The 71,663-nt window shown below is 41.3% G+C and overlaps 2 protein-coding genes across 6 annotated transcripts in view; one reads left to right on the top strand and one right to left on the bottom strand.

The window, feature by feature from the left end:
• Positions 1-11,525, top strand: part of CLTA (clathrin light chain A) — a 14,070-nt gene extending 2,545 nt beyond the window's left edge. The window contains exons 2-7 of one of the 3 annotated variants that reach the window (XM_038123888.1): positions 3,865-3,902; positions 5,766-5,883; positions 7,255-7,366; positions 8,773-8,826; positions 10,001-10,036; positions 11,082-11,525. In XM_038123888.1, the coding sequence (XP_037979816.1) occupies positions 3,865-3,902; positions 5,766-5,883; positions 7,255-7,366; positions 8,773-8,826; positions 10,001-10,036; positions 11,082-11,253 (530 nt within the window). In that variant the 3' untranslated portion in view covers positions 11,254-11,525. The remainder of the gene's footprint in view (positions 1-3,864; positions 3,903-5,765; positions 5,884-7,254; positions 7,367-8,772; positions 8,827-10,000; positions 10,037-11,081) is intronic. The other 2 variants (XM_038123889.1, XM_038123890.1) reach the window with 2 other exon arrangements.
• Positions 11,526-15,173: 3,648 nt separating this feature from the next.
• GNE (glucosamine (UDP-N-acetyl)-2-epimerase/N-acetylmannosamine kinase) lies at positions 15,174-48,889 on the bottom strand. Of its 3 annotated transcripts, none has more exons than XM_038123884.1 (12): positions 48,712-48,889; positions 36,306-36,514; positions 33,511-33,962; positions 32,361-32,513; positions 31,700-31,912; positions 31,374-31,461; positions 24,448-24,658; positions 21,913-22,042; positions 19,957-20,178; positions 18,869-19,051; positions 18,177-18,293; positions 15,174-17,464 (listed from the first exon to the last, which is right to left on the bottom strand). In XM_038123884.1, exons 1-12 carry the CDS (start codon positions 48,760-48,762, stop codon positions 17,229-17,231), a joined length of 2,265 nt encoding a protein of 754 aa, XP_037979812.1. In that variant the 5' UTR covers positions 48,763-48,889; the 3' UTR covers positions 15,174-17,228. The 3 variants fall into 3 exon arrangements, with proteins under 3 accessions (XP_037979812.1, XP_037979815.1, XP_037979813.1); XM_038123887.1 differs by lacking the exon at positions 48,712-48,889 and adding an exon at positions 40,375-40,525 and having other exon boundaries at positions 17,229-17,464; XM_038123885.1 differs by lacking the exon at positions 48,712-48,889 and adding an exon at positions 35,523-35,685 and having other exon boundaries at positions 17,229-17,464; positions 36,306-36,441.
• Positions 48,890-71,663: the final 22,774 nt, after the last annotated feature.

The following is a 71,663-nucleotide window of genomic DNA, read 5'->3' on the forward strand; positions in this document are numbered from 1 at the left end:
CATGAATATGGTGGGAATGGCAGAATGTTGCCAGGCTCGTGCGTCTCACACAGCATCATTTCATGTTGCCATGATCAGGGTTGGAATACTGATCCAGGCCTGATCCACTAGGCCATTCATTATGTAAATAGCTATGCCATTCAAGCTGCCTGAGCTTGCAAAAACCTAATCTAATTTCCCTTGGAAGGTGAAGCATAATCCCTGCTCCGGAAAGTAGAGAGTACTGTATAAATCAAGTAGTACAATGCTGTTGCCTAGGTATGGGTAACATGATGTCTTATGACATTTCTTTTTCAGTGATGAATCAATGTCCATGTATTTGCAGTGAGATTCTGACAATAGTATGTCTTGAAGTTGTATCGGTTCACTTACTAAGTTCTCTGAGCAAGAGAGAGAGGGTTCAAGGGGAAATGTGCGGTTTTTAGATCCTGTGTGCCAATACAAATCATCGTGGCAGTTTGTCGAGTAGCTTCTTATGGGGAATTTCATTCAAAGGCAAGCAGTTATATATGTTGAAAATCATGCAAATACTCAAATTTAATGTAGGCTGACTAGTCTCAAACATTGCTTTCACATTTTCACGCCTGTAAGTTTTATATGAACTTAACTGAATTATGTTTCTCTATCTTCGGAAGATGTTCATGAGGCTCTAGCAATTAAGAAAATTAATTGTGTTTTGTGGTTTGTCTAGGTATTTCATTTAATAGCCTTTCAGGAGCTGAATATCAATTTGCTTCAAAATTCTTTAGGAAAGAATTGATTCCTCCTGTCTCTGTAGTTAGCACTACAAAAAGAAAGAGTTCTTGTCTGTCACTATTGATTTTTTTCTTAATTGTTTGAACAGCCATTGGTGTGGGTTTTGCTATGCAGCCAGCATCTGAGGCTTCAGTGCCCCATAAGACAGCACTGATAAAGGTATGAGAAAGGAATGGTATCTGTGTAGCTTGTGTCGGTGGTGCTGCATTATTATGAAGTCAGGACAGAAATATCTTAATATCTTTTTTTTTTTTTTTTTTTTTTTCTTGTTTTGTTGTCAAGAGAATACTAGTGGAAATGTACAGAAGGTGGAAATTACAGAAGCTGTTACATTGGAAAATTATAGAAGCTGTTATGGCACAGTGTTATTGCAGGTGTGTTTTAATTCTAGCCTGTTGATTATATTGAAAATCCGGGAAATCATGGGTTTTGATAGGACAGCAGATTAAACTAAAACACTGGAAAGAAGCACTTTTCCTGAGCTGCTTGCCTTTATTTTGCATGCAGGCATGAGAATGAATTATGGCTAGAAAAATTATTTCTTCTCCACGTTCTTGCATAACTATGTAAACAAAGGTTTTGTAAAAGATTCTTCTTTCTTATCAGGTTATGGGTTAGAGGTATGTAAAATGAAAGCATGACTATGCCTAAAAGAAAAAGGATGGTTAGTGGGCCTTGAGTGGTGAAGTTACTTAACCTTATGTCAGAATATATTAAACTTTATTTTCTTATGTTGCTTTAATTAGAGCTGCTAACCAATTGAAAGTAGCAGCACTTAGAGTACTTATTGTTTAAAAGAGATGCTGAAGGTAACACATAAAAAATACTTCTATTTTAAAATAGTATAAGAAATGATATGACCTATCTTCTCCAGACTCTTCCAGACTGTAAAAGGTATCTGTGTTGCTTTATGAATGTTCATTATTACCATATTGTCAGCATATATTGCAGAACTGTAGATGTTTATATGTGTTCATTGCAACAGTGCCCTTAAAAATAAGAGTATATCTTAAGTTCAAAAGCAAACAACAAGGAATATGGATCATTGCTAACTGAGATGGTTCTAAATATGTGGATTTTAACTTCAGGAGATACAATACTTTGATAGAATTGGCTGGACTCTGAAGCCAGTAGAGGAGTCTCGTTGTTCATGGCTGCTGAAAATGTTAGGATGGCACTAGCAGTATTTAGGCTTTTTCTGTGGGAAGCTTATGAAATTGCATGTTTCTGTGAACAGAAAAATCTGATACACAACTAGCATTGGTTACTGATGTGAAGGCTCGCAGACAGACAGTTTTTCTGTACATCATACTTAATTATAGAGGCGTGAAAACTGGAGAGCTGAAATGAAGGAATGTTTGACTATTGGTTTTGTTCCAGTTAGCACACTTGTATTGGCATATGACAGCATGCTGGTACAGTTCTGTTTCCTCTCCTGCTTGTGATAAGCTCAGTCAGCATGCTGACTCTGCAGCTTAATTGCAAGTTCTAGGGAGCTCAGAACAGATAGGAAATTTGTTCTAATACTGCTAATGCTTCTAACGTGGGTGCCCTCTGGAACACTTAGCTCAGTGTCTGTTAGTGGCTATTTCTGTGCAGAACAAAAATGGCCCTTAGACAAACCTGTGTGTTTCATCTCAGGCACAGCCTTAAACAATGATTGTTGTTCCTTTTACCTGCCAGCCTGAGTAGTGAAGACCATAATGAATGTTTTTTGGTGTGACAGGAAGAAGATATTATCACTGTTCTTGGAAGCATCCTCAAGATTTATGAGCCCTCTCGCCCAGCTGGTGACTTTAGTCTTTTTAAAGGCCTCCTGTACCTTGCAGAGGAGTAGGAATCCGACAAAGTAGCAACCATCTCTCAGTTATGGGAGTCTAGTTATAAAATATCAGTTTCTCATAACTAAAAAGCTATTTTTTCTTAATTTGAGTCTTCCCCTGTAACAGTTAGTAACTATGTTCTTGGGGACTAGTATTCTCCAACTAAACTCCATTCTTGAACTGATGAATTTACAGTCCTCTACATAACACAGTAAATGATTGCTCTTCAGGGCTCAGAGATAAAGACTTAAAACACTTGCCTAGTCCACTGATAAAGGAGTATGAAGAACCTCCTGTTTCCCATTCACTAGAACTATGAAACTGGTGCATACCTAGCCACAAACAAGAGGACACAGCAGCATAACTTGCTTAGTTTTAGGTCAGTCAGCAATCTGTTTTTAAGAAGGTGGTGCAAAATAATGTAATTTTTCTGCTTACTGTTTGGTACAGTCACTTCTTTCATTGAAGGGGTGTATTATGGTGGACACACTTTTGTGCGATAGATTTATCCATAGTGGTATGAGTAACATGGGTACTTGGTATAACACGCAGACAGACGGTTCGTGGTGCTGCTCCAGAGAGATGCCCTGCTGAGATTTAGCAGTTCCTGAAAATCTTGATGTATTTTGTATAGCCCAGAGATTTAAATAGTTTAAAAAACATAAAAGTTTGACTCACAAGTGGTATTTGTTCCCTACAGCTGTGTTGTCACTGTCACTTCAGAGATGATAATACTGCGGCTGAAGTGGGAGATATCAAGCATGTCATCACAGATGGTAGCAGAAAGGTGACTTTGCCAGGAATGTTAGCTATATCTTTGAGCTAATTAGGAGATAACAACACTAGGATAAGAATTACCAATTGTTGGCTGCAGCATTGTTAATCTTCCAGGTAGACACTAAAAAACTGGCAGTCATCCTTCTTGACTTCAGAACTGTTGTACAGTAGTCAGCTTCTAAGAGAGGGAGGACAGAGTGGGGGAGGACAGTCTGTAGCAGCTTCTCAGCAGTATCAGCTCTGCTTTTTGTGTTGTTAAAAGCAGGATCTCTTGACGAAGAAATGACCTTGTATTTCTGTTTCTGCAGAATGGTGGCTCACTTGGTTTTTCATGCCTGTCCAGAGTAGTGCAGGGAGAAGGAAGTGTCCCTGCAGGGTATCAAGTAACATTCCCTTTCACAACTCCCACATTACCTACTTTAGTAAAGCTTTCCATACAAGTTACAGAAATCAGTAAATCTGGCTGTTCTATCTTTCTCAAATGACTAAACAAGTCACCTCTTTACAGATGCTGTTGATGGAGTGGTTAACGGGGATGTCTATCAGGTAAGATAGAAGTATTCTGTACTTAGAATGTGCTGTTCTACTCTGAGAACTTTTCCTTAATATAGACTAATACTTCCTATTTCTTGTCTTTAAAGTAATTTTGTCTTGTACCTGAGGAGGGTCTTCTATACTGGTAGCTCGTCTCATGGAGTTGTCAGTCTTCTTAATTATGCCCATCCTCTGAACTTAGAGGCTATATAAAGCAGCAGATCATTTTGAAATGTGGCTTAACAGTACATAAACACTGTCAAGCAGACTGTTAGGCTCTGTGATATGACTTTACATTGACTTACACTGTCTGCTAAGCTGAAAGTGTGCTCTGATTACCTAGTTTATAGAAGAGTTTTCAGATTTGCTTGCTCTTTAAAGATAATTCATGCATCCTGTTTGTCTTACAAGGAAAGGACTGAAAACATTATACATTTCTTAATGACATGAAGATGCATGAAATTAAGCTTCTGGCTAAAAAGCTCAATCACAGTATGAAAGCATGTTAGACAGCCAGGGTAATGACAAAAAGAGGAGATACCTGCTTTATTGGTGTCAGGGAGGAATGAGGCACGCTAAGGCAATCACTTTGTTGTAACTGAATTTCACACCAGTTTGTCCACGGCATGGTCATTGCCTGGGGTCACAGTTGGCTCGTTAGCCTGATTAAATGAATTCTTGGGAAGGAAGCAACATGTGAGTGATGTACTTCTCCTTAGAGTTTTAAGTGAATGCTGAGCTTTATGGAGACACAAACGGCTTTCATTGCTGCTGCATTCTTACATCCTCAGCATTACTGTGAAATTGATGGGACAACCTGTATTTTACCAGCCCTTTGCACTTCCTTGTACAACAGCAGGTAGATTTCCCTCTCTACATACCTTGATTTTTTGTTTGGAATTCTGAGAGATTAGTTGTTGTGGTTGACAGAGCTTCCTCTTGGTCAGAAAGAAGAAACTGAATGGGCTATACATAACTTAGGTTTTAGCTACCTGTAACTAGCTGGCCCTGCAGCTGGCCAGTTTACTTTGCTTTGGATGAAATGTGAAGCCTGGTGGTGTTGCACCAGCCTAGCGTCTTCTCGTTGCATTATTATGTCATTGAGGGCTACAGGAGATACAGAGAGGTGCAAGGTACAGCCAAATCTGTGGTCACCTGCAATTGACCTGGTGCTCTTAGGAGTGGTATTTCTTAACTCTTTTAGGGGTAGGATGAAGCAATAAAAGTTGCTGTAGCAAATACCACAATATTCATTAGCTGTGTAAATCTGGTGTATTAATGTTAGCCCTATTCATTTCAAGTCTTTGAGATGTTACATTGTGAAAAGGGAGATGCTAGTACTCTCACTGTTCTGATGATTAAATATTGAAATTCTTCTTGGGTTATAAGCTGCATACAGCAATCCATATTTTGTATTGTGGAATGCAAATGTCTGTTGAAGTAGACAAATAAGCTGCAAAGAATGTTTTGTACTCCTGTGCACCAAACCATAAAGAAAATTATTTCACAACAAATATTTAAGGTGAGATGAACTCAGGGAATATATGGCCTACAACTGTGCAGTGAGGTGCTAGTCATTGTCTCCTTGTTCTGCAGGCTTAGTGCTCTGGCACTAAGTGTTTGTGGCACTTGTATTCCAGTTGTCTTGAATTTTTGTTTGATCCCTGATTTCTGGAGGAAGCCCTGTGTTAATTTCCTTTGATTCTGCTGTAATTTGTAGCAAGATGTTTTTAATGGTGGAAATGTGTTACAACATCAAATGAATGTGTTATTGGCTCAAATAGTTTAAATAGAGTCTAATTTTATATAGTTGGCAGGCAGTTATCTGAAATCACTTGGTATGCACAAATGACTTTACTATTCCTTTCCTCCAAGGAGAGTAATGGTCCCACAGACTGCTATGCTGCCATCTCCCAAGTAGATCGACTGCAATCAGAACCAGAAAGTATTCGTAAGTGGAGAGAGGAGCAAAAGGAGCGCCTGGAGCAACTTGGTAAGCATAGTATTTGTTGAGTAACCTAATGTAAGCTTCTCTCAGGCTGAGAGAGGTGGGGATGTTGTACCTGGAGAGGAGAAGCCTCTGGGGTGACCTTAGAGCAGCCTTCCAGTACCTAAAGGGGACCTACAGAAGAACCGGAGGGGGAATTTTTACAAGGGTGTGTTGTGTAGTTTACAAGGGGTAATGGCTGTAAACAGAAGGAGGGTAGATTTGGATTAGTCATTGGGAAAAAATTATTTAGGGTGAGGGTGGTGAGGCACTGGCACAGGCTGCCTGCCCAGAGAAGCTGTGCATGCCCCATCCCAGGCTGAATGGGGTTTTTGAGCAGTCTGATCTAATGAAAGAGGTCTCTGCCCACAGCAGAGGAGGTCGAACTAGGTGATTTTAAAGGCCTCTTCCAACTCAAGCCATTCTATGATTCTTAAGCAGTAGAATTCTGAACCATGGCACTTCCTCTTCAGAGTCTTAACATGCCTCCTGAGTTCAAGGAGCAAGCAAGGATGAGTCTTCTAGTAAGCAGACTTAAAACAGGTGTGGGAGTCAGCAAGCAAGTAGCTCTCTGAACCTTTACTTACAGATGAGCTGACAGAAAATGAAAAGCTTTTGTAAGCTTTGATGATAATAAATACTGCAGGCATTAGTAGTTTATTTCAAAGGATAAAGATTATTCATTTTGTAATTGCTGAGGCCATCTGTTGTCGCATGGATCTTAATCTAATAACTAAATTAAGAAAATAATGGATTATTAATTAAACTAAATACAGCTATCAAATGCAGTGGTACCTACCCATGTACAGTGTCTAAGAGACTACAAACTGGTGTGCTTCCCACTTACATGGTGGAGGAGCCTTTGCTTGAAATTGTTAGGACAGAACCTTCTGTAAAATGTAATTCTGGATAGAGCTGACCATTTTACTCCTCTTTTGCACTAGTTACAGCAAATGAGGTTGCCCTGAACTGTAGGCTGTGTGTAAATGTATGTGGAGTGCCAGGTTCCTTCACTTTGCCTAAGCATAGAGGCTTTACTAAGCTTTGTTCTAGCACTGGCATAGCAAGGTGACTGTTTCTGGTTTGAGCAGTTTGCAGACCAACAGATTTACTGAATCTGAGCTACTCTGCAAAGTGCCTATTCTAAACTGAAGTGGACTGTCACAGTTATGCAGCACAGGAATTCTGTTCAGCTAATCCTTTCAATGTTTGTAGTATTTAGAGTTCTCATAAATCTAAATAAGGAAATCTCCTAACCCTTACCTGAGCTGGTGAAGCAGCTGTCTGCACTAGAGTGCACCCTGCACCATCAGTTGAAATTTTGCAAGATGCATTTGAATACAAATGTGATTGACAAAGTAATTCTTAAATCTTCAGATGCAAACTCACGAAAGCAGGAAGCAGAATGGAAAGAGAAAGCATTAAAAGAGTTGGAAGAGTGGTATGCAAGGCAAGATGAAAAGCTCGAGAAAACAAAAGCCAGTAACAGGTAAAGTTTTTCCAGCCATCAGGAGAGTTATGGTTCTAGTTATGAAAGTAACTGGGAAGGGAGGTGAGACGACTACTTCTGTGTCCTAAGGCAATAGTCCTTCAGATCATTAAAGTAAACACACCTACTACCTACCTTTTTAAGTTTTCTTAGATAATCTAGATTAAATATCCAGGAAGCATTAACATGATGATCAGGTATTACTGAAGATTCCTTAGGACTTGAAGCTTGAACATGGCCAGAAAATATTTTACTCTGCCCACTTGTTGTCATGCTCCCCGCTGCACAGGCCTTCAATGTCTGCAGTTACCTACCCTGAGACTAGCCTAGCATTATTACTTGCTTACTTTAGAACATATGGAAGTGGCATTCTAGTTAGTCTTTACTACAGGCAATTTCATTAAATGTCTTAAAATCTCTTGCTGCTCTTTTTGGAAGCAGTTCAGAAGTAACATGACTCAGTTCTACTAGTGAGAAACTAAATGCTGACTGTGTCTGTAGTGGCTTGAATTGTCTAATTATGGGTCGAAAGTGGTGTGGTAGAAAGTGATGACTTGGTTGCTGGAATAGTAAGCTCTTACACTTTCTTAGAAGTTCCCTGTGGAATTTTGACTTCAAGCTACATGTAGGTAAAAGTGATGGAACTGACTAAATGCCTCTTAAATCTCTACTTCATTCTATGCAGGTAATCATCAAGACTGCTTTATATTTTGGGAACTCACAGGGTTCAAGATGAACTGCTGTTTTGTTCATTTTGTTGTTTTTTTGTTAGTTTGTTTTTTTGAAATACTTCTTATCAAGAAAAACCATCAGGTTTGTCTTTATTTAAGGAAGTAATAGGTAGACTACTCTTCTTTCTAAAGGAAGAAAGGAGGCCTACACTGCCTTCAGAATTATGGATTTGCCACTTCCATTCACTGAGGAATTCGCTTTCGGTTGAGCGAAGAAAGGGAAACAGTATTAGTACTGTCCTAGTTGGTGGCCAGTGTTCATGATACCCTCATAGCTTTATTATGGCCAGTGTTTGAGTGCAGGATTTGGAGTCTGGAGCAGGGCTTATTAAACAGGTATTGCACAGAAGTGTTTGGCATTCTCATCACCCTGGTGAGATCTCTTGCCTGATGGTAGTTTCTGTCCTGTGGGAGTGGTCTAATCCTAACACTGGGGCTCTAGTCCTCAACTAGCTGATCCAAACTTCTAGGGTGTAGCAGAATTTCTGTGTTGCCCCTCTGACCAATGGCTTAATTGATCCATTCCATGTGGTAACTGCTTTCCTGTTACAGTAAGTCTAGGTGATGCAAGGTTAATGTGCTTGTTAAAACTGCCTCCAGCTGTGTTCCGTACTTCTCATCCTTATCTCTTTTCTCCTGCCTGCTTGCCTGCCTGTTGGACTACTTGTTACCTAGGGTGGCAGATGAAGCTTTCTACAAACAACCCTTCGCTGACGTGATTGGTTATGTGTATGTTGCTTAACTACTAATTCTGTTTGGTAGTCAACACGATAATAAGCAGGATCAAAAATAGTGCTGAATATCTGAAGGTGCCTTCTGAATATTTACTTTTTTGCACCACTTTTGGTCTGCAGTATTAAGTGCAGTTCTCCTGTATGCACTGCACAAATCCTACACTTTCAGATTAAGTCATGTAGTGTACATAGCACTGGAATTATGGTAATGACTTCAGTACTCTTTAGACCTAAGGGTTTACAGTTGTTTCCAGGCCAGTGAACATTACTTAGCAAGATGCTTTGCTGGGGATGTGGGTTACTGCCTGCAGTTTCACATGGGTGCTGTATTTAGTCCTTCCACAGAGAAGCAGTGTTTAACTCTGTAATAGGCAGTGACCACCTGCTTTGCCTACATATCAGAAAAATATTCAAGAAATGCTTGCACATAAAGGTTCACAAGGAAGCCAAGGAAGGTAGAAAGGAATTGCCTGACATGAATCAGGGCAGCAAATGTGCATGCATGTAGAAATAGGAGGCTGTTAGAGAACAGATGGAAAGTACAAGAAGGTGGCACTGGGAAATCAGTGTAAACTGCTGGGAAGACATTTAGAAGCAGTGTAGATGTTTTGCCAGCCTAATAGGTCAGTGAAAACAGAGCTGTGATTTTCAAGCCCCAGTGAGTATCCTAGTTTCTGAGGGGTAGAAGGATTGCAATGTTCATTGGCTTGTTCATGTATTTTAATTTCTTCCCTTAATTTGTAGACTTGAATTGAAAGATGGACATGTCACAGATTCTAAGGTGACACCTTTAGAAGGTGTACTGGTGAGCCGTGTTGTGGCTTTGAGTGCATTAATATTGAAGGTTTGGTGTGAAATTCACAGCTAACTGCAGGTGGATGTAAACCAAGACTTGTGAAATGATGGATTTACAGGTGGTGTTTAACTTTTCTGAAATCTCCTGGAGTTGGTTTTGTTAGATTTTTTCAATAAAACCCTTATTGTTAGATGTCCAATGCAAATGTGCAGTGTAAGTGCTGCATAATAAAACTGGCTGCCTGTTTCCTGAATGTAGGCTAAGCTACTAGTGCATGTTCAGCCAGCTAATCATCTGCATTAAACTCATTCTCATTTTCTATATCTGACTTAAACTTTCTCTCCTTGTTTCTTTTCTTCTCTTCACTTTTAAGCACAAACATAAATCATCCTTGCTACAGCCTAGAACAGTTAAGTAAAAAAATCTTCACTGCCCCTTAAAAGTGTCATGTCACATGAAGTAGCAGTGTTGTAGTGATCCTTGTCTTCAGTGGTGTCTGTAACCTTATCATCCTTGTGAATAGTGCTGAACCCTCATGGGAGAGTCATTTTCACTGCTTTTTCTGTACTGCTTGTTGGAGTAGATGGATTTGGTTTGATCTCCTAATGCTTACTGCTTCTGCACTCAGGCAGCTACCAGGGCCCCACATCATGTAAACTACATGCTGGAGTGTTATCCCTGCATTGAAGCAATGCTATTGGCAGCATAGAAAAGCCAAAATAATACAGCTGGGAAGCCACTGGCACTATCCAGTACATAATGTACAAAGCCTTCTTAGAGTCTCCTTAGGGTGAGAGCAGGGGAAATCTGTTTGTTCTGTGAGGTGACCTCAAACAAGTCATCTCCTCTGCCAAGATGTGCTGTAGTCTATTGCACACACAAGCATGGGATTCCTGACTTAAATTCCTTATGATTCATGCTGCTTCACTACAGCACTGGGAATCATCAGCAGATAGTTTTATGATGGCCTGTAGGCCTTGGGGCTGATTTAAATCCTCAAATGGAATTTGTTTAAAGACATGCTTGCAGGCAGTTGTAAATTTCCAGTTGGCAAATGTCCAGTATAAGCCATCAAGCCGCAGAGGCTTAACTAGTTAAGACCTGGGCATTTCTCCATAAATAAAATGCCTACATAGAAGTACCTTACTTCCTGGAAGCTTGTGTGGCGACTCCTTAGGCAAAGACTCAATAAGTATTCTTAAAACCAAACACCTGTATTCCAACATTTTACACAATCCTCTGCAATCCTCTGCACTGCTTGTGCATAGCATACTACTGCAGTCTACTTTCATCTCCAGGACTGGGGCAGTGGGAGCTTACGTGGCCATAATGTCCACAAGCAGCTGTCAGGTCACATTTCTTATGAAACATGCTGAAAGAATCTGCATCCTGTAAGAGGGAAGGAGTGCCTTAGATGCTGGGCATTAACACAAGGTGCATTGCATTGCTTTTAGGGCAGCTGAAGAAGCCTTTGTGAATGATGCAGAAGAAGTTTTTCCGGGCACTGAGTGGGAACGTGTGGCTCAGCTCTGTGACTTTAATCCCAAGTCTAGTAAGCAGGCAAAAGATGTGTCCCGCATGCGTTCAGTCCTCATCTCACTCAAGCAGGCTCCACTGGTTCGCTGAAGCAAAGCTCGATGGAGACACTACAAATGCAATATCTTAACCTTACTCAGAGAAGCTATGTTTGCAGTAATTTGATTAATTGTTTCAATGTGTATTTTTGGACCACATCATGATGTATCTAGAGCTGATCATTGTTTGATTGCATGTTCTTTCTGATGTTTCCTTTCTGTGTCTGAAATGGGAGAATCTCCAAAACTGTAGTCTCTGTGCTGTTGTGCACTGAGGTGTCATTTCCTACATTACTGATATTAAAGATCTGTTAAACAGCAAAATGTGTTGACTTTGGATGAATTGAGAAGGTCTCCTGCTTCCTTTTGACAGGGGGTGTTTGAAATAAGTGGGAGTAAACATTTCGATTGATTGCTAGCGATTTCACTTTGCTGGTGAATGTCCAGTCAGCAGTGCTTCTGGTCTCTGCAAAGCTGTCCTCCTTGTTTCTTTAAGCTTTCTTAAAGCTCTTGAGAGCTTTAGTTTGAAAACTTCTCCCCTATCCAGTTTGTCACACTAGACAGCAGATCAAGAAAACTTAAACAGCAGGCTTGTTAAGGCGCTTATCTTGCTTCCAGTGGGACTGAGGACACTGCCTTCTGCAGGTAAGTAGTTGTGTATAATTTTCTGCTGTCACTCTGGCTGTCTGTCTGAGGCTCAACACACAGGAGAGGGCACTACACAGTTAAGACCTTTGGTATTCTGCTTATTGTGTTCTGCTAGGTTTTCAATGCTGTCTTCATATGCAAAGATCTGTGGTGTAGAGGTTGTTTGGTTTTTTTTTGAACTGTGTGCTTGTCCTCACGGACCTTTGCAGACACTTCGTTCCACTGGGGTGGTGAACTGGAGAGTTGGAGAGTAAGAGAAGGGAAGAGTTCCTCTTACTGCTGCTCATCTCTAGATTAGAGCTCTGTCTGCCAAGGTGGTTGAATCAGAAACAAACTGTTCTAGAAAATCTCTATTCTGCTTCCTTTGCTCACCCAGCAGTCACAGGAGCTGTATTCTAGCCTTGCTCTGTTAAACCTTACCTTAGCTGTCTATCTTCTAAAACTAATCTGTTCAATCTCCTATGTTATTCCACCATGTTTATCAAAGACACATTATTTTAACTACTGTGTAGCGTAATTGCTTTAATACCTTTTATGTACAAGCTAGAAGGTTAGTCCAGGCAGTTTGAAAAGAGTTGCAGATGGCTCAGCATGCTACTGCACAGCAGCTGTCTTACTAGAAGCTGTGTCCCTGTGGTGGGTAAGGTAGTCAATAAATGGTTTCCAGTTGGGCTGCAGTAGTTAAGCTGTACCTTACTGTTGACTGTAATGACTGGACCTACTCTCATGTTTGCAAGTGTATTCACACACTACTGATGGGTGGTGATGAGAATGACAGTAGATTACAGGTCTGAAAGCTTGATTCCATGGAAGATTAGGGCAAGAAGATATCTTCTGAACTGCACAAGGTATGGCAGGTGAGTCCAAACAGGATTGAAGCACAGAGCAAGTCCATAGAATACTGATAATCATTCCTAGCCTTGACTAGTTATGTATTCACCTTGACCGAAAATTTCCTTTTTGCTGCACACTCAAAAGCTCTGAAAACAAAGGTGTTCAAAATGAGCTGATAATTTATTAAAGAAAAGTCCACTACATTAAATATAGAGTCTTTAAAGTATTAATATGAATTCAAGAGAATTTGAAAGATCAACAGGTTAGAGGTGTTCCTGTACACTGAATTATGGTATTTATTGACCACTTCCTTTTACCTATCTTACAGAATATTTTATCTGCCTATGGATGTGGCTTAGAGCTGCAATCCAAGAAAATGGGCAAAGACTCAAATTCAAGGCCAAAGCAATGTTACAGAAGTTAAAGCAGTATTTTATATGCTGGGTTTGTAGAGCTTAAGAATGTGTTTGCAGATTTTTGACATATTTCATCCTGCTGGAATACTTAAAATGCAGCTCTGTGGGTTCTGATTACCTCCACTAACTCCGGTGCAGAGATTACCTCTTCTGCCTTCATTTTACATCCAAGTATGCTAGCTCACTGTCTCCTTTATCAATACTGTCACAAAATCATAGACTGGCTGTGGTTGGAAGGGACCTCTAGAAGTCATGTGGTTCAACTCCTCTGCTCAAGCAGAACCACGTTGAGCGTGTGATGGTCATGCCCATGACTATATCCAGACAGCTTCTGATGATCTCCAAGAAGTGAAATTCCACTTCCTCTCTGGGAAACCTCTGCCAGTGCTTGGATTCCTCTACATTAAAGAAGTGTTCCTGATGTTCAGATAGAGCCTCCTGTGTTTCAGTCCGTGCCCGGTGTCTCCTGTCATGGCACAAATGAAAGAAGCCCATCTTCTTTGTACTCTCGCTTCAGGTATTTATATACATTGGTAAGATTCTCCTAAGCCTTCTCGTTTCCAGGTTGAACCGTTCCAGCTCTCAGCCTTTCCTCACAGGAGAAACACTAGTTGCTTTATAATCTTTGTGGCTCTGCTGAGCTCTCTCTGGTGTGCTTATGTCTCTTGTGTTCTGGGGAGCTTAAAACTAAACGCAGCACTCCTAGAGTCAGGACATTTTCTGTCCCTGAGAATTGTTTTACATACATAGACCTTGTGACAGAGCAAAAGAATTGTCAGGTTTATTTGAAAAAATCAACTCCCTTGTCTGTGTTTCTAAACATTGACTTTTTCAGAGGTCAGTATCTGTCACTTTGTTTTGTAACTTCATGTGACAGTATTGTGCTACACCTCTGGCCTCCTGTGCGTGCTCAATCCTGTTTACTGGCTTTAACTTCCCACTTTTGCTGTTTTCTCCGTAGCAATAGTCAGTGGAATCTGGAAAAAAACTTGGACGCTTCCTATCCTTCAGATATAATCCCAGCTGCATGTGTGTGAAGATCTCATGCAGTATTGAGAGAGAAGCTGTGGACTCTTGCTGTATAGAACCTGCTTTGTTTAGCTTCTGATCAGGTGGCAGCTAGCAGCCAAGCAGTCTGAAATCACAATAAGCATTTGTAAAGAAGAAGGGGGATGGAGCGGTCATGAGTTCATTGGAAAGCAGGGAGCCTGAAAACAACAGCACTGGTGCATTTATCCTCTTAGCCTGTGAAACATGGTTAAATTTTAAGCAGCCATAAAAAAACATGGTGTGGCTTATCTTTCTTGCTGCTGTTTTTTTTTTTTTTTTTTTTTTCTTTTCTGAGCAACCAGTTAAGAGGCAAACATAGATTACTGGCTTGTGTATCAGAATGGACAACATGGATGTCTGTAGTCTTTGCCAAGAGGATTCCTCCAGTGGTACTTGTCATGCAGGCAAGCATGTTCCTTTGCAGAACCGTGTGCTGTGGCACTAGTTCTAATCCAAATATCTGAACATCTGGAATGGTCCAAGGGGTGTACAGCCCAGATGTTATATACTTATTAATGCCTGTGGTATTTCCATGGCATTTGAAATCGACACAGTGATCAGATTTCACTGAATACAAGTGTAAATTCTGTCTGTACCTTACTCAGTGTTGTGTTTTTTTAATACAAAATTGCCATTGCCTCCATTGCTAATACATGCAAGTTTTTGACAATTGTGTTACAATTAAATGGAGCAAGGACAAGACCTTCAAGATGTCTTGAAAACAAGAAGTTTTCAAGACCACCAGAAAACTAATGAATTGGTTATTTCCAAGTGTCCAGGTGGCATATCAAAGATTCAAAATACCAAATAACTGAACTTGATGGTACAGGCTATTCTACAGGACACTGGGCCAGCATCAAGTAAGCACATTACTGCAGATACTCTGTGAACATCTGATGTTTGCTCCTTCTGGGACTGGATACAACAGGGGGCTAATATCTGTAAAAATCTGTGGTCCACATTTAAGTACCTGAAGTTCAAAGGATGCTTCTGAACAGGGAAAAAAGAAGAGACAAAACCACTATTACACTATTTACCATGATTTTTTATTCTTTTTGATTTTATAAACTGCTTGTACATATGCAGCAAGTTCTTGGACGATTGACAGAAAAAAGCATTTTCAAAAGCATTTGAAGAACTGTTTTCTTAACATGACGTTAAAGGTGTAAAACTTTTCAACTGTGTTTTAGTCTGTTGTGTTTTTTCTATGCCTGCACCCTCCCTTCAGCTGCTAGGGAAAAACATTTTGAGTCTGAGATACCAGAAATACAGAGATTCAGAGGATCTAGAAAGCAAAAGCCTGGTCCCACTTTTAGCCAGGCATTCCAGCCAGGCATTCCTTGTGATAGCTGAGGATGGAAAGATCAAATGGCAGACCTCCTCACTGTTAGAACCTCAATACTCCTGATTTGAGCTACTGTCACTGCAGAGAAATGCCACTTTCTCCTTGATCTGCTCATAGAGCTTATGCTCTGGTATTGAAGGTAATGGGAATCTTCAAGTAAACCAAGACTTGTAGGAAAGGAACTAAAACTCCTTGGTTACATAAAGCCTAGTATAACTTCGCAAACAGTCAAGAACCAGTTATTTGCCAGTGGTATAGAGGCCGCATGATTGTTCCTGGAGACATGAGGAGGGAGATCTGGTGGTATTCCTGAAATCCGCTTTGAAGATGTGAGTAAGCATTCCTTGTGGAAGAGAGGGTGAAGTAAAAACAATCTGTGTAGATTATATGCCAGAGTAAACTATTCAGTCCAGGTTCATTGCAGAAGATTGTTTCATTTTGATTGGAGGAGAAGTTCAAGTCTGGAAATAGCCCCTGTACTAACACACTACTGGACTTCTGAGAATATCAGTGGTTGAGTTAGATGTCAAAATAGGTCGTTAAATTCAGGACAGGATAGTCTTGTGACTGTTCCTCAAGAGCTATCTTTCTGGATTAGCTGATAGATGGATTGGTTTTTAAATTTCTCCCGCCTCTTGAAAGTATGCTAAAAAGCAGCTGGGTAAAGACAGCACTGTATATCAAGGAGTCATTTAAAGAAATACAAACCACAGCTTACTTAGGCAAGCCTTCACTGGTACTTGACATACTTTTCTCCTAGGCATCTGAATGCTCTGAAGGCAAGGATAAGGGCGAGATTTGACTTTCCGTCCTGAAAGGTGATGGTGAAAGCAGGACAAGAACAGTGCAGCTGCAGCCACCTGAATGGCTGAGGGGATGCACTGTGTCACTCTGCAGTGAAAGGTTCTTTATGATCAGCTGTGCCACGTGGCTGAATTTCAGCTAACTGGATACCAAAGAAGAAGCAGCTCCCCTCTCATAAAGTAGTAGATTAAGTCTCTTGAGAAGTCCCTCAAGATTAAAATTCAAACAATTTACTATTGGCCATAGCCAGAAGACAAAGATGCTCACTGCTCTACTTATCAGTTTGTTTGGACTCCTCTGCAGGCTGTAAGCTCACTAAACTGTAGTTTTTTTTCCTTCACATGCAAAGCTTCTAAAATGGGACTCTGGCCTTTAGAGATGATCTGATAAATAAACTTGGTTGCCTCTACCAAGTCCTTCACAAAAAGAAATTTCTAGGTGTAGCCTTTTTTTATTGTAGAGGCTCATTTCCACCCACTTAAATTACTACCTGCTACTGGTGATTACATCATATTTACTTTGTGGGTGGAATCCTGCAAACTGAAAAGCTGGTAAACGTCTCATTTCACATAAGTGGGAAATGAGATATGGATCCCCAAGAGTTATAATAATTTTACACACCATACACATTATCCCCATACAGCAAGAGATGCTCATAAATAATTCAGCCACACTCAAAAGTAATGTATAGGCTTAACAACAGAGGTGCTTAAAAAACCAGAATTGCACATTACTTCCAATGAAGTCAGCTGAAATTTAGGAAAAATACAAAAAGATAATACCTCAATTAGGAAATGCTAAAGTAGTCACTAACTACTCAGAACACTACTTTGATTCATTAGCTGCTCTTATCAAAGAAAAGTTTGGGGCAAAGTATTCCCTCCACCCATTAGGAATCTGAACAGTCCAATTCTCTAATTCTGTAATTCTTTAGTATATTCTGCGTGTAGTATAATCCAGTACTAGGCTAGCAGCTCCAAGAAGAGCAGGATCTGCTAGATTTGAGACCACCACATCCACTGTTTTAACAGAGGACAGCGCCTGTCGATTTATCACATCTTTGACAGCATTAACATAGTGGTTAGCTAGAACTCCAGAAAGGATCACAAGAGACGGGTTCACGGTGTGTAGAATGTTCACAATGCCAAGGCCCAATGCGGTCCCAGCTGAAAGATGAAGTTAAAACAAATTGAGTAGGATACTCAGAGCAGTTCTGGCATCAGTAGTTGAAACAGTTCTGTTAGCAGCAAATAACACAGTAAAGTCAATAAAGTGTTTTGTTCCACAGAGTTTTATATTAGTGGGTAATATGTGTCTGCTATTAAATTATTTTTCGAAAGTAAAAGAGAAAAGGCAAATTTTTTTTTGCACAACTATGCATTATTCAACATTATGGATGTGAAAAGACAAAACAATGCATTAAGCATGCTTGTAAGCAAGGAGAAAATAGGAAAGCATTGCTCTACCACCTTAGTGTTAACCACTATGTATGAGGGAGGACTGTGCTTAAAATTAGTAAATCAGTAAAACCCACCATGTAAGTAGCACATAACATAAATTGCCTTTGCTACCTCAGACTAGCCATTCACTTGCATACAATGAAATGTCCCAGAATTTTCCATTATTATAATGTTGAGACTTTATTGACTTTACTTCTTTTTTAAACTGATCTTTGCAGAGCCTTTTAATCTTTTTTTTAACACTTCTGCTGACATTTTCTCCAACATTTATATTTAAAATCTCTTTACCATTAATAATTTCTATATTGAGAGGGCCTCAACATATACAGGCTGCTTGTAGTGTTACAGTGCACTACCATTTCTGTATCTCCTAAAATACAATCATGGAAGTGTTTTACCCTCTGGGCTATGTTCTCACCTGTTCTGAGAATGCCCTCTGCTTTTACATTCCCAAGTTTAGCTGCTTGAATAAGGTGTGCAGCACTAACAATCTCCTCCTCCTTCATTGACATTCCTTCTACCAGAAGCAGATCATCTGAAAAGAAGAGAAAACCGAGGGCAAAACATGATAATGTGGCAAGTCAGAGGGTGAAAAAATAGGCAATTAAAATCTTTCCATCTCTTTAACTTGTATACTGAATCCTGAACAATCTGTTCAATCCTGAGTTTATCTGAAGTAATCATATCCATATTATTCAGGACACTATGCGCAGAAGCAGGGAATCAAGAGTGTGGTAATTCACTAGTCTTGTTGGACCCAAAAATAAATAAAATATAAATATTCTCAAACTTATTTAAGACTTAGAAGCTTTTGCTGAAAGACAACCACTCTGAAACCAAATGTCACAAAATGCCTGTCAGATTAGTCTACATCAAGCTTAAAAAGAAAAGACCAGCTTTACTGTGTGCTTCTGCAAGTTCTGAGACCAGTGGTTCCAAATGTTCCTTGCTACTGAAAAAGATCTGTATTGTGTAGGCTGTCTGTGCACCTGTTCTGGTATCGTCCTAGAAAAAGAAGGCAGATTAATTTTTTCTCAATACCTTCTTTTAAAATGTCTTCCTATACTGCAGTTTAGTAACTGTATTTTCAAACCCAGAGTAAATAGATACCATCATGCAGTTTCTTAGCTTCTCTCTGTAACGCTATTCCTGAGGCATATGCTTCTATACATCCTTGGCTGCCACACAGGCACTCCGGTCCATCTAAGGATACGACAATGTGTCCAAGCTCAGCAGCACAGAAAGAACTGCCATGGATCAATTCATGTTGATGAACGATTCCACCTCCAATTCCTGCAAAGATATTAAGACTTCTTTTGCTTAGAAGACAAACAACCCCTGCTCCCCGAGAGTTTCTAAAGCCCCAGTTCTACAAGACACTGATATTTGCTTATTCTGATATAGACAAGATAAAATAATTTGCTTTAGTGATTGACACACCTAATACACAAGCTCATAGCTCTCTCTTATGCATATATGGATCAAAATGGTCTATAATGCTTGTATTTTTTTATAAACCTATGGTACTGAAATATGACAGATCTTTAAAGCTTGTGAGTCATGCTCTTTACGAAGAAAACTATCCAAGTGGCCTTAAAATTTTGCACTTCAAAGGAGAAGTTCTAATGCTGTATTTAGACAGTTAAACCTGTGTATTAAAGGGCCAGGACAGATAAATGTGCAGGCCTCTGCTGCCCCTTCCCAAACTGGGTGTAAATTCATCAGCTAGTTCTTACTGCCACCATCTAAAGGACTATATACTTAACAAATATATATACTTTAAAAATATATATACTTTTCTCATAACAAAGAGAAAAGTTACCTCATATTTGCATTTGAGATATAAGCATACTTTCTTATATTCAGTTGCTTATCTTCTAGATACATATTATTTCTAAAGTTGAAAGAGAATTAAGCTATAAAGCTGAAAATGCAAAATTATTCCAGTTGAAGTTGCTCAGATTTTCCTTATTTGCCTGTGCAGCAGTACCAAAAGAACTTATTTCATCAAAAAATCTAAACTATGGAAGTGGTTTTATTTGCCAGAATAAATTAAAAGCACCCTAAAGCAAACAAATAGTCTAGCAAAAGAATTTTTGGTTTTCCAGGCATAGTGGTAATGTTTATGCCTATAGAACACCTGAGCCTCTAGGTGATGGTGCTGGACTTTGGGTATCATTGAACTTCAACATACCCACCTGTACCAGTAATCAGTGTTACAAAATTTTCTATTCCTTTTCCATGACCAAATTTCCTCTCTGCTAGAGCAGCACAGTTCCCATCATTGTCCACCCAGACTGGCAGGTGCAAAGCATCAGATATAGGAGTTCTGAGATCCACAGAGCTCCACTCCTGAATGAGTTTTGTAGAGTGAAGCACAATTCCTTCTCGAGGGTTTACCCGTCCACCTGTGGAAATACCTAAGTCCCAGAGATACAGGAGAGAAAAACGAAAACTAAGTCTGTGTAACAGACTTTAAGTAAAAACCTATTTTTCTTTCTCTAATGACAAGATTTTTTTTTCCTCTAAAACTAGGCTTTCAAGCAGAGCATAAAAGTAAAAATTTCTGGAGTATTACTGGCAGTTCAACTTTTGACATATAAAGATCACAAAATCATCGGATGGTTTGGGTTGAAAGGGACTGCTGGAGATCATCTAGTCCAACCTCTCTGCTAAAACAGGTTCACCTACAGCAAGTGGCACAGGATTCTGTCCATGTGAGTTTTGAAAATCTCCAGAGAAGATGACTCCACAACCTCTTCAAGCAGTGTGTTTCAGTGCTCAGTCACCCTCTAAGTAAAGAAGATAGTTCATAGAATGCCACACCTCTAATCACAATGCACCAAGTATCTTACGACTACCTGGATGGGTAGTGGTTAATGTTAGTCAGAGAGTTAATGTTCCTACTTCAGGCAAGATTGCAGTAAATCCCTTAACAGCTGTGTTTCTTATTAGTGGCGTACAAAAGACATAACAGCAAAAATAAATTATTCAAACCCTGGAACTCTATTAGTATCCGGAAGTCTGCTATAACTCTTATGATATAGAATGACTAAAAATAACTACTAGACCCAGAGTAGTGATTTTTCCTTAGAAACACACTGTTTTTGTGAAAGATCAAAACTGTGTTCAGAGATTTGTCTACTGAACAGAGTAGGCCAGTAATAGGCTCTATTAGCCAACCCAGTTTTCCCTAGCTGGAGAGGCTTCCAGAGCTGGTGGAGTCTCTCAGGATCACTGAAAAGCAAGTCTCTATAATGGAGGTATTTAGCTCTAGACAGTAAAGTTTGAACATTTTCTTGTACAGAGCTTATATACCCTGAGGCACATATAAAGATGGCTCCAGGGTTAATGCTGTAACAGAAAGCAGCCATAAAAGCTCCAAAACAAACAGCTGAATTGAACATTTGAGGTGTAAGAAAGATATTATTTGAATGGCTAACATTTCTCCTTATGGCTTTGTGTACTTAACATTGTTTTTAAAGAATACATGTTCAAGTTAAATTTTCTTTGTAGTGTGTGATTCAGTTAAGTTTTCATCTGGAACAAACTACTTTTCTTTAGGAACATTTCTCAGCTAAAATGAATATTGTATGTCCTTCTTAAAAAATCCAGGACACATTAATCAACATCTTCATAAATAAACAATATTTAAGGCCAAATCTCCTAGTTGCCATTTAACTGAAGAAGTCCTGTCTGATATAAGCACAGTTTAACACAGAACTGTATTGCAAGTGAACTAGAAGTCAGCAGAAGGACTGCTTTTGTCTCTGCTAGCTACAAATTTACTCCTAACATTCTAGCCTTTTTAGTTTGCCTTGGTGTATCTGAAAATTCTGCTGCATAGTTGATCCTAGCCCTAAAGAAAGGCTTACAGACAGCAAAGAACTTCATAATCCAGAGTACTACAAAAACACATTTTATATATAGTTTACCATAACTTAACATATTGTTTGATGGTTGTTACAAACTGTAGAAACTTCAGTCTTTATAGTCAGCTTCTCATTTTCAGATATTTAGAAATGTTTCTTTGTTAAGAATATGTAAGAATTTAAAGTACAGGATTTCCATTTTAGAGAGGTATTTTAAATTAATGAGTAGTGATTTAATTTCATGTTGAAAAACAGAGATGTAAAAAGTATCTGTTAACTTACCTACTCCCAAAATTCTGCAGTTTACATTTACTGCCTCTGATGCAGCCTCTACACACATCTTTAGAATTAACGCCAGTCTGTCTTCATAGGTTTTAGGGTTGAGCTGGGTATACTTCTTAACTATTTCACCCTACAAATTAAAAACAACAAAACATGCCCCAGAGAAATATATGTCATGATGAAATTTCTCTTCCATATAAATTACAGGTCAATTTTAAAATAGAGAACCATAACTCATCTCTTTAAAAAAAACACAGATGCTATACTCTAGTTTTTGGGCCTGCAGGCAATGTTCTTGACAGCTCTTGGGGACAAGTTTGTAAGATTAGGCATTACATTCTGCTTCTGCAATCAACCTCCCATCTGAAATTAAATACATACACATTTTAAGGAACACATAGCTCATGTGAGGAAGTATCACCAGAGTTGCTGCAACTGTTGATAGGCATAAACCATGATAAAGCAATGTACTTAGGCCCAACACTGAAGTGTTAAAAAAAGAGTAACAAATACTAAAAATGACAGAAAAACCACAGTGCTTCAAAAATAAAATCTTTCCAATCTGACTGCATGAAAGGTTTCTGTGGTGTCACAGACAATGCCATTTCACCAAAAAAAAGCAGAATTAGACAGACAGAAATGCTAGAAATTTCAAGGCAAAAATGACTATACTTTCAGAAATATCTTCTAAGCAATTACACTTCTGAGTCACTTGCAATATCTCTGGAGTAGCTATCAAGTGTCATACATTATAGAATAGTTTGGGTTCAAAGGGACCTCAAAGATCATCCAGTTCCAACTCCACACCATAGGAAGGGACACTGAACCAAACCACGTTGCTCAGATCCCCAGCCAACCTGGCCTTGAACACTACACTTCTGGGGATGTGGCATCCCAGACTCCTGTAGACAACCTGTACCAATGCCTCCCCACCCTCACAATAAAGAATTTCTTCCCAGTATCTAATCTAAACCCACCCTCTTTCAGGCTGAAGACATTCCCCCTTTTCCTGTCACTACATGCCCTTGTAAATACTTTGGAGAGGGTGGGGAGGGGCCATGAAGATTAATTTCAATTCCAGTCATGCTGTGTAATGAAGTATTCATGGTGCGTGCTTGGAATCTAAGGGTACTAAGGAACTGATCTTAATTCAGTGTTTACATGGCAGGATTAAGCCAGGAGACAGCTGAAGGTAGCCTGTGTAACAGTGTTATTCTCCCTGTTAAACCCCCCATACCATGTATCTCAGTGAACTGCACTGAATTAATGCAACTCAGCAAGGAGGAGTAACAAAGACAGTCTATAAGCAACATGGCTGAGTCATCACGGCCAAAGAACTTGGAAAATTCCAAACTGATAATGGGTTTGAGTACTGGGTCCCACCATCTCAGTATCACATAAGCAACCAAGTTTGAGGATTTTGAATGCTTAGTTTCTTCTTAACTTTTAGGTTTGAAGGCGCATCAGAGAACTTGTTTTGGAAGACAAGGTTGCAGCAAATATTTTAGAAGACATAAGGGCTTCTAAAAGGAATTTTTAAATCTCCTTTTTTTTGAAAATAAAATTAAATTTCATATTCTGCCACTGGCTGTTAAATGCTTAATCTGTTGTGTAAATTTTATTATGAAAGTCTGATTGTTTTCACTCTGATTTGCTAGCATCTCAATTTTCACAAATGAAACTTTGAGCTCTGTAAAGTGGGCAGAATTTTTTTACATTTTTTTTCCAGTCTGTGTTGACTCATAGGAAAAAATATGGTGTCAATTTTGCTTCTAAAAATATTACACTTTTAAAAGCTATCTTTAAGACCTGGAAGATCTGTCAGACATCTCTTAAATGAATGTGAAAATTCTGGACTGTGTCAGGTCAATTTACATAACCCTCCATGCTTCACGCACCTTATTCTGCCTTCTAGGCAACCATTATTGAACTGATCGAGTTATCTGCAAATATGGAAGCGTATCTGCAAACTGTAGGCATAATTGTCCAATACTGTTGAGAACAAAAGCAAAAGACTTCTCATCATGAATTTTATTCACCTCTTTGAAATGCTGCAGAGTTCAGTAAATTGATTTGCTGAATTAGATGCTGGTTGTTGCTCAGAATGGTCTTGAGTGTCAATTACATGGAAATGTAAGGCAGTGGGGAAGCAAAAAGTCTACGACTGGAGCCCTCCACGTTTTGCTTGTCATACAAAAACTTGCAGGTTGTCACCTCTTAAGGAGAACCAACACATGCAAAACCTGTTCTATTCTTCAAAGTCTGCAGTCAACCCACAAAGAAGCAGCTAAAACCTTGCACCACCAAATGGGCATTGCTAGTTTAACATCAGTCTTAGAAGAGCAAAGCAATAAGCAAGTTGTATCAGGACTGTAAGAGAGGCAGGAAAGAAGGTGAAAAATCTTTATCTTTCTTTATCCCTCAAAAAAAATGTCAACAGACTGCTTTGTTTTGGAGCTCTTTGGCATCACAAGCCCATATCCACAAAGCCCAGTAGAGTTTGCAGAGTATCTAGAAGCACAACAGAGTATTTACCTTCATACTGACGATTGCTACTCGGAGATTTGTTCCGCCTAGATCCACTGCCAGAGCACTCTGTGTCTCTAGAATATGGTCAATATCTTGAGAGATATTATCTTTGACAGGAGGAAAACAGAATTTCTTTTGCAATGGTTCTTTGAGGTCAATAGATTTAAGGAACTTCAAAATCCTTGGAACAGCATTACCATCTCCATATATTTTTGAGCTATAATACAAAAAGAAAATGTAATTTGAAATAACACTGGAATCTATGAAGTTCTTTGTATGACAGAAAAGTGTAGTAGTGTCATTACAATATTATGATCTAGCTACTCTGCCAATACTGCAGCTCACACTATGGCAGACTGTCACGAGACATGGTACACAGTGACAGTAATTGAAAGAACACACACAGATCTTTCAAAGCTGGCACTAGCTCCATTCTGGAATATGAAACTGCAATGTAGAAAACTGGAAACTAATGATATCAAAAACCCTGTAAAATTAAGTTTAATGAAGCAGAAATAAAAATATGGGCAGTTTATGTGCCATGAATCATATAAGAGGTACTTATTGCACAGATGCCAAGTATGTAATAATAAACTGTACATTCACGTTAGTTTTCAACATGACTTTTTCTAAAATATCATACATGGCATCAGATATTGGTATTAAAGAATTCACTTTTACTGTTCTGTTTAGATTCCTAAGAAATACTCTTTTTATCCTTGTCCTTAGTTGAACAAGTATCTATCAAATTTTATATGAACTTAAGTGTTAAAGGAATGAGAGTCAGTACTCATTAGGGCTGAGGAATAAGGAAAAGCACCTAGCCAGAATTCTGCAGCTTCCCTGGAAGCTTGCATTTAGGACTCTATGCATGAGGTCAAATCAACTATTGAGTATTGTGTCACAGAAGCACAGAATACCTTGAGTTGGAAGTAACCTCTTGAGATCATCTAGGCCAACATTCCCCCCAAGGCAGGTCACATTAAGCAGGTGACACAGGAACTCATCGAGGTGGGACTTTAATGTCTCCAGGGAGGGAGATTCCATGTCATACCTGGGCAGTCTTTGCCTGTGTTCTGCCACCCTCAATGTAAAGCTCTTCTTCAAGTTGAGATGTAACTTGTGTTTTGGTTTACGGCCATTACTCCTTGTCCTGTTGCTGGGAACCACTGAGAGGAGCCTGGCACCATCCTCTGGGCACCCACCTTGGAGATATTTTTATGTATTGAAGCCGGTCTAGACAGGACCAGCTTCCACATTCTCTCTCTTCTTATAAGAGAGATGCTCCAGACCCCAAATAACAGAATCACAGAATAAACTAGGCTGGAAAAGACCTTTGACACGGTCCAAGTTGTTACCTAACATTATCAGCTAAACCATGGCACTAAGTGCCTCATCCAATCTTTCTTTAAACACCTCCAGGGACAGCAACTCAACCACCTCCTTGGGTAGCCCATTCCAATGCCAAACCACATTTTCTGTGAAGAATTCTTTGTAACATCTAGCATAAACATCCACCTGGCAACAGCCTCTTTTCAGGGAGTTGTAGAGTGATAAGGTCTCCTCAAGCTTCCTTTTTTTCCAGGCTAAACAACCCCAGCTCCTGAAGCCATTCCTCATAGGATCTGTATTCCAGGCCCTTCACCAGCCTTGTTGCCCTTCTCTGCATAAATTCAAGCATCTCAACGTCTTTCCTTAATTGAGGAACTGAACACAGCATTCAAGGAGAGGCCTAATGAATGCTGAGTACAGGGGAAGAATCACGGCCCTGGGACTGCTGGCCACACTATTCCTGATATAGGCCAGGATGCCATTGGCTTTCTTGGCCCCCTGGACACACTGCTGGCTCATGTTCAATCACCTGCTGACCAGCACCCCCAAGTCCCTTTCTGCCTGGGCACTGTCCAGCTACTCTGCCCCAGCCTGTAGTGCTGCAGGGGGTTGTTGTGACTCAAGTCTAGGACGTGGGACTTGGACTTGTTAAACCTCATATTGCTGAACTTGGCCCATCTATCCAGCCTGTCCAGGTCCCTCTGCAGAGCTCTCCTTCTCTCTAACAGATCAATACTTGCTCCCAGCTTGGTGTCATCTGCAAATTTACTGATGGTGGACCCAATCCCCTCGTCCAGATCATCAATGAAGATATTAAACAGGACTGGTCCCAGCACAGACCCCTGAGGGACACCACTGGTGACTGCCCACCAGTGGATGTGACATGATCACCACTCTCTGGGCCTGGCCATCCAGCCAGTTCTGAACCCAGCAAAGAGTGCTCCTGTCCAAGCTGTGGGCTGCCAGCTTTTCCAGCAGTGTCCTATGGGGAGATGGTGTCAAAGGCATTGCTGAAGGTCAGATAGACAACATCCACAGCCTTTCCTTCATCCACCAGGTGAGTCACCTGGTTATAAAAGGAGATCAGGTTGGTCAGGCAGGACCTGCCCCTTTTAAATCCATGCTGGCTGCATCTGAGCCCTGGGCCATCATGTAGGTGCCATGTGACCACACTCAAGATGATCTGTTCCATAATCCTGCCAGGTACTGAGGTCAGGCTGACAGGTCCGTAGTGTCCTGGATCTTCCTTCCCATCCTTTTTGTGGATGGGTGTCACACTGGCCAGCTTCCAGTCATCTGGGACCTCCCCAGTGAGTGAGGACTGGTAAATGATGGAGATAACAAGCTCATCTGCCAGCTCCCTCATCACCCTGGGATGGCCCATAGACTTGTAAGCATCTAAGTGGCTCAGCAGGTCTCTGACTGCCTCCTCCTGGATAACAGGGGGACCATTCTGCTTCCTGCCCCCATCTACCAGCACAGGAGGACAGCTGTCCTGAGGACAACCTGTCTTTCTGTTGAAAACTGAGGCAAAGGTGTTAAGTATCTCTGCCTTTTCATCATCTTTAGTGACTAAATTCTGTTCCCCATCTAATACTGAATGGAGATTATCCTCGCCTCTCCTTTTGCCATTTATGTATTTATAAAAATATTTTTATTATTCTTCACAGAAGTGGCCAGAGTAAGTTTGAATTGGGCTTTTACCTCCCTAGATTTTTTTCTCCTACACGACATAGCCACATCCTTAAATATTTCCTGAATTACCTGCCCCTTTTTCCAAAGATCATAATCTTTTTCTCCCTTAGTTCCTTCAAAAGTTCTTTTTTCATCCAGGCCAGTCATCTTCTCCAACAGCTCATCTTTTGGCACATAGGGACAGCCTGCTCCTGTGCTTTCAAGATTACTTTCTTGAAGTATGTCCATCCATCTTGGACCCCCTCGTTTTTAAGGGTTGCTTCCTAAGGATCTTACCAAATCAGCTTCTTGAATAGGCCAAAGTCTGCTCTCTGGAAGTCCAGTGTAGAAGTTTTGTTGGTGGCCCTCCTTGTTTCACCAATTATTGAGAATTCTATTTTTCCATGATCACTGTATTCCAAATGGCCTCCAACCACCACATCTCCCACCAGCCCTTCTTTGTTGCCCTTTCTGGAGATGGGAGTATCACTGGCTTTCCTCCAGTTATTAGGCATCTCTCCCACTCCATGATTTTTCAAAGATAACGGAGACTGGCTTAGCAACATCCACCAGCTCCCTCAGCACACATAGGTGCATCACATTAGGTCTGTAGAGTTATGGGTGGTTAATCTGCCTAGCTGATCTCTAATCCAACCCTCTACAAACAAGTCTTCCATTCTCCAACCTTTTCCTCTTACCTCTGAAGTCTGGGATTCCTGAGGGCTATTCTCAACAGTAAAGACTGAACCAAAGAAGGCATTCAATAATTCTGTTCTGCCTTCTCTGTGTCTTCCAACACCCAGACACCCATCTGATTCAGCAGCAGCCACACTTCTACCCTATTCCTCCTGTTACTGCTGATGAATTTGTAGAAGTCCTTCTTGTTGTCCTTTATATCCCTGGCCAGACTGAATTCCAAGTGGCCTTTGACCTTCCTTCTCACATCCCCGCATATTCTGACAATGTTTCTATAGTCCTCCCATGTGGCCTGTTCCTTTTTTCACATCCCGTAAGTTTCTTCTGTTTGAGTTTTACTAGAATCTCATCTATTTAGGGCTCCAGCCCTCTTTGCCTTATTTCTGGATCATAAGGATGCACTGGTCTTGAGGTCAGAGGAAGTGATGCTTGAATACTGACCATCTCTTTGGATACCCTCCTCATCTGGAGTCCTAAACCATCAGATTCCTCCAATAAGGCCCTTGAAGACGTCAAAGTTAGCTCTCAGCAAGTTTAGGGTTCTAATCCTGCTTGCTGTTTTGCTTCCCTGGTGCAGGATTCTGAATTTCTAATGGTCACTGCAGCCAGTGCAGTCCCCAGCCTTCACATCTTCAACCAGTGCCTCTTGGTTTGTTAGTAAAAGGTCCAGAACCGACCTTTCCTCACTGGCTCCTCCACCACTGCATCAAAATTATCTTCACTGATCTGCAGGAACTTCCTGAACTGTGTGCCAAGCTGTGTTGTCACTCTTAACAAATATCAGGTACATATCTCCCAGGAGAACCAGGGCCTGTGACACTATTTCAGTTGCCCACACAAAGCCTCATCAGCTTCCTCTCTTCATCAGGTGGCCTCTGGTAAAGACACACAGCAGTGTCACCCATATTAGCCTGTTGCTTAAATTCTCAACCATAAACTCTCAACTTGTTCATCTGTCCCTGACTAGAGCCTGATTCAGTCCAATTGCTCTCTCACATGAAGAACAACTCCACCAGCTTGCTTCTCTGACCTGCCCTCTCTAGATATAGCCATCCATGACAACGTTTATCTCTACACATAGCCATCCATGACAACCTTCCAGGTATGTTGCCATAATTCCACTGAGATCATGGCTCTGCAACCTCACATAGATTTCTAGTTTATTAGATTACCTTGTTTATACACTTGCTGTGTGCATTTGTATACAGGCACTTCACAGAAGTTCAAACAACTAGGTTGCTTGAAGGGGTGTGAGAGTCATGAACACCACAGTCTTAAATATCCTTGATGTGTTTTGCCCTATGATCCTGTCCTGGAGTGATCTATATTGTTACTGTATTCCCTATCTATCTGTGCCAAAAAATCATTACTGTCTCTTCAAGACCCTGCAGCTGGGGACCTTGTGTGTGGCAGGTTGGGGGGGGGGGCATTTTTAAAATTGTCTTGCCCAGGCAGTTTCCTGCCTTTCGCTGCGTAGTGTTTGCTTTGAGGGCTGTGGCTGTTTCATCTTTGTTTTGGCAGAGTTTTTTCCCTTCCTTTTTTGGGTTCTCTTTTCATTTCACACCCCTCCTCCCCACCTTGCCTCAGATGGACTCCCGTTGGTGTTTCCGGGCTGTCTTGGGGCGAAGTCCATATGTGCCCTCCTGCTGCTGCAGAGAGGGCATGGCCCTGCTTCAGTCCGAGCCACTCCATGAGAGAAGACTATGGGAGTAGAAATTCTCCCTTTTGTGGCAGCCTTGGGTTTGCCATTCTAAAAACTGCATTTTGCAGTTAGAAACAGTTTCAAAATGAACTTCGCAAGGTCTGCTGGCAGCAAAAAAGCCAGTGAGTTCCTGGCATTTGGCACCCTGTGCCAGTGCGAATGGACTGCTCGTTCCTCACTAGCCCAACCCAGAACCATGGTGCAGAGCATGGCAGCAGCGCTGTCAGAGCCCACGGACAGCAGGAGGAAGTGGCAGCAGCCACCTGAACCAGCAAGTTTCCATCTGCCTCCAGAACTGCTCTGCAGACTCCTGCCTTCCCAGTGGGGGTTCTCACCATCTTGCCTCTTTGTTCCTGCAAATGTGTGGTCACATGTGTGATGCCTGGGAGGCACCATATTGGAAGGGAAGGGTGAGATGCCACCTTCCCTTTGTCCTTCAGCTATGCAGCTGTCTCTAGCAGGCACCATTTCAGGAACAGTTATTTCAGGCATTTCAGGTGTCTCTGCTCCCATGGGGTTGTGAGATTTAGCAGTTTGGTACCTAACAGTTATTTACTTCCCCCTCCCCCCAGCCTGTTGGCATCCTGTTTGTTAATAAACTGTTATTTTTTCACTTGCATCTACTTGTGTGTTGTTCCTTACTGGAGGAAAGGGATTGGTTGGAATCAAGGGGGAGATTACTAATTTCAGAGTGCCCATCTCTTTAAATTGCCTCAAAACAAGACAGATCTTCAATATGAGCTGCAGCCAAGGAACATCTTGACTCTGCAGTGGTTGCTATGACCTGCTCCCTAGGAGGAAACAATAGCACAGTTGTTGACATTTGCACCTTGACTCCCAGTCCTTAATTTAAAGCCCATCTCACCAGACTGGCCAGCCTGCTGCCAAAGACACTCCGCCCTTTTTAGCCAGGAGATCCTGTTCTCCTGTAACAGGCTAAAAATCACAAAACCACAACCCACTGTTATAAAAGCCGAAACATTCTCGATAGCACCAGCCACAACTCCAGACATTGATCCGCCTCAGACAGTGTCCTGATTGCTCTAACAGGGGGGATACATATGGAGGTGACTTGGGCAGAGATGTTTTTCATGTGCCTCACCAGGCCATTATAGTCTTCCTTGATCCTGGCCATTTTTCGGCTCTCAGTATCATTTGCACCCACACAAAAAGGTGTCCTTAAGGCACAAGTCAAAGTAAGCAGACAGGACGTTCTCCCCCATGCTGTTTCTAAAGAACAAGCCCTCTTAATCATGCTGGTATAGATTAATATGAATTTTGTCTTCTTGACTTTCTGTTGGATGTTAAATGACTACTTGTATTGAAACATTACTAGTAACATTTTGCTCTTTAAATACTACTGCATACCAGACATTGCATTATGGTTCTGAAATGAAAAATCATTTGTAACCTCAGATCAGTGCATTAAAAGCACTCCAGTGAAATATGATGAAACACCTTAGGACTAAATGCCTTTTACTCTACTGCTTTAACATCCCCCTCAATGAATTAAGATGAGTGTACTCACCATGGATATTGCTTCCCAAACTGCAGCTGTAGAGCATGAAGAATCTTATCCTGTGTATCAGCATCGCGAACATGAAGAACATTTTCACCTAGACAACAAAAAATTAAGGTAATAGGACAGATCAGATGCTCAAATTGCATTAGAGTATGAGCTGCTTTAGAAATGAAAAAAAAATTGTTTTTTATTTCCTCTGTGAGGGCAAGATGCCCATCACATTGACATCACTCTTCATCAGTTCTGTGCCTCCCCTTGCTTTCTTGAAAGCAAAGGTGACAACTCTGATACACTGTCCTGCATTACAAAATGCTAGTTAAGCAAACATGTACCTGTTTCTCTTCCTGTCTGCCGTGTCCCCAGGTTGATGACAGGTGTGCCAAATGCTCCCACCTCTCTGACACCACAACTGCTGTTACCAATCATACAACCAGCGTGAGCAACCAGCTGAATGAACTGGTCAAATGGCACATGCTTTACTGCCCGAAAATTGGGATGGTGTTCAATGCCCTTCTTCCTCATCACACGAACCATCTCTTTGCTTCCTACAGAAAAGCAAAGCAGAATCAAGGATGTAAGTTCTACTTTTAAAATCAAAGTCCAGGCATACAAAGAATGTAGTAGCCAGCCATTCACTGAGTTGCCAGCTCTGAACAGATTTTTTGCTCTCTTTTTATCCTTACACTGTAAATCATTTAGCTCAGCACATATGCCAAAGTTTGATACAAGAATTCAGTGCAAAAGTATCTTTGTAGTTTTAAGCTAATTTAAGAGACACTAATATTGCTCCTACATGTCACATGGTTTCTCGTTTTCCTTCCCACACTGAAACACTGAAATGTGCTCCAGCAATGTGAACATAGAGCTGCAGCAGGTGCACCCACGAGGCTGACACAATCAGCAATTTCCATCTGGCTGGAGGACCTGGGATATAAGCACTCTTTTGAAGACAATCTGTTATCTGTCACTGTGTCATGAAGGTATTCTACTCACCTGCATCCACATTAGGGAATAGAACAAGTGTTCTCTTGTTGAAGGAGATGAGTGCATCTAGTGTCAGCTCAAACATCTTTATGGAATGTTTAATATCTGTGGTTACAGGATGTTGCAGAGCAACTATATAATCTCTGGTTTTGACATCTTCACCTGTCCAAATGGAGGGCAATAAAAGTTTTTTTATTCGCGCGGAATAGCAACAGGAAGGAAGGACATACTTTTGGAACTACAGATATGAAACCCTGAAAAGTCAAGGCACTGAATGGGACATATCTAACACATACGGATCAATGCTAGAATAAAAATCAAGGGACTTACAGGGTACCTAGCTTGTTATTTGTCTCTCTAAGCTTGTCTCATAACTTTGTAGACCACTACCTAAATGTCTACAAACTCTTAACTTGCAAGCCTACTTCTGAAGCTTTCCAAGACTATACCAGGATCAAGAGACTGTTCTCACACCACTATAAATCTGGAATAACTCCTGAAGCTGCTCTGATTTTTCTGTCAGTTGTCCATTTTCAAGCAAAGACTTCATTTCCACTGCTTTAAAACAGTCAGTCGTACTTGTCTTAGCACATTTGATAAACATTTATCTGCAAAACATACTGACTGAAAAAGTTTCTAGCTTCTACACATGGTAGCCATACAGGAGACTGCTTTGTCAAAGATAAAAAGCAAACATAAAACCCCACTGTTTACAGGAATTATTTTTAAGTCAGTGAGTATTAAACACCAAAAGCCTTTGGCACATGTTGTCCTGTTGCAGTGCATTCCTCAAAAGAAGGTTCATGGTACAAATTCAGTGTGGTTTTTTATATTAGGCCTGAATAGCTTTGATTCTATTTAACTAAAACTACTACACCAAAGTAACTGCTCATGTAAGACTGTTCTGTTTTTAAGTTGTTCAGCTCAGAGAAATTACCCATTTAAGGAGTTACTTTTTGATTTGGCAGAAGGTCTAGAAGTGTTCAGTAAAATAGATTTGTAGCTTTTCAGTTGTACGTGGCAGAATACAGAATGAAAGCAAATGTAGAAAGAAATACTAGGTACTATTAAAAATATCTATTATTTTTTGACTGATAGCCTACTTACTGAGTTTGTGTTGAAAGGCACGTGAGAAAAACATAAGAAGTGTCCCGCTTACCTAGCCACATGCTAATAATACTCATGTAGTCCTTGTTTTTGGCAGAGAGAAGCTTGTCATATGAGGGACAGCCTGCTAAAAGGATGCGGTCGTGGTCTTCACACATGGCTATCAAGTGCTGCTCTGCACTCCTCGTGCAGCACACGTGGTAATGGGCCAGTTTGGTTATGGCATGTCTGATGGAGTCATCGATGGTCCCGCTGACCTCCCCACCTTCAATGTGAAGAATGCGAATGTTCATCAGGGCTGCAGACGTGGCCAGGGCCAAAGCATCAAATCTGTCCCCATGAACTATCATTATGTCAGGTTTCAGGCGGTTGAGGACATCAGGTAGCTTGACTAATGCAAGGCCCACCGACTCCACCATAGCTGCCTCATCCTCCCCTCTCACAATGGTGTGTAATCTTGTATGAATATCAAAGTCATCTTGTTCAATCATGCGATAGGTATTACTGAAGGTGAGAGAAAAAGGGTTATTTCAGTAAATACACCTTGATTTTATAGCAATATTGCTTCACAAAATAAACACGAATTACAACAGCTGTACTGGAGTTGAAAAAAGACCTGCTTTCCACATCTTCTTCACTGAGGAAAGTAGCTTTTAAGATTTTACTGGAATATTCTCATCCACGTGAAGATCCTCCCTAATATTCCAAACATCCAGTTTTTCTAGACACCTTTAAGGAAGAACTGTGCTGAACACATTGTGGAAATCCTCAGAAATCAAACTCTGTTCATGTGTCCACTGAGACTTTCAGAGAATAGATATGGCATGATTTCCTGTCAGAAAGTGTATGTTTATTGACTTTTCTGTGGACAACTCTATAAACACCTCAATCAATGTGTTGCAAAGCAGAGGCCTGTATGTTTAAAGAAAACATCCTGCAGGTAGCATACATTATTTCAGATTCCGTATTTTTTTAACACATATCCTTTTTATTTTACTGAGTAAAGGGGCTTGCATATATATAGCATAAATTTCACTAAATTTCCAACTCCATTTACAAATATCCTTCACGGACCTAACATCTTCCTGATTATGTACATTTATCTCAGAAAACTTTTTTCTCTTTGTTTCTGTATTCTTTGCCTTTTGAAAGGTGAAAATCTAGGAGGCAAGCAAGACTGTGCATTTCTGGTAGTTTTGTTGCCTTTATGATCCTCCAAGCATTTCAGTAACAGACACTTCACAGGACAACTGTCATCTGACTTCTGCTACCCTGCTGATTACCCCATTCACATCACTAGAACATATATGTTCTGAGGACCCATTAATTTCCTAGGATGACCCAGATTAAAGGGTGCAGGGCTAGGCCCTGAAAAAACCCCAAGGAGTACCTGGGTTTTAGAATACTTACTACAAAGTAAATACCAGCAAAAACATTTGCCACATCAAAACTTCTACTGTTTGCTTTGTGCATTACAAATCATTCATAATACAGAGACAAATGTTAAACACCTTGGAACTGGAAAAGTAGTATTTTCAATTATTTGCATAGGTCTTGCAGACAGCCAAGGGTTATGTGATATGGAGAAAGCAGGGCCGCGTTTGTGCTTTATAGCAAATGAAATGGGATTACTTTATTTCTCCAATCAGACAGGGTGCAATTCAACACACTAACCTGTCAAGAAGTTAAACTGGTGGTTTTTTGGGTTTTTTTTGGTCTGGTTTTGTTTTGAATCAGGTTAGTTTTGTGATCTTGAATTCACCTTGCCATGTTACTGGATGGAAACAACGTCCATCCAGTAAGGAAGGAACAGAGTGCTATAATGTGCAGAAAGAGAACAGTCACCAGTGGAACATCCTGTCTTACTAGTTTGAGATAATATAACTTCCTCCTGTCCTGGCTTATAAAATGCCAAAATTTCTCATTGGAAAGTCCAAAAAGTATCTCTACTTGAAGATACATTTATACATTTCTGAAAGTTTGACAATGCTGATATACTGCAGACCTAAGCTAAAGCCTGATTTTGTTTTCCAGAATATGCATTTTCATATCTATTTCACTTACTGGGTCCAATCTGGTAAACGCAGCCTGAGGAAAATCAACCACAATCCCAGAAAGGCTATCCATGCTGTTTCTTCTACCTTTTCCTCAGCAACCAGGAGAATATCCACCTGGGATGTAGGAAGTCCTTCCAAGGGAAGGGATTCAGACCAAGATTCTCATCCTCCTAGGTGGGTGATTTGACTGCTTACATATAGAGAGCTATGGACAGGGACTCTATTCTCTCCCACCTACCCATATACCACCCAGATAACCATATATCTATCATTTTGTTATTCATTTTGTCATTCATTTTGTCAGAAACATACGACCACACTTTCCTACCTCCACAATACTGGAAGTAAGAACTAACAGTGTTCTCCTGGGATATGCAATATATAAGTACTTTCTCCAATAACTGTAAAGCAGAAGAGCTGCAATTTAAAATGACTGACGAGGCTCTTTTCTCCATGAAAATGAAAAAACTGTAGCACATTTCCATTTGACAATCACCAGCCTTCAGGGAAAAATGCAGGACATGACTTTCTCACATCATATAGTCTGTGATTCTTTTTGGGGTCTCAATTACAGCATTTGCACAAAACTTTCTACAGTTCAAAGACTGGCTGAAAAAAATGACTGCATGAAATATGCAGTCTCATAAGGAGCTGCAAAATAAAATTCTGGGGGAAAAAAAGCAAAACTTTGTTGTGTGCACTTATGATGCCAAGAGCTTGTTTTACCTAATATTCATATTATCATTGCTAACACCTCAGAAACATACTGGTAGATAAAAATTCACCTTACCCATAATCATCAATCAGGTGGGAACCAAGCACTACGACATCAAGCTCAAAAAACTGTGGTTCTGCCTTAATACCAAACATAATGGGAGCTAATTTTGAATAATCAGCACGGTTGCAAGTAGCAACACAAACACGAAGTTTGTGGTTGCTTCCATTCTTCTCCATGACTTCCTTTTGTTTCTGTTTTGAAAGATTCTTGAAGTACACCTCCTGACATAATAGAGAAAACAAGAAGAGTGTAATTAATAATAGTAATTTACTTACATCAAATATTAATCACTTCATGAACAATACACACAAGTGCAGCCCCAACTGTGGATACACAGTAACTACTCCACTTGTAATGGACACCTAGTACCTAACAGAACAAACGGAGTTCTGTTTCCAAAAGTTAGAACAGAAATTTTTTTTCCAGTTAAAACTCAATTTTAATACTTCTATTTCTACAAATAGTTTAAAAATTCTGTATAAACAATATTTAAGTGTTAGGAAGTTCAACTGTAATATAACAGTAAAATTACTTCTGCCTGCTCTGATGGAAACCTCTGTACAAGGAGAAAAACTATTCTGCCTTAGTAAACAAAAGAAAGAAAATCTCATATTCCAAATAAAAGAATGGAACAAATTGCTCAGATGCATCCACTGACAGACCCTGTAAACAAAAAAGTTTTTGACTAAGACAGCTTTTATATCTCCATTAAACACATTTTGGTGAGGTAAAGCAAGTTAAACATTTATTTCTAAAGCCTTATATACCCTTTTGTAGGCCAAAGTACATTAAGAAAATCAATAATACAAAACATCAAAATAACTCAAATTTCCTCTCCTGCTGAACAGGAATTACTGAGGTGTTGGCAAGAGTTTAAGTAAGTACCATCCTTTTAGTAAAAATCTAATGTTATGTCAGATTTTTTGCTCCACTCTGCAGATGGAACTTTTTCCAGATTAATGGACAAGGCTTGACTCAAAGCAGTATCAATCTCTCTACTGATTTTGCCAGCTAGAAAAGCATGACAGCACATGATAATATTAACAGGAGCAATTCCATGCTCCTTTCAGACTGCATTCAGATTTTTTCAGTAACATCTAAAAGGAAGGCTACTGTGACATCACAGCCTCGTGAAACTTAAAAAATTCATCAATCTTTCAAAATTTCCCTATTTTTAAGACATAGTTTAGGTTCCATCACATGTGACTAAACAATGCTTTGGTGTAATAGCAACATTAGGGTGATCAGGAATCTATGCCAAGTTGTCAAAGGTAAAGTGGTATCTCTAGTCCCCTTGCAATCCATTACAGCTCTGCAAAACTATGAGTGGCAGTGACACCAGCCAGACTCAGATATAACAGACCCCACTGCTTTTCCTCATTTCTAAAACAACCTCTCTTCGGAGGTGGTTCTGAGCAGGATGTCCTGTCATTATTTATGTTAAACCAGCCACTAATTCAAGTAAAATGGTGATCAAGACGTGAATGCCACTTCTGACATACCTATAAGCTAGTCTTTGAAACTGCATGAACAATATTAGTAAAACTAGAGGCAAACCTCTCCCAAAACTCTTCAAGTTGGCCATTGTTGCATATATATTCTATATTATATAAAACAAGAAGCCAAACTAAAAAAACTGCAAAATAAGGAAGTGACAAAGCAAACTTATCTGAAGTCTGCTAACTCCAAGTCTGTTAGCTGTCTGAGCTAGGACCAACATGACCCGTCTGACAATGCAGTTTCTTTTCATTTATGCCAAGCAGTCTTTTAAGAAGAAGAATAGTTCCCTGTCCTCCTTTTTTCTTCAAGCATTGTCTAAAATTCTAAAAACCTTCCATCTAGACACAGAACATACCATCTCCTAAAACAGCAGGTCTGTAAGTTGAGAAAAAATAAAATTCCTTTTTTCACCATTTTTTCACAGATCCAACAGAATTGAATCACTAGTTTACATATCTTTCCAGCCATGAAGATCACATTTAATTACAGGTAGTATTTGGCTATAATAATGGTCTCTTGAAATAATTTTAGATGTAGATGTGGAGACACTCCAAATCTGTCTGAATTGACTAGAATCAAAGGCCATTCCTGGTATTTGTCCATTTCAACTTCTGTTGACATTACATTTCAAAGCAGAATTATTTCCAGTACTGCCTTAAAACTCTGTAACACAGTAGTTTCAAAAAGCTGCCAAGTAAGCCACACACTGGCCTTGGTGCAGACAGGTTTTCTATTGCTGTCAATTTTAAAGAGCTGCTTATCTGAAGAACCAAAATATTTACCCTAGCATAAGGTAGGTAACAATGCAATATAATTATCAACTGCATGTGGAAATCTGGAAATAATTAAATTGGCTTATTGTTTCCTAGGATAACTTGGGATGGTTCCTAAAGAAACATGTGATGTGTTGCTACATCACAGTTTGGTAGCAGACATTATTCTATCCTGACTCCAAACTTTTCTGAGCCTAAATGCAAAAATAATTCTGTATTTTCAGACAGTAGTCACTGTCAAAAAGAAATGGCCAAGTCCCTTCAGCCATTAACAGCAATTCCTTCAAGCAGAGCTGTGATGCCCTAGCTACAAAATTTTCTTACCACTGTGGTTTTAGAATTTATTATCAGCTTTTGCAGGCAAGTCATCTCTTTTCAGGACTGTTCATCAAAATTATTTGAAATAACGAATCACTAATATTTGCCTCTTACTTTCTAGATGTTTGACAATATACTGAGTTTGATCTACATACAACTCTCTAGCTGGGGGCCACCTTGCAGGGACTAGCAATCTTTAGAAGAAGGGAGAAGAAATAAAACAGTCTTCCACAAAGGACTACTTGAAATACTTAATCTCCATGTGCTTTGGTCTACTGCTTTTCTATATCCCATCCTAAAGATTTTAGATTATTACAGATTCAAGGACTTTTTAAGACTGGAAAATTCTGGGCCAGACTTTACAGCAGCCAAGCAGCTACTATTTCTGTTAGCAGTCCCCAGAGCATGAGACACCCCTCGATCATGGCTTCACAAACAAATGACACCACCTGTATACTCTATATTCTACATTCACGCCTCTGAAACACTGGGTTATAAAATCAAAGACCCTGTCTCTACACTCTGCGTATGCCCATATTGAGGGCAATTTCATCTTCCCAACTGCTTTGCCATGTGGCATACAGGTTATTCTGCCCTGAACTCTTCCCACACTCTGTACCAGTATGTGTATTCCCATCACCCTTCTCTACCCGCCCGCTCAGCCATCGGTTCTACATCGCCTGTGTCCACACACACCCAGGGCCTCTTCCTAGACCCAGTGCTGGTGACCAAACATCAAACAACACCCTCAAACGCCTCTGTGAGGGTGGAAAAGCATCCATCGCCCTGAATATGTTTTAGGGCAAAAAATGCTCCCCACCATTCCCCCCATGAATGTGGCTGATGTCTTCACCAGGCCCCTTCCTGGTGCAACGGATCAACCCCTGTGCTTCTCCAAATACTGACACACCAAGAATCACAGAATATGATTACTCCAATGCTGAACTGGAAGAGAACCACGAAGATCATCGAGTCCAACTCTTATTCCTGCACAGGATACCCCAAGCATCCATGTTCCCGAGAGCATTGTCCAAATGCTCCCTGAGCCCTGTCAGGCTGGTGATGTGACCACTTCCCTAAGGAGCCCGTCCCAGCCACCCTCGGGGTGAAGTGCCTTTTACTAATATCCAGCCTAAACCCGCCCTGACATTTCAGGCCATTCACTTGTTACAAAAGTCTGCCCAGGTACTCCCTCCCTCCCGCACATCCCGGGACAAGCCACGCCTGCGGCCCGCCGCTCTCTGTGTTCCTCTGGACAGTGTCCCCGTGCGCACCTTTCCCTCGCGGGGGCTCTGGATCCCCGCTTTTCCCGGAGACCCGCGCCCGCATCTCCGGGGCTGTGGATCCCCGCATTCCCGGCCCGCGCGCTGCCCCGCCCCCAGGCGCAGTCGCGCCCCCGCCCCCGCCGCTCCCGCCCCGCCATCTCCCCGCACATCTGCGGCGCCCCGGCCCGGCCCGGCCCGGGCTCTGCGCGGCCGCCTCGCAGTCACCTTGCCCTGCGCCACGACCGCGGCAGCGGCGCCGGACCGCTCGCATCCGCCGGCAGCAAGCCCCGCCCTCGCAGGAAGTGAGCGAGGAGGAGGGCGCTGCCCCCCGCCGCGCCCCGCCGGCCGCGGGGGCCCGAGGCCCGAGCGGATCCTGGAGCCCGGGGCCCGGGGCCCGAGCGGGCGCCGGGCGGGCGGCGCGCGTCCGTAGGGCCGCACGCAGAATCACAGAACCAGTTAGGTTGGAAAAGACCTCTGAGGTCATCGAGTCCAACTTAGGACCCAACAACTCCCTGTCAGCCAGACCATGGCACTGAGTACCACATCCAGCCTTTCCTTAAACACCGCTAGGGACGGTGACTCCATTGCAATGGCAGCCCGTTCCAATGTCTAATCAGCCTTTCTGTGAAGAAATTCTTCCTAAAGAGGAACCATGTCGTTGAGGTGGGACAGCATCTTCTTGTCGGTTTATATATGGAATACTCCATATATACACAACGAGGTAGCTAGTTAAAACGGCTGGATGACCTCACGGCTTCAGTGGCGACTGCCATCGTGTTAAGAGCTTTTAAAGTGAGGGCTGTCAGGGAACTAGGGGCTGTGGGGTTGCTGTAGGAGATGCGCAGTTAGGCCAGACAGCCTACAGGGGTATATGGAAGAATAAGGCTGTAGCCTGATCATGCGGGCTGTGAGGAACTGCAGGCCTCCAGTCAGAGCATCTGCCAGTAGCTCATGAAGGGTGCCTGGGTGTGATGCAGAATTTTATAATTTTGGCATTAATTCAGCCCAGGGCGTCGCCAAATCACAACTTCATTAGCATGCAGCACAATCAAAAAAGCTGTTAAACCAACTACCAGGTTTTGCTGTCATCTGTGTTCCAGATGACTGTAAAAGAGATGTGGTTTGTTTTCTCAAGCTGGAGGCGTTTTGAGGTCAAGCTTCACATTAGTGAAGTGACTGTGACTTGGATCCTAGCTCAATATCTGAGGCACCATGTGTAACATCAGCAACCTATGCTCACTATATTCTGCTATGGAAACAACTACCTAAAACATTTCAGTAGCTGAAGTGGTGTCACACAGTCCTAGTAAATGGACAATTCTTACCCCTTTTTTATCTCTCTGATTTCACATTTGTGTGGCTGGAACCCGAGCCTAGTGCACCAGGGCCGCATCTGAACAAGCCTGTACAACATTCAGCTATTTGGTACCTGAACTTTGCCACAGTTTTTCAGTCCAGATTGTATCTTTGTTTATCCATATAATACCTGAGGGGTCTCAAATCCCTTCTAATTTTGCCCTTTAATTCTTAGAAAGATTAGGTGTAAAAGTGACTCCTGTCTGACATGCCTAGAAGAAAGTAGGTGCAAGGAATGAGACAGTTGCATTTCTGGCCTTTACCAGGGAGAAAAAGGTTGACTTTCCTAGCAGTTACAAATATTTGTTTAAAAAGACTTTAAGAAACAATTACTGAAGTCCTCAGCTAAAAGAAACAATATCTTCAATAGTGATTATTAAAGTAAAAACTCTTAAAGACTTGCCATTGGGAATTTAAAGTGATGATCTGACTGTTTCCCAAGAGAGGTAGAAAGGATCTTATCCTATGCTGACATCAGAAAGTCCTCAGACAGCTGTGGTTCAGTGAGTCATAGCTCTGCAAAGACTCAGTGTTTTGAGAATATTGCAGCACACCCACTTCTGAAGTTACCAGGCATCTTTGCCTGCAATACTGACCACATGCAGTAATAGCAACTGAAAGGCATCTTAGGTTCAATTCTTGTCCAATTTAAATGATTGTCAGTGTTCTCTGCATCACTAGATTTACTTTGTGCACATTGCTTAAAAACCCATGTACATTCTGGAAATGCCATATTAAATAAATATGAATTGTCTCTGGTAAACGCTTTCAGGTTATGATAAGCTTGCCAGCATATCTATGTTTGGTTTCACTGAAATACTGAAGAAGAGCCTGAATCATATTTGAGCATGAGAGTGTGGAGTGTGAACATATGGACAGACTCTGGTTTATACTAGTACTAACACAGCTAGAAGCAACTACATTGAGAGTTAATTACTCTTACGACAGCAACTCTTCATGTGATTTTTCTGTAAATGTTCTAATGGTGTTTCAGCATGTTGCAGTAAAAGGTGCAGAAGAAACAAGAACATTTATGCTCCTTTTGGTTATTTCTCACAGACCTCACATATTACATAAACGAGAATAAATTTTTCTTGTTACTGAGTGAGCCCTGCCTCAAGGCTTCCCAGCAGAGAGACAAATACTGTGCAGAGAGATGAGATGGGAGGAGAAGCCTCAGCCCATAAACTGCCTGCTCCAGTTGGTTTTATGCTTTGCTGCTCAAAATCTCCAATGACACTGTGAAAAGTGCCTTGACAAGGCCTGTGGCTGTGAAGGGGTTCATTAGAGGAGTAGGGTCTCAGTATCCAGAAAATTGATTGGCACTTCCTCATCAGAAAGCTTTGCAGGAATAGTAATGACTTTGCAGAGACTAAATGGTCATTAGTGTCAAAGTGTTGGGAAACGTTGGAGATGAGGAGCTTACTAATTTTGGGAGAGGTCATGTTGCTTAAGATCTAAACAGAAGAGCCAAGATCAGTGGGTTTGGTTTGGAGATGGTTTGGATTCATTGGAAACCATCCTGCAAAAGGTGAAAGGTGCTTAACTGGGATGGTTGGTGCACGACTGTGCCCAGGAGATGGATAGTGTGGACAGACAGAATCAGTAGCACTTTGATCTTCAGCACTGTGTGTTGCTTATTCCCTTCTGAAAGCAGAGCATTATAACTTTTCATCATATACATGATGTGAATCTTTATTACTTCTCCTTTTCTACGTCCATTTTATGTATGTCAAAGACACATGCTGAGAGTAAGAAAACTTCTACTACGGTTTCCAAAAGCAGCTGAACATATGAATTCTGTACTGTCTAAACAGTACAGAAACTAAAACACCTGAAAGCAACTTGAATTTTAAAGATCAGGGCTTTCAGAAAAGCAGGCCCTTCTGACACAGCCAAACTGATAACCTCTGAAGATTCTGGCAAGGTAGTGTTCAGCTACTGTGAATGCACTCCATTACAAATATCCCTTGCAGGAAGAGACCACGTACCATGCACTACACGATATAAGGAGAATATAAACAGTTACACACAGTAGGGAAAGCCTAACAAATTTTACCTTCCTGCATTTTCCTGTTTGTTCTTCCTGGTTAAAACTACCAGGTGAGGTGGGCAGTTAATAGCAATTGTGGGCAACCACATCACAGTTTGTATCTGATGTTCCAGAGAAGGGGAAGAGATCAGGGATAAGACAATGCCATAGATGCTATGAAGAGGGAAATTTGGAGGTTTATTCTCATCACAGCAAAGATCTCTTACATCTTTGCTCAGTGTCTTATACTGACACAAAATGGGCATTTACATATAGCTAAGATTGTAAGACATGGAATTCCGAGCTAAGGGAGAAGAAATCAATAACTATAGGAAAATTTGTTCTTTGTCTCTAGAAAGATACTGTCCAAAGAAATCAATGAAGCTGGTGCAAGGAGACATCTTATGAGTAGCAAGGTGAAGATCAGTTTCTTTCCCCAAGTAACAAGTAATAGACAAGAGGAAATTACCTCAGGGTGTGCCAGTGGAGGTTTATTTTTGGATATTCAGAAATATTTATTCACTGTATATTTATTTATATAAATATCAAACATTATAAGCAACTGCCCAAGGAAGTACTGGAGTTATCATCCCTAGAATTATTTAAAAGGCACATAGATGTGGCACTTATGGAAATGATTTAATGTTGGATTTGGCAGTGCTGTATTAATGGTTGGACCTGATGACCTTAAGGTTCTTTTCCAATCAAAATATTCCATGAGTTGGTGTTAAAATTAGGTGCTTCAAAAACCCAAGTAACAAGCAGAATTGTGAATCTCATTGACATAATTAGGAATTAGGTAAAAAGCATCCGATACTTTTTTTTCAGAGTTTCCAATGTTCTATAGTAGTCCCTTTTTTTTTTCCTTACTGGCAAGATGGCAGATTTTGGTGTCTGATGTGGTAACAAAATAATGGCATTTGCACATATGCTATAAAATGTGAGTAAAGTTTATTGTAACTAGCTAGAGTTGTAGATGTGATAGATACACAGCATAAAAAGCAACCTCTGTTGTAGATCAGGAGTGTGTATGTAGGCTAGGATAATATCCATCTGAAACCCACGCAAAGCACTGGAAAGAGTACTGGAAACCTCAATAGTTGGTTTTTCTTTTTTTTTTTTACCCAGTTCATTCAATGTCTTGAGCCTTTATCCTAATTTCTGCTAAAAAACCACCAAGCCACAAAACTTTTCTTTCCCACTCTGTCTAAAAACAGTGGAACTGACCCACTTTTTGCTGTCATCATGTGACTAACTCTGCTTATGTGATCAGTTTAATTCTTCAAGTGTCTGTTTTCTTCACTTGTAACCAATGCTGTTAAGGTTATGGCTTGTCTGTTTCTTCTGAAGCTCCACTTCTTGTACAGTCCTGCTGGAATGATTGCTGCTGATGATTTTTTGACACCTATCAGACATCCACTGGGAAAGCTGATGCAGTTCAACATACCCAATCTGGCTTTAAACCAGTTGGTCTTGATCAATGATGGCAGCTTAGGCTGGGGTGGTTCTTGTAGTCTTAATTCTTCCTCTTACTGTGCCGTGCATCTACACCCTTTGATCAGTAGACAATGTAGTTCACTGAAAACAACTTGGGGTATGTTAAAAATGGAATGAGTAAAGCTGCTGTACATACTCAGAGTGTATTTGGATGTGATCCAGCACAGGATGAACTTGATTGGAAGCTGTCATCACTAGGTGAGATAGTGAGTATCTTTGCAAAATAGAAGATCCCAATTTCCACCTCAGGTACAGGTGGGAGAATTATTTGTTATATATGAATATATCTATCTATCTATCTATCTATCTATCTATCAATCTATCTACCTATCTATCTATCTATATCTAAATACCTGGTTGAGGAAACCATGCAGAAGAAAGAGCCAACTCTGCAACAGCCAAAGATGCAAATGCCTCTCATTTGTGAAAGTCTGGAAAGGAAGTTCTGTTAAGCTTTCCCAGTTCTGACGTTAAGACTGCCTACTTTTTTCACTTTAAATTGACATGAAGTGCTGAAAAGAAAGTTAAAAAAGAAAGTCTGGCAGGAAGGAGGAGTCAAACTCTGGCCACTTCTCACTATTAATAAATACCTCCCATATTGCACACTGGTCCAGAGATTGCTCTTTGCTGTTCCTGTCCAACTGGTTGTTCTTTTTTTTCATCTTTCCTAATCCTTTTCAGGCTCTTTGGCATCCTACCTCAATGCAACTGTGTTTTTCAATGTGACTATAAGACTACAAATATTTGAAATATTGTGTCTTCTTCTCTGGTAATTGCTAATTTCTAATTTTAAGGAGTACTAATTCTACTACATAATTACAAAAAAAAATCCATTAAGAAGTGATCCATTATCAGGATTAAAGAATTAAAATAGTAAACATGTATTTCCACTCTTTATGCCATCTTAAAAAAAATTCTTTCATGTGTAATTTGTGGATTTTGGCTATTAACTAAGACAAAAAAATGTGATGAAAGAAGAAAATGAGATTGTAGAGTTACTGTACAAAGGAGATAGTCAGTTTACATTTAGTAAGACAGATGAGGAAATTTTGTGAGACAGAGGATATAAAATGGACGAAGTGTAGCAGTAACTACCCTTCACTAAGTCTAGATTTTTCTGTCTTTTAACACACTAGGTATTATTAAGTGAGTTATTCAAATGTCTCCTTTAAACATGTGACTCTCAGAGGAATCTTAAATCTTAGTCTATTACATGGCTACTATAATTCCCTGAAACAATTTCAGATTTTCCATTTGAAGAAGCTTGTAGAGATGCAACAGAAGGCTTAAGTGCCAGTCAAAAGCACAGTGGTATCAAGTATTCCACAAAAGTACATCTGTGTTTTTAATTCTGGGTCAAGAATAAAGTCTCCTTGTTTTTTGATGTATCTGTATGCCTTATTTTCATTATCAGACATGTCCAGAAAAAGTTTGGTTTTTATAAACAACAAATAAAAGTCAAGAAAAGTATGAACAAGCACAAATTTTAAAAAGTGGTTTTGTTTCTAAAGCCTTTAACCAACAAACCATCAGTAAATTTGCTTTGATTGGACAGTAAATCAAGATCTTGATGATGAAGAGTAAATCTTTGGAATGCAGGATGACATTTAGAAAAAAAACGTTAAAACCCCCACATGCTAAATTGCCATTTACTTCTTTCCTTCCAGCTTTCTGATACTAATCTGGAAAAAAAAAATCACATGAAGAGCATCTGAGTCAGTTGTTATTTTAGAATAGTCTGATTTTCTCAGCTTGATTTGCTATCCATGTTCTTTTAGTAAAGCTTTGATTTAGTACCAGATGTTTTAATGAATAATTGTCCAGAATTACAGAGACATATAAGTAACTGCTAAAATATTCCCTCATTTTTGCAGGAAGAGCAACTCTACAACAGACGTTCTAATAGACACCCATGTCCTTAGGCTGTGCTGAGTCCCTCTGGGAAAGACCATACATTACATAGAAAATAGCAGCCTGTTTTCCCAAGGCCTTCTGTGTGCCGTGGTGTAGGAGGTTACTCAGAATCATGTGGATACAGACCACTTTCTGACTGGTCTGCTGCTGAGGCAGTATTTATAAAAAACTCAGCCTGAATGTATCTGACAATGAGACTCCAGGTTGTGAAAGGCTCTTCCTCTTATTTTTCCTGTGCTTTTTGAAACCCTCTTGTGTGTCTTTGAAAGGCAGTTATAAAATACTGGCATTGTGTGGCATGCTCTCACACCTGTTTTTTCTCATACAAAGATCCAATGATTTCAGCTCAATCTTTTCATTAGAATTAAAAATTGATTCCAGTTGTAAGAAAAAGCAAAAAATTTGAACGTGATTTTGAGAAAGACAATCCTGTAGTGTCAAAGCTAAGTACTTAGTGGAAAAATCCCTTGACTCTGCCCTAGTGTCAGTTTTACATAGCCCATAAAAATCTGCCTTCCCCAGGCAGCACAGGGTATTTCTCAACACCTCCAGATCTCAGGGAGACCTGGTGCCAAATCTGAAGTCAAAGCTGGCTAGAACACAAGAGGAAAGGAAGGACAGGTAAAGAAAAGCTTCAGAGAAACTGACATGGTAGGACATTCAGATTGAAATGGAACAGGCATTCCTTGCATGATAGGCACACATCTTTTGCTTTGTATTTTGGCAGACATCACCTCTGATATCTGTTGCACACCCTTTAAGCATGCAGAGAGCTATATAGCTCCTGGTAGTTAAAACCAGCTGTCAGTCAGCCACAAAACCTGCTCTACAGGGGACAAAGTCAATGGCCTGGGGCAACCAGCAGGACTACTTCCTGCAGTGGCACTGCTGGTCAAAGAGCAAGGATTCTGGACCCCTCCCTCCCATGAGTCCTGGTCCCCTCTCCAGTGCCATCTTCCCAGCCTTTCTGTACTTGCTATCCTCCCTGCTGTACGGCTCTCCTCTGCCTTCTCCCCAATGTTGTGTTGACTTGACCTGTTGGCTGAATGCCTTCTAAGAAAACCTGCCTGAAAAATTAGCCCACAGAGCTCAAGTCCCCTTGTTATCCCGCCTGTCATGTCTCTTCTCCCAAACCCTGTCCACATCCTGCTTGACAGTGAATCCTTGGAGTGTGCATCCTTTCTTCCTTGTACTTGTATAGCACCTGGAGGTGCTATAGGTACATCAACAAAATTAAACTGGAAATTATTCTGGACTCTTGCTGAGACCACCCTCCAGGGTGGGTGAGCCTAATGTGGGTGAATCTAATTTCTCATCTCCCCAGTAGTAGAAAGGTAGTCACAGTTACAAGGAACGTTGTGCTAGCTTTGGGAAGGTCACTACCTCCCCACAACTTGCTATGGACTGGGCAATGAAAAGAATCCAGAGAGAAAGGGCACAAATGGGCAACCATTCAGCACAGGTCTCACGAGAACTTCTAAACGCCCAGAACATCAGCCAGCACGGCCCCAGATCCCGTGTGCCCGGTGGAGACACGGAGATACAGAGGCGGGTCCCGCGATGGCCCTGGAGACGGCGCCTGCCGTGGCATCCTCGCCGAGCGGGCAGGGCAGCTCCCTCCCGGGTGCATCCCCCCATGCCGGGAGCCAGCTCGGCGCAGGGCTCGGCGGAGCGCTGCCTCCCCGGCCGCCCCGCGGGGCTCAGCCGCGGCACGGCTCAGCCCCCGGCCCGCCCGCGGCCCCCCGCGCCCAGCCCTGACTTACGTGGGGGCCGCGGGCCAGCGGCTCCCGGCGCGGCGGCGCGTTCGTCCCCATAGCGGCCGCCAGTCCCCGCCGCTTTCCCGGGCCGGCTCTGCCGCTGCCAAGCCGAGAGACACCCGCGGCCGGGACCGGGGCCGGGGCCGCGCCGGGACCGCCCCGCAAGCGCCGCGCTCCGCCCGCCGGCGGGAGGGGTGCGCGTACGGCGCTGGAAGGCGATGGAGGATCGAGGGATGAGAGGCTGTGCTGAGACGGCTCGGTATTCCGGAGTGGTCCAGGCCTCCAAGGCTTTAGCGCTGCGTGCGGTATCCCCGCAGGGCAGCGTGGGAAGCGGGGTCCTACTCCGGATATCCCCCGGTATCGTCTCCTAGCGCTCCCATGTACCTCGGGGAGCCATTCCCCGGCTGGGTACCCTCAGGGCACTCACAGCGGTGAGGAAATACAGGCAGCTTTACTGCTGCCAAGCATATTTGTGAATATTACCCGCTAATATCCATGACACCTAGTGTGTTTAACATCACCAAGACTACCCAGATCCGGTCAGAACAACAGGAATCTGCAGCTGTCTCAAGACAAGGAACTAGCCAAGTGAGTCTTCCCAAACACAGGTTTGGAAGGCAGCAGCAGCCAGAGCTTCACAAGCCTGATTTATTTTCTTCTTGTCCCAAGACAATGTTTCAAGGCTGTGACATGCTGTGTCTTGTAGCTGTACCTCTGCCCCTTGGAAGTCCTGGGGCCTGCATGTGTCCACCCTTTTGTGGGTGTGTCCCAAGGGAGCTCTGAAGTCACCTTTCTCATGCAGAGCCCCAAGCTGCTCTAGACACCTATGTGACCACAAATTTCTGGGTCATGTTGGGGTGCTTGCTGTTTTTTTGTGGATGTCTGTGATTTTTGAGATGTGTGCCATAGTGTTTGCAGAGAAATTGCTTGTCTCCAGCCGTTCTCCCCTTTCCTGCTTGTTTTTCCTGGAACACAGATTTCAAAGTAACACATAAATTTACAGCGTTTTACTCAAGTAAGCAGGTCAGCACACAGTACCTGTAAATTTTTCTGACTGGCTTTTTCTCTGTGACCAGATTGACACCTGTACACAAATAATTCAACAGTAGTGGCCATGACTATTGCTGTGATATTCTTTTAATTCACATCAGCGTGCTCTACTGGTATCTGTTTTGATTCCTCCCATATATCCATGGCAGTTTATAACTGGCAATTTATAATTCTTTTGCATTCTATTACCACAATGTTTTCCTAGCTGCTCATTTTATCCAGTTAAATATCTACAAGGTAAGTTACTAAATAAAACATCAGAACAAAAGGAAGGACAATAAAGCAGCACAAAAGACTCTAAAAAGGTGGTCATTTGTAGAATTGGAGAAGGAGACATTTTCTTAGTTTGCTGTGAACTGTACATTGCATTTCCCCCCCATTTTACACAGTGTGCAGATCTATGTGATTCTCTTTTCAATATATTTTCATTGTGAATTCTTTGCTGTTGTTTTCTTTCTTTGTCTCAGAAATACACATAATTTTTTTGGTCTCTAGTCTAATCTGAAACCCAGCAGTGTTACACTGGGTTCTATTGAAGCCTCATCCTGCACATATGTATTTTTAGTTCCTATTTCTTCTCAGCATTGAAACATCCAATTAACAGATTTTCTTCCCCCAGGGCTGCATTACACTGGTGTACATGTGTAAGCATACACATAAATATATATGTAGTTATATAAGTTTTTAACATATTTGCTGGTTGTGGGAGCAAACAATCCATATTGAAATTTCCCTTTGTGAGATACTTGGTTTCTAAAATTTCTTTGTTGTTGACAAAAATAGAACCTTAGATTTAGAACTTGAGGCTCTATTTTTTTTCCTCTGGGACAACACTACTAAAAAAAAAAAAAAGTCCAAATTCCCTTGGGCTTCTCCAAAGAGCATTTCTTTCTAACTGTACTTTTCCACTTTTGCAAACATTTGTCATCCTGTTTCTTCAAATGTCACTGATCATTTGTTTGGCATGGGACCTTTACTTCCTACTCTACTAATGAATAGTACTGTTAGAGATGGGCCTTTGTTTTGGATTGATACAAATGCAAGTTCATTTATTTAGCTAATTTTTTTTCCTTTACTGTACTGTAGTCTGTAGTGTACTGTACTGTATTAGTGCACTGTATTCTGTAGCACTGCAGAAAATTCTTCTCTGCCAGGAACTGTGTCTGTTGTGCTACAGGACTTTTTACTTTTCCTGAAACTTAGCAAAAGCAGGAGCCCAAGAGTCTGGGATGTTAGCCTGGGACGTTATTGGGTCTACTCTGAAAACTCACCAACTCCTTCAGACAAATGAGCACCCCTGAGTGCTTGTAGGGAGAGTCAAGTGTTTCTTGGGCCATCTGAGTTGCACTGGTGTTTTACCCAGTGTGCAGAAAATCATATATTTGGAGGTGCAATAAAGTATTCCCAAGGTGTTTGAGGCTCTCAGTATTATGTGCCTTTGTCCTGGCCTCCCCAGCTGAAAGATGATTGTTATTCTCAGGCAGCCTCTACAGACATACCTGTGTAGGTGCAGAAATTCCTAAGTGTAAGGCTTTATTCAGGAGGGATGGCACGGGCTGCATAAAGTGAACCTTTAACAAGGTTTTCCCTCACTATCTCTCAATTTAGAAGAACAACAGGTCATTTCTATAATATGTCCATGTCCTGGTTTTAGGTGGGATAAGTTAATTTTTGTCTGAGTAGATGGTATAGTGTTGTGTTCTGGATTTAGTATGAGAATAATGTTGATAACAGACTTATATTTTCAGTTGTTATTAAGTTTATAGTAGTGTTTATACTAAGTCAGGGAATTTTCAGCTTCTCCTGCCCTGCCATCAAGAAGGCTGGCAGGACACAAGAAGCTGGGAGGGGACACAGCCAGGACAGCTGACTCCAACTGGCTACTGGGATATTCCATACCAAATGATGTCATGCTTAGTATATGAACTGGGAAGGAAAGCTGTCTGGGGCCTGCTGCTTGGGAAGTGGCAGAATCAGTGAGCAGAGAGCAATTTCTTTGTGCATCACTCATTCTTTTATATATTCTAACTATTATTATCGTTGTTGTTGTTGTTGTTCTTGTCCTTGTTATTATTAATCATCACCACCATCATTATTAATATGTTCTCTCTGTCCCCATTAAACTGTCCTTATGAAAAGCCAGAAGTCTGAGTCTGCTGATTCTCTGACCCTCCCTGATGAGAGGGTGGACTGAATGAGCAGCTGTGTGGTGCTTCATTGCCAACTGGGGTAAAACCACGATAGTCCACCACTCCTTCTCTGCATACAGGACAAGTGGAGAGGGTTGTGTTCTCCTTAATCTTCAGTAGGCTTGTGAGACACCTGAGGTTGTGCAAGCGACTTGGACCTAACTGAGCGCCTGCCTTCTCACACAAAACCAGACCTTCAAGTGCCTTATCTTGTCTTCTGGCCTCTCCTTTAAGGAACAAGTCTTGGTAAAAGGCTGTTGCCCAATGTCAACTCTGTCTAAAAGAAATACTGCATTTTAAATAACATATTAGTCAATTTTTATCAATTTGGCAGAAGTTTCAATTTCTCCCTCTCTTCTCCTGCGTTGATGAGACCAGTGACTTGCAAATAGCAATAACCCCATTGAACAGGGTGTTCTGAGGAAGAGGAAACTGCACAGGGAGCTCAAATTGAGCTGCTTGCATTGCCTTCTGCTGGCCAGGTAGGGCAGCTGACACATTGCTGACAGCAGCCTGGCTGCTTGATAATGAAAGAGGAATAAAAAAGGCTTTGTTTTTGTAAAGTTGTATGTCATATTAAAATGGGTATAGTCACACATAAGACATACACGTATGACTTCACACAGCCATGTCTGCTTTCCACTCATCTTCACTGACCTTTTCTATTGAAAAGAAGGTAGTATCACCCTTTTCCTGCTAGTATTGCCTAGGCTTTCAACACTACCTTACAGGTTTACTTGATCTCTTGGCAGTTTATACAGTTTGGAGACTTATGCCCTGCCCAAGTGATGAGGTATTAGATGTGGAGGAAGCTGAAGTGTGGACATGGATGATTCGTATAAGTTTTTTTCTGCTCCTTTGTGGGCATTCAGAGCACTGAGGTGGTGTTGCAGGAAGCTGAGAGTAAATGTTAAGTCCTCTGACCCCTTCTAGGATATACTTACTTCTCTCTGCTTTAGGGCAAGGAGGGACAGAAGGAACTTTTCAAGTAATCTCTGATTAAACAATTGACCTTGCTTTACTACATTTTCTTGCTTTACCCTCCTTTATTTACCTCCAGGCTGTTCCTGTAAAAAAGCATGTGAAGAACGTCCACTAAGAAAAGAGCAGACTACTGTTATATAGTTCATGCAGGCTCAGCTGAAGATGTTACCACAAACACTGGAGGAATTCAGTACAACAATTAGCACAGTAAACTTGCTGAAGGAGAAAGAAAGGTCTGAACTTCCAGACTGACAGAAATAAAGTTGATTTCTACCAGCCACTGCCACGAGGGACTGTGGAAGAGGCAGACGAGCTGGGGCCTTCCCCTACCCTTTTCATCTGCTGCATGAGTGCCTGACCAGAGTATCTGAAAGAAGTGGGATATGGATCCTGGACCCACAACAGCAGAGACTCTGCATCAAGAGGGAGGTGAATGGAAAAGCTCTGGGTAGAAAATCCCCAGGTTTGCAGAGTTAGTAAGACCCAGTATTTTACACAGATTCAAACAGATGATAATGAAAAGACCTTACTGATATTTAACAAAAAGACCAGTACTTCATAAAAGTCCAAGTGTGTTAATGTGGCAATAGCCCTAGAGTTTCTATAGCTAGTAGCAGACAGTATGGTGAATGGTTAATATATTTAGTTGAACGCAACTCATTAAAATAAAACCAGGAGCCTCCACAGCATAATAGCATCTTTCTGCTAAGCATAGTAGGTAGAAAGTAGAAATATCGCATTTGTTACATGTTCACAGCCTGTTACAACACTCAATGAATTCAGATCTTACTCCTTAGGCAGTTTTTGGCCAAGTCCTCTGCTGCATCCCAGTAATGTGGCTGTATGTAACGAGGTTCTCAGAGTAAAGGTTTAGTACACAAGCTATGTCAGAGTAAAGGTTTAGTACACAAGCTATGTGGTGTTAGAGGAAAAAATTTACCCCTGATTTTCTAATTTCAAAAGCTTCAAGCTCTGAAGTATCCTACACAGATGGAGTGCAGTGAAGTATTGGTATGGTGATCATCTTCTGGCTGTTCAGGCAGAAATAAACTGCAAACCCTACATTTTATTGAAAGCAGGAGTCTGGAAGCACTAGATTTATATAGCTAAGTATGTACGGAAGCAGGCTGAAGGAAGGATTAATTTGAGACAGTATGGAGTGTTTACCTAGAAAACAAGAAAGCCCTCTCTGCTATCCTGTATTTAAAGAAGGTCACATTTTACTTACAGGTTTTTACCTGTGACAATTTCAGATCCCTTGGTTACTTAGATTGATGCTTGTTTTGCTGCTCCAGAAAGGAAACGAGAGCAACGAATATTTTGAGGAAGATGAGTGATTAGCTCTGGGAAAGTCATGTGGATCTTAGAATTTTCTAAGGAGGCCTGTGACCATTATGCAGGAGTCATGAGAATTAATTAAGGAAGCAGATCCATGGGACTGTTAGGCCAGGTCAGATCTGACTTCTGACAGAAAAGAGCACTTGCTTATTTTGGACAGAACATACCTGTCTTTGGATGTTTCTCTTCCCTTAACATAGCTCTGCCCTTAACAAGATGTTGGGAAAATACCTTTATCTGCCTTCTATCTCAGGGCTGTGATGAGGTGTACCAGGGGAACCAGTCAAGATTCAGCACTTTCCAATAAACCCTGGTTCTTCACAGAGCTGGCTGTTTATGAAGGATGCACTGTCGTCAGGTGTCGGAGCATAAGAGAGCTCTGGCTGGTGTTCTCAGAGCTGCCTGTCATGTCTTCCCTGACAGAGAAATGAGAGGCACTGAGTGGTTTCTGTTCCCACTCTGAGATGAGATGTGTCATCATGTGTCTAGGCTTGAAAGCTGCTCTGGGAAGATTTAGCCAGCTGTTCTGGTATAACCCTGACAACTGCTCACCCTCTGTCTTTGGTCAGAGCAGAGGAAACATAAGATTTTCTTCCACAGCTTAAATTGTCTGAGCAGGAGAGGACAGCTAAGGATCAAAATATAGAGGTTTTTGGTTAGTAGCAGATAGACAAGAGAAAAAAACACATTCCCATCAAAAAACAACAGTGATTCATGTCCCTACATGGATCTCTTCTCTAAAGAATGGTCATCTCAGTTAGCGATAAGCCTTGTCCCAGCCCTATCTGGAAAGTGTCATGCTGAGTAAACACAGGCATACACAAGAAACAACCCTTTCTATTCTCTTATAGCTGTTTAATTGTGTTGTTGATGCTAGTGTATTTGTTCGAATGGGAACAATGAAAACTATCTCACTTGGGTGCCAAATAACAAACCAAGGAGCTCAGAATTTCACATAGGAGACTGAAGACACCATTCATGCATTGCCAACACTTAGAAAACACCTCTGTACCTTACCTACCTTGGTCTGTATTGGTAAACAATGGCTTCCTCTTGGCTTAGAAGGGGTGGTTTGGCCACAATATGACTGCTTGCTTGTCAAGCACTGTGGGAATGAATTTGTTTAAATGTCAGTGAGAGGGAGGGAAGTCTGAAGGGAGAAGGATTTAGTACTCTTATTGTTGGAAGAGATTCAAATTAGGGAATACTTAACTAAATTAATACCTAAGGCCATAGCCTCTGATGGTGACTACCCATGAGTGCAGCGGGAGCTGGAAGATGTAATTGTGAGGCCCTTCTGAATTATCTTAGACTGATCATAGTGATTGGGAGAGGTTCCTGAGACCTGAAGGAAAAAGAATGTCACTCCTGTCTTTCTTGTCTTCAAGGAGGACAAGAGAGCATATCCAGGCAACTATAGGTCAGTCACCCCAGTTCTTAGTAGGTCACCCCGATCATTAGTAGGAAGGATGAAGTGCACCCTCAGCAAACTTGCTGATGACACCAATCTGGGTGGTGCTGTTGACACTCCTAAAAGGATGGGATATCATCCAGAGAAGCCTGGACAAGAGAAATTGGCATATAGGAATCTCGTGAGGTTTAACAAGACCAAGTTCAAGGTGCTGCACCCGGGTCAGGACAACCCCCAGTATCAGGGGACAGGCTGGGGATGATCAGATGGAGAGCAGCCCTGTGAGAAGGACTTGGGGGTGTTGTTGGGTGAGAGCTGGACATGACCCAGCCATGGGCACTCCCAGCCCAGAAAGCCAAACGTGTCCTGGGCTGCATCCAAAGCAGCGTGGGCAGCAGGGGAGGGAGGGGATTCTGCCGCTCTGCTCTGCTCTGGTGAGAGCCCACCTGGAACCATGCATCCAGCTCTGGGGTCCCAGCACAGGAAGAGCACAGAACTGCTGGAGTGAGTCTAGAGGAGGCCACCAAGATGACTAGGGGAAGGGAAACCCTCTCCTATAACGAAGGGCTGAGACAACTAGGATGTTCAGCCTGGAAAAGAGAAGGCTTTGGGATGACCTAACTGTGACCTTACAGCACCTGAAGGGAGCCTACTCTCTCACCTCTGAAAGAGTAGAAGAAAGACAGAAAGGGACTTTTTAAAGAGCATGTAAAGACAGGACAAGAGGGAATGGCTTCAAATTGTTAGAGAGTGGGTTTAGATTACATGTTAGGAGCAAATTCTTTACTGTCAGAGTGGCAAAGCACTGGAACAGATTGCCCAAAGAAGCTCTTGATGCCCAATCCCTGGGTATGTTCAAGGCCAGTCTGGATCAAGCCCTGAGCAACCTGGTCTAGTGGAAATTGTCCCTGCCCATGGCAAGGAGGTTGGAAATAGATGATACTTAAGTGTCCCTTTCAGCCCTTTCTGTGGTTCTCTGTCTCCTGACATGATGGTGAAACAACTTTCTAGAAACTATTTATTCCTGGAAAGAAGGTGATTTGGATCAGTCAGCATGGATATACAAAGAGGAAGTCCTGCTTAATGAAGTCAAGAACTTTCAATGATGAAATTACTCATTTGATATATGAGGGGATAACAGTAGATACTGCCTACCTTGACTTCAGTAAGGCTCTGGATACTTCCATAAAATTAATGGATAAACTGCTGTCACATGGATTTGATGAGCAGACAGCATGGTGGATTGAAAACTCGTTGAATGGCTGGGCCCAGAGGGTAGTGTTCAGTGGCATGAAGTTTGAGGCCAGTAACTGGTAGTGCACCCCAGGGGTCGATACTGGGTCCAACACTCTTTAAACACCTTCATTAATGATCTGGATGATGGAACTGAGTGGACCCACAGCAAGTTCACTGATGACATCAAACTGGGAGAATTGGCTGATACACCAGAGCATGGTTCTGCTCTTTAGTGGGATTTTGACATCATACAGTTCAGCCAAGGAAAGTGCAAAATCCTGCATCTGGGGAGGAACTGCCAGATGCACTGGTACTTGTTGGAGGTCAATTGGCCAAAACAACTTTGTGGCAAAGGACCTAAAGTCCTGCTGGGCAGCAAGTTGAACAAGAGCCATCAACATGCCCCTGTGCCAATGCAGTTGAACAGTATCCTGAGCTACATTAGGAAGAGTGCTACCAGCAAGCTGAGAGAGTGATATTTGTCTTCTATTCAGTACTGGTAATGTCACACCTGGAGTGCTGTGGTGAGCTCTGGGCTTCCCAGTACAGCAGAGATATGGAGCTACTGGGAGAGTCCAGAAGGGCTCTAAAGATGATTAAGGGCCTGGAGCATCTTTCATATGAAGAAAGTCCAAGAGAGCTGGTATACTTTCTCAGAGAAAGCTCTGGGAAGTATCATCATTGTGTTCCAAAATCTGAAAGGAGAGCAAAAAGAAGGAGCCAGATTCTTTTTGGTGATGCCCAGTGACAGACAGGGGCACAAACCAAATGCTTGAATTTTCCTCTGAACATCAGGTAAGACTTTTTTACTATGTGAGTAATCAAGGTGATGGTTTCTCCTGCTTTGGGGATCTTCAGAGGTCATCTGGGCATAGTCCTGGCAACCAGCAAGAAGTGGCCTTATTTCAGCAGGGTGGTTGGACCAGATGAACTCCAGAGCTTGCTTCCAACCTCAGCCATTCTAAGATTCTGTGATAGACGTCATAAAATACTGAAGATGTAAAAGTTCCAACAGGTTGTGTACTGATAACTGAGGGTTGCATAAAGGTCTGTAAATAAGATGCCTGTGTTTAAATGCCTGAGTTACTCCTAAGTGTCTTGGCAGTAACTTCTACACAAAGCAAATATGTTCCATTCAATGTTGAATCTGTGGATGGGCAGGAGCAGGATGTGGATCCTGTTGAAGAGGAAGAGCATATTTGTCTTAAAGGTGTTGGCTTGTTTGGTGCGTGAAATGATGCATTACAGACATTCCTGTGTTTTTTTTTTTTCCCCAGGAATGAACTTTTTACAGTTGATTTTTTTTGGTCATTTTTTGATTCTGCTCTTTTCCAGTATTTTATCTTTGTCAGACCAGATATGTGCTTAGATTTGTGGTGGCAAGGGACACTTTAAAATATATGACCTTAAGTATCAAGGTAGCAAGGGTATGGGAGCCTGAGTACCCTTACAGATCTGAACCTTGCTGCTTGATACTTCAGAGGTGGAGAATGCAGTCTGGATGGCCCTGAGCCTATCGCTTGGGTTTTGGAACTTCATGTTTTCAGTGAGGTCTACATCAGGAGACTTTTTGACAGAAGAGTTGAAATCAGGGCTGGTCACTGCTGTCCTTCAGCTGAGAATCTAGGCTTAGAGTCCAGTTGGCATTTGGGATAGCAAGAAAAAACCCTTTTACTAATCAGAGAAAATTTTCAGGATTGTACTGCTGCTGCCTACAGGCATGCTAGTTTTCCATTCCAGATCACCTGCAATCTCATCCTGCCTGTTTCTGACTGTAAGATAAATTATCAAGGAAAGTTACTGCAGATACCATTTTGCTGGGTTCTTCTTTTGAAGAAATATAGATCTCTGTTTAATTTGCTTTTTTTTTCTGGTGCAAACTATGATTGACAGGACATCCTTGCTTATGTGACCATTTTTTACTGTCCCAAAACCAAAAGGCCAAATTTTGATATGAGAGTTTAAATGAGGGTCTGAAATATGTTGGGTCTGAAATGTGCTGGATTCACAACTGCAACAGATCATTGAAAATCCAGGGGTAGGAAAACAAGATGTAAATTTGCAGATTTCCTATATATAAAGGATAAAGTAGAAATATTTGTGGGCATCACACAGAAGGGAATATATAGAGCCAGACCCAAACGAGTATTTATTAAACAAGTTTTCTTTGGAAGGCGAAAAGAGAGAGCCATCTTCTTGCAAGTTACTGTTCTTGCTAAATGCAAGAGGAGCAACACAGATTGTACTGTGTGAGAGCAGCCCTGAAGGTGAGTTCATACTTTGAGATGAACAGGGGACAGGGCAGGACTTTTTGTTCTTGGCAGATGTATTTGTAACGGGCTGTGCAGCTGGCAGTCTGCTGCAAAGAAAAGACAAACCCTGCTTACATATTGAGGCTAGTATTTTTTTTTAGTTTACCTGATAAATAAGAGAGATCCCTACTTGTTTCAGCACTCTGCTCATCCAAGTTATGAGATGCTCCACCTACCAGCAAAATGCTTTGGCATCAGTGCAGTTCTGTGAGTCTTTTATCCTTTTACTCCAAGAGCAAAAGAGAGACAGGAAGGCTCTGGAGGACATTTTAGCAAATATTTTATTTTTATTGGGTTTTTACTCCAAGTGAGGACCCTAGCAGATTCCTTTGTTTGGGTGAGGCCAGCAACCTACTATAGAAGGAGAGTTTAGGAAATGAAGTTGTAGTGTACAAGTGATATCTCTTTCACAAATTCTGCAGTGACACCTACTGCTGTACAGACCCTCTGCACAGAGAGTCTTAATGTAAATTCCCCTCTAAGCCTTCAAAGCAGACTCTTTTCCCAGATGGGTTGTCCATCTTCATAAATGTCACACATGCTTCTAGAAGGTATAAGAAAGCATGTATAGAGTGCACAAGTTCAAAAAATTCCTCGCATTAAACCTATTGAAAGTTTTAGAGCTTCATATGTGTTGCATTTATCTGTATATTGGCTTCTGGGTATCTGAAAGGTTTTTGAAAATGTTCTGTTCTGAATGTTCTACATCAGTTACCCCCAAAAAGCCAAACTGAAATTCCTTATAAATCAGGAAAATAAATCACCTCTGAGAGAGTAGACTGCAAAATTGCAGGCTGAAAGAGATTTTGTTTGAGGAAGTTATGTACAATAAAGAAAGTCAGAGGTGCTGAAAATTGTAAAAGGCCTAGCTGGATTCTTCTCAGCCTAGTTTGAAAGCCACTTTTGGCAGGCAGGGCTTGCTGGATTTTAATTGAGGAAGGTCAACTTTTTAAAGGTACTTTGGCACTTAAAATACATGAAGACACCACTGTGAATTTTGAATATGCATTGGAAGGGTATAAGATTCAGAACTCCCTTTCCCTCCAGTATCTAGCCAATGGGGATCTAACTCACCAACACCTTTCTCCACTCACATGTGGACCTCAGTGTTTTTGAGAAGCTGACAGTGTGATGTTCAGTTTTTTCCTGGAACAGGAGTGATGTCCTGAAACATCATTCCTGAGGCTGTTAAAAAACTAAGAATGCAATCATTCTTGACTTCATCCCTGGCTGAAGGTAGGGAAAGTATTAGCAAACCTGCAGGGTGCCTGGCCGGACTTTGGGACTTGGCACCACCTGCGTGGGCTCTTGCCTTTTCTTTTGTGTCAGAGGACTTCCAGGGGTGCCACATCATGGCACAGCAGGAGGCAGAGCATGGTGAACAGCATGTCTTCTGCTCCCTTGTTCCCTTTAGGTCACATAGTTGTTTTAACAAAGAAGTACAGTTCCCACTCCAAGCCACAACTCCACCCTCTGGAGCATGGAGTCCCACAGGAGTACTCTGCTTGGCAGACTGTTGCAGGGTGTTCTGCAGCCAGTCTAATGGCTTGGAATAAAAATGTCTATTTGTGCTTTTGCTTCCAGTATGTGACTGGCTTTTCCTAGGTCTCTGTTTAAGCCACAGAACTCAAGAGCTCACAGTTCTCTCAGTAAAGGAGCAGCAAAGAATAAGCTGTATGGCAAAAGTCTGCTGTCAGGTAAGGAAAGCTGTAATACTTATGTGAGAATGGCATACCTAGAACAAAACAACTCAAGATTGCCAGTATTAGCTAAAATCCGTGGCATATTATACTTGGCATAGACCAGTCTTTCCCTTCTTGAAAACACAGATAAGAACAAGTCAAAATTAGCTTACAGAGCGCGCCTCAAACCTTTGGGGGGAGCAGATCAAAGTAAGACAATCTGAAATACATGGCATCAAAATCTTGCGTTGTCTTTTTATTGTCTTTAGAATAAGACAATAAAAATAAATTATATGGGACTCTCTCCTCTCTCTCCATTTTCCACTGCTCTCCTTCAGTTCATTTGTGCTTTGTTCTTTTTTGGAAAGTAAATTTCCTGAGACTGTGAGGACCCTATGACCTAAGCAGACTATCAAAGCCTGTGCTGTATCTTGGGAGTCTGCATGTCTGCATTTGCAAGAGCAAGGGAGTCCTTCAGTGATTTCTTAATCAGCTAAGCTTAGAGACTGTGAGGAAGGCCATGGGCTCTTTACCATGGCCTTTTGTGCAAAAGATTGCTCTGAGAAATGCTCTTTGATAACTTAAGGTGGGGACTTCCCTGTCTGATCGAAAAATTCTGAACTAGTCAAAACAACTGATTTTGTGGACAACAACTGGTGCAAATCAGCAGAGGAGGTACTTGTGTGGGTCATTGGGGTGTCTCTCTGAAGCTTCATGGTGTGATTTATTCAGGTCTTGCCAAGTAAACTGTGCTAGGGTGTAAGAAATCAAGGCAAAGCTATGTGTGCAAGCACTGAGGAGAGCTGTAGACAACTGTCCAGAATTCATCTACAGCAGCATTGAAGGGACTAGAAAAACATTACTTTAGTAGAGAAAGCCCAGACCTCTTTAAATTGGGTACTTCTTTCTCAACATGGCTGAGCACAGATCAGTGCAGGCCAATGTGGTCTTCCTGGAAGAGTTCACCACAGCTGCTGGGTCTCCCTGCAGTGAGGACAGCATTTGAAACCAACATGGGTATCATGACACATTAAGGTAAGCATGGTCTCCTCAGAAGATCAGAGGACAGGTTATGGACAGAAAGCCAGGTATCAAGGGAAGCTGTAGTCAGCTTTACGTAAATCAAGCTGACTCTTTCGCATTTGAGAAGTTTGGGTTGGGTTAGGTAAGTTGTCTTCCAAGGAGAGGTGCCAAGAAGCAAGGTATTGTCCCTGCTGGAGGTCTAAATACCAGTCCCATGGTACTTGATCTGAATTTGGACTTTAAGAAAGTGTCGAAATGAACTTATAGCTCTTGGGCCTGGGATTTGAGAAGTTTTCTTTGAAGGTAAGGGGAAAGGTAAGACCTAAAAAGACTCAAAATAATTTAAAAAGTCAAAAGTCAATTTAACAGAGATTGGCATTTCTGTGATCCTATTCTGTTTGCATTCCTGGGTGACTAATCCTCCTTTCCTGCTCATACGTTCCAGTCCTGACTGAAGCAAATGCTAACCTTCAAGAAAAAATTGTAATCCACGTGCTGGATTTTTGGATCTCTGGTGCGTACCCCTCTGATATGGAAGAGACATCAGGTACTCCAGGTGTACAATTCACTGACAGAATGGTGAGACTCACAGCCTAGTATGCTGAGAGAAGCAGCTTGTTATGGGGCTTGTATACTGAGAGATGACTAACCCAAACACTTTACCACTGCTCCTTTCATCTGCCAGTCCAAGATTTTGTTCCAACTCTAGCTGCAAGCAACACATAACAGGAAAACTTCAGTGATACTAGTTCAAGGCTTGGAGGGCACTTCAGTGTGAAATAATGTGTGCTTGGGACTCATGGGCTAGTTATTCTTTCTTCAGTAGCTTTCTTCTTTTCTGAGACAGTTAATGAGCAAAGCGGCGATGGAAGTGTATACGCAAATGATAAATTCAGCATTCATAAGTAACTTAGATTTGCAAACAGGAACTGCCACTCTGCCTTCTAAGAAAGCAGAGTGCTTCATACAAAAATCTCCATCTAAGCCTGTGAAGACATATGCAGTCTTAGCACATGCTAAAATGGTAATACATCAAGGCAAAAAATGGTTTTCGCCTGCAAAAATGTGTTTTTCCTGATGTTCTCAGATATTTCTTTATCTCTACATTTTTTGTATTGATTAGTTAATCCCACTTATAAGTGTAGAGCTATATTTATTTTCCAGTCTGGGTTTTACTAGTCTCATACTTCTGAAGATGATGATGATGGTGTCCTGTGGTACAGGGTACTGACAAGAAATTCAGGGCACTGTTCCTACCTCAGACAACAATTGTATTCAGTGTTAGTGCTACTGTCGTAGATATACGCCAGATGTGAGGTGAAGAGAAGAGAATAAAATACCGTGTGGACATTGGCGGGAGGCCATACGGACAACAGTCAGTTATTTAGAAAGGGTGTGAAAGGGTTCCAAAATGCTATGTTTTGCACATTCATTCCTGCCTCTGAGCAGTGTTCAGTATTGGGGCTACTGTGACTGTAGGAATCTTTCCACTCTGCTATCCTTCACCTTAGAGCAGTCAATTATTGAACCCCTTTAGTTAAAAATAAACGTGTTGCAGTAGTTCTGAGAACACCATCTGTTTTAAACAAGGTGACTAAAAGGTATTTCTCAAGTCACTCATGAAAATCTTCTATGCAAGACAGACTTATCTGATTTTTATAGGTCACTATTTCTGTGCAAATATTTGTGTTAAAGTTTAACTGTAATTTCTGGACCAGAACCTGGCTTTTTGTCCTCTCCTTCCTGTCTGTACAGAGAGATGAGGCAGTGCCATGCCTGTGTTGTGCAGACAGCAGAGCCGCAGCTGTGCCAGCCTGCAGGCAGCAGTTCCCTCTCACATCCTGTACCTGTGCTGGGGTCAGGAGGACAGCAGCTCCTCTCTCATGCCAAGAAGAGCAGAGATAATGGTCATATGCATCAGCAGGCTGGCTCTGCCTGTGGAACATTCAGGTTGGCATGTCCTGTCTAAAAGCAGAAATACCGAATGTTTCTTGTTTGCCATGTTGGCTGAATCACATCTTGGTAAGGTATTCAGAGCTGGCTGAGGCTATATCTTAAAGCTCCAGTGCATGTATTTTCTCTTTTCATCTATTTCTTCTATTCCTGTATGGTTGATTTGCCAATTAATGAGATTTTTTTATTCAGACTGTCTTTTCAAACTTGTATTCTTGCTGTAGTCATTACAGGTCATTTGAGATTCCCATAGTATTTCTGGGGAATTAGCAGGCTGGAATCCTGATTCCAGAGCAAGAAATTTATTTCTAGCTTGCAGGCTTGTGTACAACCCACCACAGTTGACATGGGATTGAGGAACTTCAGAAATACAGTATTTCACAGTGAAATGACTAGTTACCCTCAAAACTCAACAGAGATTTTTATTTTGATATACCAGCCAAGCTGGTAGATGTTTCCATTTTATGTTGACTGACGCCTCATGGACCAAATAAAAATTTCTGTCTTGCTGAGCAGCCAATTCCCATTGAGAGTTTTCTTCTGGGACAAAGCACAGTCAAAAGCACAGCATGGCTTTCCTTTTTTGTTAGTTAAATATTCAGCTGAATATTATTTCAGCAATGAGTCCTGAAAACGCTTTTTTTTTTTTTTTTAACATCTTGGAAGAAAAACAAAAACTTCTTTCTTGCAGACCATATAGATTTGCATTTGAACAAACAATTTTTTTTTTCTTTTCTCGGGAAAGAAAAGAAAGTCAGATATTTTTGTTTCATATGAATTTTCAGATGGGGCTTAAGGAAAACATTCACAAGGTCCTTCTGGGAACAGCTGCTAAAATCCTGCCTGACATGGCAAATCTATGTGTGTCTTTTTGAACTATGTTCTAGTCTCTGTAAATTCAGGGATCGTGATGTGATATAAAAAGCTGTCTCTCAACAATGGAAAGAATAATGTGTAATCAACCCAACTTAACCTATGCGGGTATTTCATATGATTTTCTGTTCAAGACGCTAAGCTACCAAGTGAGACAGTGGGAGGTCAGAGAAAATTCCAGTGGTTGAGACTGTCTGGAAAAATTACACATTATTACACGGCAAGGATACACCCATGGGACTTTCTTTCCTCTTCCTGTAGGCAAATCCTGACTAAGCACTGTTACATTTTCACATTTAGCAACGAGGAATTGTTGAAGGAAAATAGATGTGTACAACACTGGGCTTTTTATTTTTAGGTGGACCAGGTTGGCTCAGCTCATTGTGATTGCTCCAGAGCGGGGAATGGTCTGGTGGATTGAAGGCATGAGTAGCATGATGAAGCAGGCAGTGCCAAAAGCACAAAGAAGCACCGCTTTTATTGGCATATCTATGAAAAAGTGCAGCAGGCACCTTGGTATTCCTTCAAGAAGTGCTTCTTTCTTCTGCAGTGGAAATTCTGCAGGAGATGCACAGTCTTGTGACAATCTCAGAAGGCAGTCCTGCAAGTGCTGGCTAAACAGCACACCTTTGTAACCTGAAGCACTATGTCAGCAACAGCGTTCTCCCAAATTCCCATTTCTTCAAGTCTAATAGGAATCTTATCTTGAGAGTTTTTTACCTTCTGACAGGCCTGGGGTATTTTAACTCAGGAGTTTCAGTGTAGTTTATGATCCTTTAGTGTTTTGGTTTGCGTGTCAGATGCTCCAAAAACATTCACTACCAGTATTAACACAGAGAGCATGTGCCACAAAATACTGTATTGCTCAGAGTTTGTGAATGGGTCTGTTGTAGTCTGTAGTTCAGAAGAGGGAAAACTTTTCAAACACTCTGAAAAGGGCATTTAAACTGTGCTTTATTATCATGTTCTGTTAAAAGGGTATAGCAAAATTTGGCCTAGAAACTTTTATCTAAAAAACAGAGTCAGCTTACAGAGTTTCCTGGTGGAAGTTAACTTTCAGTTCCTGCTAAAGAAATTGGGAAATCTGTGTATCTCTAATCTCCAAGAGTTCAGAAAGCATTGGTTGCTTTGTGATGTAGTGTTAAATTCTTTGCTTTGAACAGTATTTTCAGTTTTTTACATTGAAAAGCTACTGACATTTACTTAAAACCACAAATCAATGTATTTTGCCTTCTTACTGTCTTTTTTTGTGTTTGAGTCTTTTGTATGCCCCTATTTAGATTTTCTCTGCCACTCTGAAGACCAGAATCTTAATTATTTTATTAATAAGGATGAAGTCAGATAATGTGACTGCACTAGCTGGGACTTCAAGCAAAACCACAGTACTTGCCAGTATAGTTAATTGAATCCTCTGTCTTCAAATTGTAACAACTGCGTTTGAGGTTCCACATCAGTCTCCTGGAATGGCCTGAGTTATCTGCTCAGAAGGCAACGTTCCTCAGAGGTTGGTTGTATAAATCACAAATCAAGCAACCTTGTTGTTAATCTGCAGGGGAATTGGAGAATAGTGTCGGCTTTCTCTCATTCATTTTCACTCCAGCTGAGAGAGGAATCTGTTCCTCTAATTTGAGTCTCATTCCTGCAATTCCTCTGTTATCATCCCCCAGGTCCTATGTATGCAGACATAGTAGGGATGGTAGGCAGAGACTTGTGGTGTTATAGAAGAAGGATTAGGCTCTTTGGTATTTACTTCAGTCTTCCATTCATACTACATTCTTCAATGGCAACCTCATTCATTCTAAACTCAGCTTAGAGGGAGTGGGAACGGACCGTTCCCAGGAAGATAAGTGGGATTCCCTCCAAAATATTTTGCAACATGTGTGTGAGAAATTTGCAGACAAGTCCAGTGAAACTGGACTACTCAAATAAATGAGATTTTTCAATGTCTCCAGTGCTGCAGTGTGTTTTTCTGAAAGCTTGTTCTACTGGCTGCTATAACAATGAATAACCGAGATTGGGTCTGAAGCCACTATAATCACATGCACTGTAAGAAATCCGTTATGTTGCTAAATCAAATTGGTATGTTTGGTGGCCTAGGTTTCCAGCAAAATGTCACCATGTTCACTAGGTAGGAAATGAGATACCTTTGTTGGTGGCCTTTTTTTCTACTGATAGACCACAGAGCAGAATTTCATTGGAGTAATACCCTCTGGGAAATAAATTTTTAAGGGAGGTAAAATGATCCACTAAATTGGAATAGTTTAAATAAAATTTAGTTGAAAAAAACCCCCAAATATAAATAAAATTTGATCCTAAAAGCTGTTTTTTCATGTGACTCAGTTTTATTTAACCAAATTCAGTTGAAGAAATAAGACTAAGTGGGTAAGTGTTGCAGAGAAGTGCTTAGAATTCATAGAAAATAAAAACATAAATTGGGTTTCTAAAATATGTCTTTTATCTCAATTTGAGATGAATATATGAATATGAAATATGAAATGTCAAGCATTTCCCAAGGTTTTCTTTTTGTTGTAGCTCTGAGTCTGTATAGCAGTGTACCCTGAAAATCCATCTGCTTTCCTAGAAAAGAAGGTCCAGTGGAACACTTCATCTACAGCACTTAGAATGTTGCAAGGTTGCAACAACTGTCTCATGTTGCAAGACATATTCAGCACAGAATTAATTTTTAAGCCCTGAAAGGCTAAGTCCTTTGAGTAAGGAAAAAAGCATTCAAGGAAGGCTTGATTTTTCTTTCTTCCCTTCTTTCTATGCTGTGTCCACAGCAATGAAATATTTCTCTTTTTTTTGCCAAAATCCATTCACAACATGGTGCAGTAGCACAGCATAATATTTCCAGCTCATGTAGAAAATGAGGTTATCTTGTCATTGGTTATCTTGTTCAGCTGAAAGCAGGCAGGCTAGACAATGATGGCAGTGATGCAAACATGATGGGTCTGTCAAGCTGGTAGAGCCTGGGTAGTACTTCTCAAGTGACACTGGGATCATCTTTTGAGGGTGATCCTGACAACCAAGTCCTGGATGGTCCCTCTTCACCCTAGCAGAGCTTTTTCTGATGTTTGACATTTGTATGTTGAAGCTAGAGCTTGCTGGCTTCCTCAAGTGTTACAAAAGTCCAAAGGCTGAAGAACAAATTAAACCCAGCAGAGATAACATCACAGCATAGGCATTAGACTTCAGGCTGTGCAAGGGGATTGACTGGGAACCTGCTTTTGGTGTTCTTTGGTATAGCAGTTCTTTTTGAATAGCAGGGAATGGTGCCTGATAGCCCACACCTTCTTAAGCATCAATAATTTTCAGATACACAAACTGTTTGGTATGGGCCAAAAATAATTTCTTTTCCTCCTTTTTTTCCAAGAAAAGCACCATATTTCTCATGTGTCTAATCAAGGTAGAAGTTGCAAGGGAAAATATTTATCTGGAACAGGCCCAGAAGAAAGCTAACCTTTGTAGTCAGGACACCAGCTTTTATCCAGATGGACTGGTGAGAAAAACAGACAAGGCTCATTTTGTCTTTTGATGGACAGTTTTCTTGTCACATGACAATTTTAACCTATTCAATAGATACCACCTGAAGTCTTTTGAGGGGTCCTGACAGAGTGAAATCCTTAAACATTCATTGGATTTTATCTTGTTTCTCTTTTTGCATGGAGTAGTGGGATTCTTTCAAAGCATCTGCTCTTCTTTGTCGCCTAAACTTTTTTATAAACTGGTGCCATGAAATACTGATATTTAAAAAGGAAGATCTACTCAAAATTAGATAATGATTTTCTTTTTCTTTGTCTTATTTTCAGTGATACTTTATTCCTTCTTTGCTTCCTGCAGTTTATTTCTCCTACTCAGCAGACAACTCTGTTTGCTATTGTAAGTTTGCTTGAGAAATGCGACTGAAATTTGGGGGTGTTTTTTTTTAGGCCAGAGGTGGCATGAAATTGTACTCAATATTGCAGAAAATGCCTCAAGTAATTTGTGCATGCCTTAACAAAGATAAAAGCATGAGGTGTGTGCGGAGAGTATGGCAGTATCACATGCACTGCACTGTCATTGTAACTAAACTGGCTCAACTGGTCTGTGAGAGCCTAGTGTAAATATAAGGGTTTATCGATACCATCAACCTCTCCTAATCTAATGAAAGTAAGAAGGTGATGGTAGGGAAGCAGATCTGTGGAAGCCTGCATAATATCTGAATGTTCCTATGCAAGGAGAAAGGGAAAAACAGCGATACTTCCAACAAGAGAGTTTCTTACTGTGCCACTCTCTGAACCCAGTGTCAGTCCTTTTTAACCCTGCTGGTACCACCAGAGATGGGAGATACTGCCCACAAAATGTTTCTCTAAGGGTGAAAGGCCTTGGGTATGTGGTGGTCAGAGGGGAATCTAAGCCTACTTCAGTTTAGCAAACATGGGGAAATTGCCTAAGTGCCTGAATGCTGCTCTGGTTTTCTGATGTTGGGGTGTGGTTTAGAGGGAGTGGTGCTCTTTTGGGCCACATTATCATCATGGGCACATAAGCAAACCCACACCATAGGGACAGGTGGGGGATAGAAGGAGCTTGTTCAGTGCCAAAGACCTTGAAAGTTAAGAGGTTCATCAGTTTGCTCTGGTTTTGAGAGTTGCTGTCAGCAACTCTGAGAGTTGCTGTCAGCAAACCTCCGTATTGTAAACTAGAGGAAGAGGGAGCATTTTCAGAGATTTCTTTGTTCCTTGCTTTAAGAAGGTTGTTGAAATGTGCATAAACTGAACAAAATATCTTGAGAGGTAATTCTAGCAAAATGTAACAGTTTGCAAATTTGCTTTTGTCCTTTTCGGTTTGTTGCTATGAGTCAAGATTTTTTTTGGCTTTGATAAAGTTGAAACTTTCTATTTGTTTTGGGAAAGCTGACTTCCTGCCTTCCAGTTGACAGCTTGTAGTTCCTCCCACCTCAGCCTTTCAGCCTTTCAAAAAATCTTGAGGAGTGCTCAAAAAGGAGATTTAGCCCACTTAATTCTGATATTCTGATGTATCAGAAACTCTCTCTTCACTGCCAGCTGTGATAAATCTTGTCTTGTCTGCTGTTTTTTTTTTTTTTTTTTTTTTTTTTTTTTTGTGAAAGCAGAGTTGTTTTCCAAACTGGACTCGAGATTTTCTTAAAAATTCACATTATTTGTGAAACCAGTCGCAGACAGATTAATGTTGCTGTGTGTGTGTCTTAGTTCTGTGGTGTGGAAAGGTGTTTCTGTTCCCTTTGAATGTTAGCTAGTTGAGAACAGTAAACAACACCAGGATTAGAGAGCTGGGGTGGGGAGCCACAGGAAATGTCGGTAGATGAGCTTTTAAATTGTAGAGAAGAGACTCCTGGGTATGATAGAGCAGCTTGTGAGACACTGGGAGAGGTGTAAGGCACTTCAGACAGTGAAGGAAAAGTAAAACTCACTCAGTTCCTGTGAGTTAGAATCCTCCCTTGACACTCTGGATCTGGGGATGTCTCATTTGGCTTGCAACCACAAAGAGCAAGCAAGTAATCCTCATTTCTGCAGCCAAGAGAAGCAGGCAGGTTCAGCTTTCACTGGCTCTGGGGAAGTGTGCCAAGACAAAGAGGATTCAGAAACCAGACAGCTCAGGCCAGTTCAGAACCACCCACCTTCCTTGGGTTTCCTGCTGTTGTAGAAGAGGCAGATGAAAGAGGGAGTCTGGACAGGAGACCTTCATCCTCCCATCATCCTGAAGACCTGCCCTGAACATTACTTGGACCATGGTCTTTAACAAACCACGTAATGGCTAGACTGGGCTTCCAGGCAGTTCCGGTCACCACCCTTCTGACAGCCACACCCCGATGAAGTCAGAAAACTGGAACAAAAGTGTCATCCACCCTCGACAGGCGCACAGGGAACTGTGCACGGTGTCCTGGTCGGGGAGGTGTATAGGGGTGGGGGAGCTGAAGCAAGAGGAAACAGAGAGCTATGGTTTAACAGCTGGCTGAAGTGATTTTGTTTAACACTCCCATCTGTTATTTCATGTATTATTTGAGTTACCTTGCTCCCCACATCCCTTCTATTTCTAATGGAAGTACTTGTCAAAGCTCTAGGTTTTAGCAAGGTACTTCAGTTATACCAGGCAAACATATACTGACAGAGGCTGTAGGTAAATAAAACTGGAGTAAAAGGCTGAGCTGATCCAAACTTGTGAAATTGAAGTTAGGCTGGCTCCTATTAGATGACAATTTGGATCTATGTGTTCCATCAAGAATATCAGTCTTATATTTTGGGTCCTTCTATCTCCTTATGCTTTGTTATTTAGTACAATAGTCACCTCTGATCTGCCATGGCTTTTGGGCTACAATAAGGTTTACAGCTGTGGAGTTCAACCGTTGTCAGGAAAAGAGAATCCACTCTACATGCCAGTGCCAGCCACGCAGTGCCAGCTTCTCACATAACAGAATCTAGAAACAGCTTGTGTTAGGGGTTGTGGTCATTCACCACAGAGGCAATTCTCACCATCTCACCATTCTACCATCTCACTCTAACTGAATGCCATTTTGAGATCTGCTTGGTACAAATAAAAACTATGATTGCAAGGGTGCTGCTCTGCATACCATTTTACTTAATTTCTCATAGTGTCGCTCTCATCTGAGTGACAGGCATCTCTAGAATGTTGCAACCCACTCATACCCAAGAATATGGAAGGGTTCTGAGAACCCTTGTTATCATACTTGACTTAAGGAGGCGACGTTTTACAGTTAAAGAAGGATATATTGAAAGAAGATGGTAGGTCATGGGCAAGGAATGGTGGATTGACAGTGTCAGATGCACTTCGTGAGGCCTTCAGCAAGAGTCACGTGAAATGTCAGGACTGTGGGCAGTAAGTTGGACCTTTTGCTCCATGGCCTAGACAGGCTGGTACAGTGGCTAGATCT

This window comes from Motacilla alba, chromosome Z (genome assembly GCF_015832195.1).
Source record: "Motacilla alba alba isolate MOTALB_02 chromosome Z, Motacilla_alba_V1.0_pri, whole genome shotgun sequence".
Taxonomy (NCBI): Eukaryota; Metazoa; Chordata; class Aves; order Passeriformes; family Motacillidae; genus Motacilla; species Motacilla alba.

Coding starts and splice junctions, on each gene's coding strand:
- GNE (XM_038123884.1), bottom strand. CDS start 48,762: ATGGGGACGAACGCGCCGCCGCGCCGGGAGCCGCTGGCCCGCGGCCCC. Junction 33,963..36,305: donor CACCTGATTGATGATTATGG/GTAAGGTGAATT, acceptor TCTCACCTTCAG/TAATACCTATCGCATGATTG. Junction 31,462..31,699: donor GCAGACAGGAAGAGAAACAG/GTACATGTTTGC, acceptor TTTGTTGTCTAG/GTGAAAATGTTCTTCATGTT.